General features: G+C 45.2%; 1 protein-coding gene across 1 annotated transcript; it reads left to right on the top strand.

Moving 5' to 3' along the window:
* The first annotated feature begins 11,451 nt into the window (after positions 1–11,451).
* On the top strand, positions 11,452–54,143 carry DNAJB13 (DnaJ heat shock protein family (Hsp40) member B13). Its single transcript, XM_069203828.1, has 8 exons — positions 11,452–11,743; positions 21,387–21,490; positions 25,329–25,490; positions 29,112–29,269; positions 29,888–30,001; positions 46,657–46,770; positions 48,213–48,289; positions 53,775–54,143. Exons 1-8 carry the CDS (start codon positions 11,676–11,678, stop codon positions 53,926–53,928), a joined length of 951 nt encoding a protein of 316 aa, XP_069059929.1. The 5' UTR covers positions 11,452–11,675; the 3' UTR covers positions 53,929–54,143.
* The last annotated feature ends 17,450 nt before the right edge of the window (positions 54,144–71,593 follow it).

Here is a 71,593-nt window from a genome sequence, read left to right as displayed (position 1 = left end):
GGCAGAGGCCCCATGGTCTTCAAAAATTACTTATATTGCCTTATTACGATCTTGCCGGAGGAATTTCCTCCATCACAAATGTGACGGATGTCCCAACTGCCATATTATGATCCCATTATATTTAATGAAGATCGTAACGTGGCGGACGTGGTATCCGTCACATTTGGGATGGAGGAAACCCCTCCGGTAAGGTCATAATAAGGCCCATAGTCTCCAAAGTTATATACTTCCTTTCCCTGTTACAATTACCACAAGATGTGGGATTGATGATTTTCGAAAGACATCAACCCACTTGGAGTTTTGAATTATTGGGCTGGCATACAGTTCGACTGCATTGTCAGACATTTTCATTTGTCATCTGTAGTACTTTTATCTTTTAATAAATAATATATTAATATATTGTGCATTTGCACTGCAACATTTTTCACTTGAGCTCTAGAGTTTTGAATTTCACAGTGTGCAATATGTCTTGAATATGTATAAAATAATCATGTGATCTCAGTGAAAAGGTTGGCACAAATAAATTGGATGATATGGGTGATTTATTTGAACTGTATTTGATATGTGTAAATGTTTAGCGATAGGGGTGCTTTTTCTTATTCCAGTTTATTGGGCCAATTCCTACATTGCTGTATATAGGCCTTACGCCATTTCTGTTTACTGTTTGATGAGAGTGTTGTATACTTGCAAGGGTAACCATTTGGCCACCTACAAGAATTTGGAGCCGCTGGGATCATTGGTTGTTCCTTTATCCACAGTTGATAGACCCTATTTTTAGTGCACGTTGCCTGTTCTCCTAATAACTCACCATCTCTTTCAGCACTTTCCCTCTCCCCTTCTCTATATTATATTGGACAAAATATACGTTTTCCCATTCAGAAAATTGCATTAAGAAACTTCTGGAGAATCCATCACCTTTTACAATAAAAAAAATCCACAGGTGACTCCAAAAAACAAAATGATGGAGACAAACATTTGCAATTAAAGAAGAAACACATTGTATTGAGCTTCAAGGTCAAATTCTAATAGAACATATGATACCAGGAACTACTCCCTTGGATCTTCAGGTGCGAAATGTTCAAATGATATTTACTAAAGATATAATATATAAAAAAAGGATTTTAGCTACATTGACTGGATAGTGCTCTCAATGGAAGCAGCCCAACGTCTATACAGGAAGGAAATGGACAAGATTCTTAAACTAGAAGAAGAAATTAGGAACTGAAAAATCATCACAGAGAGCAAATAATTGTTGTCTAAAATCGAGGAACAAATTGATTAATTTCAGGAATTTACATTCAACCAAAAATGAATTAAATTGGAAAGGGACAACGAGAATTTCAAACTTGAATCTGTTTATCTTTATCTAAGGGAAGATTACTACTCAAGACCAGAGCACTGATCCAGTCAGAGATTCATTACATTTTTGATACTTCCTCTTCTGAATATGACATTGACCAAGCCCCAAAGAGAGTACTTCAAAGGTGATCCTGAATCGGCAGCCCCCACCAAACCTTTTTTTAAGGAGACACCATGGGAGGACAAGAGGAGAACATACATGGGAGATGAGAACATGACAAAGGAAATACAAGAGATGAGAAATCCAGTACTTAACATATCCAACATAACGCCGTTGAATGATCAGATAGCAGAGCTGTCAAAAGGGCTCTCTCTATTGTGCCCTCTGGCAACACATATTTCACCTACATGAGATTGAAGCAATAGAATAGTTTTGCAAAATTCAACTAAGAACATTATTTCAGGATAAAAAATACACCACTAGGCTTGAAGTTAGTTAAATCCGAAAGGAGTTTACTTTTATTCCTCCTGATTCAGCGATTCCCCCAGAAATTATGTTTGAGACAATGGTGCTTTCTGCCGTTAATAAACTTGCAAAACTATCAAGATACTTCAGACCAAACTTGTCACGTCCACTGCAAGTTGCATTAACACAACTTAGAGACAACAGTAACATCATCATTAAACCTGCAGACAGGCGGGGAGCAATAGTGGTGTATGACAAACATAGCAGAAGTTATGCGCCAGGTCTTGGACAGAGAACATTACAGGAAACTTGATAAAGACCGAACTGAAGAACTCAATTGTATAATTACGACGTTGTTAGAACAAGCAATTTGTGAAGGGTGGATTGGCCCCAAGTAATTAGAATCACAGAGGATTCCAGTTTTAGATCTCTTCCCAAGGGTCCATAAGGACCTGCGGAATCCACTTAGAAGGCCATTGATTTCTGCCTGTGACTGTATTAGACCCCTTATCAAATATATTGAATTTTTTCTGAAGCCATTTCCTAAAACTACCAGTTCATTTATTCAGGATACTACAAACTTCATCAATCTGATTGAGCATAGCGATTTTGACATTCAAAATCAGATTCTAGTTACTTTTTTGATGATGTCTCAATTTAGACGAATATTCCACAAGATGGAACACTTGAAACTATCCAAATTTATCTGGATAAAGGGTAGGGATAGACTCCTTACTGTCAGAGAAAGTGATGCCAATAACTACAAAGTTTTGAAGGATGCACTCTTAGATGGATTTGGCTTAACCACTGAACAATACAGGATAAAGTTCAGAGATACCAGAAAAGAGTCCTCTCAAGACTGGACAGATTTTGTAGACTGTTCAGTGAAGGCCTTGGAGGGATGGTTACATGGCAGTAAGGTGACTGACTATGAAATCCTATATAATCTCAGGATAAGCATGGGGACAAAGGTAAAAACAAAGATCCTTCTTCACATCCTAAACACACTCTTCAGGGGGTGGGGACAAATCATCTTCTAACTCTTGTTCACAATTCACACACACTAAAAAGCCTTGGTGCTATGTGTGTAAAAATAAAGGCCAATGCCAGGGGATAAGTCCTGCCCAGGTAAACCCCCTGAGCCTACCACCACTAATACATCAAACTCTAGTGCCCCTAGCAGTAGTGGCAATAGTGGTGAGACTGGTGGCAACAGTCAAAATAAGGTTGTACTTGGGTTCACTTTTGCGTCCATCATAGAAACTGGGGTAGTCAGTCCCAAGACAGTTTCTGCCACACCTGGTGGCATTGGCCTTGCCACACTGGCTGCTTGTCCCCTTACAATGGATAAGTACAGGCAGTCAGTTTCAATAAATGGTGTTGAGGCCCAGGCCTACAGGGACACAGGTGCCAGTATTACTTTGGTGACTGAGAACCTAGTGTCTCCTGCACAACACCTCATTGGACAACAGTACAAGATTATTGATGTCCATAACTCCACTTAGTTCCTCCCCTTAGCTACAGTTCAGTTTAGTTGGGGTGGAGTTACTGGCCCTAAGCAGGTGGTAGTATCACCTAGCTTACCTGTAGACTGTCTCTTAGGTAATGACATAGAGACCTCAGGTTGGGCTGAGGTAGAGTGTAATACCCATACATCCATGCTGGGTATCCCTGAGAAATTGCTTCCTCGCATTTCAGCTGAGATGAAAAAGCAAAGGAGAGAAAAAGGCCTGAAATCTCAGGGTCCTTCTCCAACAACAGGTAAAAAGGGCATCAAAGTATCCCCTACCCACCCTGCCATTAAGGATACCATTCCTGTGGTGGGAGAACCCCCTCCTGGGGTGGAACCTGTACCAAGGGAACCATCAGCTACCGCAGCTGTACTCCCTGAGGTGAAAGTGCCTCTCTGTGAGATAACTAATACTGGTGTGAAAACAAATTGCACCATTTTAGCTAACACGGGGCATCCCTCCAACCCTCCCAGAGAAACTTTAGTGCAGGAGCCCTGCATTGCCTCACAACACTTAGGACAGCAACCCTGCCCTAGTGTGGAGCTCATAGGACAGCAGCCCTGCCCTGCTCCACCTCAAGAGAAACCGCAACCCTGTTCTCTCTTACAGCCATATGGACAACCTTTTTGCCCAGCTATGGCATTATTGAGACAGTATCCCTGTCTGGCATTCTCATCACTTGATATAGGCCCAGTGGATCAATCCCACTGCTCTAAACTAAAACATACTAATAGGAACTCTGAGAATATAACTTCACATTATTGGCGAGCTAAACAACTCCAAACAGGGTGGTTCACATCCCCACAGGGAAGTAACCATACAGTGGATGATAAAGGGTGTAACCAATCTATTACAGAGCTACTCTCCACTTATCACCACTTAGACAATAAAGACTCAACTGGCCAAGGTTCGCCTTATTGTCCTTCGTTTGGTGGGGGTTGTGTAGGAAGGTAGCCTCCTTCTAGCATTATTACCCCCACTTTTGGCCTGTTTGTGAGTATATGTGTGTGTGTTATTACTGTCTCACTGGGGTCCTGCTAGCCAGGAACCCAGTGCTCATAGTGAAAACCCTATTTGTCAGTGTGTTGTATGTGTCTCACTGGGACCCTGCTAGCCAGGACCCCAGTGCTCATAGTTTGTGGCCTGAATGTGTAACGCTGTGTAGTGACTAACTGTGTCACTGAGGCTCTGCTAATCAGAACCTCAGTGCTTATGCTCTCTCTGCCTTTAAAATGGTCACTGTAGGCTAGTGACCACTTTTACCAATTTCAATTGGCACACTGGAACACCCTTATAATTCCCTAGTATATGGTACCTAGGTACCCAGGGTATTGGGGTTCCAGGAGATCCCTATGGGCTGCAGCATTTCTTTTGCCACCCATAGGGAGCTCAGACAAATCTTCACACAGCCAGCCACTGCAGCCTGAGTAAAATAACGCACACGTTATTTCACAGCCATTTTACACTACACTTAAGTAACTTCTAAGTCACCTATATGTCTAGCCTTCACTTAGTGATGGTTAGGTGCAAAGTTACTAAGAGTGAGGGCACCCTTGCACTAGCCAAGGTGCCCCCACATAGTTCAGGGCAATTTCCCCGGACTTTGTGAGTGCGGGGACACATTACACGTGTGCATTACATATAGGTCAATACCTATATGTAGCTTCACAATGGTAACTCCGAATATGGCCATGCAACATGTCTAAGATCATGGCATTGTCCCCCCATGCCAAATCTGGTATTGGGGTGCCAATCGCATGCATCCACTATGGACCCCGGGTACTGCCAAACCAGCTCTCTGGGGTTTTCTCTGCAGCTACCGCTGCTGCCAACCCACAGGCAGGCTTCTGCCCTCCTGAGGTCTGGGCAGCCCAGTACCAGGAAGGCAGAACAAAGAATTTCCTCTGAGAGAGGGTGTTACACCCTCTCCCTTTGGAAATAGGTATTAAGGGCTGGGGAGGAGTAGCCTACCCCAGCCTCTGGAAATGCTTTGAAAGGCACAGATGGTGCCCTCCTTGCATAAGCCAGTCTACACCGGTTCAGGGATCCCCCAGCCCCTGCTCTGGCGCGAAACTGGACAAAGGAAAATGGAGTGACCACTCCCCTGTCCATCACCACCCCGGGTGTGGTGCCCAGAACTCCTCCAGTGTGTCCCAGACCTCTGCCATCTTGAATCCAGAGGTGTGAGGGCACAATGGAGACCTCTGAGTGGCCAGTGCCAGCAGGTGACGTCAGAGACCCGTCTGATAGGTGCTTACCTCTCTAGGTAGCCAATCCTCCTCTGAGGGCTATTTAGGGTCTCTCCTGTGGGCTATTCCTCAGATAACGACCTGCAAGAATTCACCAGAGTTCCTTTGCATCTCCCTCTTTGACTTCTGCCAACGATTGACCGCTGACTGCTCCAGGACACCTGCAAAACTGCAACAAAGTAGCAAGAAGACTACAAACAACATTGTAGCGCCTAATCCTGCCGGCTTTCTCGACTGTTTCCTGGTGGTGCATGCTCTGGGGGCTGTCTGCCTTCACCCTGCATTGGAAGCCAAGAAGAACTCTCCTGTGGGTTGACAGTCTTCCCCCTGCTACTGCAGGCACCAAACTTCTGCTTCACCGGTCCTCTGGGTCGCCTCTCATCCTGACGAGCATGGTCCATGGAACAGAGGAGCTGGATTTAAGTGACCCCGACAGTCCAGTGGTCCTTCTGTCCCAATTTGGCAGAGGTAAGTCCTTACCTCCCCTCGCCAGACAGTAATCCTGTGTACTGCGTGAACTGCAGCTGCTAGGGATTCTGTGCACTTTTGCAAGGATTCCTTCGTGCACAGCACAGCCCAGGTCCCCAGCACTCCTCCTGCATTGCTCAACTCGCTGAGTTGACCTCCGGCTTCATAGGACCCTCCTTTGTAGTGTTGGGACGACCGCTGTGCTCAGTTTTCTTGAACCCGTGTTCAAGTACTTCTGCGGGTGCTGCCTTCTTCTGCGTGGGCTCTCTATTTTGCTGAGCGCCCCCTCTGTCTCCTCCTCCAAGAGGCGACCTCCTGGTCCTTCGTGGGACCGGGCAGCACCCATTTTCTTCAACCGCGACCTTTGCAGCTGGCAAGGCTTGTTTGTGGTCTTTCTGCAAGGAAACAACTCTGCATCCTCCAGCATTCCGTGGGACATCTTCTGTGCAAAGGAGAAGTCCCTGGCACCTTCTGTTGTTGCAGAATCTTCAGCTTCTTCCACCCGGAGGCAGCCATTTTGCACCTTCATCTGGGGTTTAGTGGGCTCCTGCCCCCCCGGACACTTTCGTGACTCTTGGACTTGGTCCCTTTCCTTTACAGGTCCACAGGTCCAGGAATCCGTCTTCAGTGCTTTGCAGTAAGTTGTGGTCTTTGCAGAATCTCCTATCATGACTTTAGTGTGTTTCTGGGGAAGTAGGGTCACTTTACTCCTACTTTTCAGGGTCTTGGGGTGGGGTATCTTGGACACGCTTAGTGTTTTCTGACACTCCCAGCGACCCTCTACACACTACACTAGGCCTGGGGTCCCTTTGTGGTTCGCATTCCACTTTCAGAGTATATAGTTTGTGTTGCCCCTAGGCCTTTTGCATCCAATTGTATTCTACAGTGTTTGCACTACTTTTCTAACTGTTTACGTACCTGATTTTGGTTTGTGTGTATATTTTGTGCATTTTACTTACCTCCTAAGGGAGTATATCCTCTGTGATATTTTTGGCACACCGTCACTGAAATAAAGTACCTTTATTTTTAGTAACTCTTGAGTATTGTGATTCTTATGATATAGTGCTATATGATATAAGTGGTATAGTAGGAGCTTTGCATGTCTCCTAGTTCAACCTAAGCTGCTCTGCTATAGCTACCTCTATCAGCCTAAGCTGCTTGAACACTACTAATCAGGCATAACTGGACCTGGCACAAGGTGTAAGTACCATCAGGTACCCACTATAAGCCAAGCCAGCTTCCAACATTGTACAACTAGCAAAACTAGTTCTGGCATGTAATTACTTTCTATTTAACAGAGAATTTTATTTACAGGTCCAAGAGGCTGTATATGGCAGAATTCATTAAAAAATATGCGTACAACAAAAAACGAATTTAGAGAGAAGATAACAACATGATAGCGATACATAGATGAAATCTTTTGTATCTGGACAGGACAACTAATTGAATTACAAGAATTTACACCGTGGCTCAACATGGGAAAAGCAGACCTTAAATTCAACATGACATATAGCAAGGCCAGGATTGACTTTCTAGATATTTCAGTGGTTCCAGTGGATGGTAAACTTCCTATAACCTTGTTTACTAAATCAACAAATAGGAATAGTTTATTGAGATATGACAGTCATCCACTGAACATGAGCGATAACTTATCATATGGGCAGTTTTTGAGAAATCGTAGAGCACACATCAAGAGCAGTATTTCAAATTTGCAGAACAATTGAAAATAAATAGACTCAGATGGACTATCCAAAAAAATACTTAATATTTTGCTGAAACGGGTAACATTTAGCCGACGAGAGGCACTGTTGGAACATAGACAGAAGAAGGAAACCGACTCACTTGTGTTAACAAATTGTGTCCATCCTCAAACCAGTTCAAGAAAATCATCGAACCAAATTGGCATATTCTTTCAGCCCTGGCAGATCCAATGTCCTCGCCTATGTATAACTTAAACAAAAGAAGGAGCAGTCAAGGCCATGTTGTGAGAGCTTACGCTCCGCCTGAAAATCAGAGGCAAAGAACAATTTGAGACTGGGGACTTGTGGAGTCTCCATCCACTTGATGGTGAAAACTAGTGTAGGAATTGCACTTGTTGCAACCAAACAATAAAAGGAACTACCTTTAAGCATGGAGGTAAATAAACAACACATAAAGTGTTCATGACCTGTAAATCAAAGAATGTGGTATACGGAATAATCTGTCCCTGTAAAAAAAAAAAAAAAAAAAAAAAAAATTATTTAGGGCAGACAAGCCAACATAAATCATGCATCAGCTGAAAAGTCATCATAGGCCCTCTTGTGAAACACTTCTTGGATCATCCAGACCGAGATTTAAAATGGACTGTGATAAAGGGCCCGAGAGGAAGTAATATTGAGAACCAGCTACTTAAAAAAGAAGCTATGATGATATTGACATATAAAATTATTACCGCTGGCCTCATCAAATTGCCTGAGACACGAAGTATATGAACTTTGAATGCCTCCTACATCATTGTCACATCACAATTTCTCCTTTCTTTTTATCATTTCTTTTCCTCTTCTCTTTGTTGCCCCTGGAGAATTTTGGAAAATAGCTCTTGGAGGCAGTTTTAAGGGTCTGTTGCTGACAAAGGAAAAACCAGCAGGTACACCTTTTTCATAAAAACCAATTCCACCGTACTCGCCCTAATATTCATAAGTAGTTTAACCGGCAATGCTTTTTGTTCAAGGCAGTGCTACAGGACCCATGAGGGTTTGTGGTCTCGCAGGCATGGACCTACATGATCTCGGCCTGCTGCAAACTCCAGCAGAGGCAACTAGAGCTTGTGTGCTGTGGTGTCTTCATTGTCTCTGACTTCGCCTGCGGTGGTCCTGGGACTTCAACACTGGGCAGAACCTTTCAGACTCTCAACTTTGGATAGCATTTTTTTATCAAAACTGCTCGTTGGTAAGTTTGCGAGCAAATGCTTGGTTAACATACTTTTGTGAAATTGCCGTGCAATTTAGTTGGTCAAAATTGATTATCTGCTTTGCGTACAGGGACCATACATAGGCCGCATCAATAGGGTTTATTTTCCGAGGTCTGAAAAGTCGGTAAGCACAACCTTCACGTTTGGGCACATGCACTGCATTGCTTGATCACTAACTGCTTTTAATACTTACCTGCTGGTTTCCCCTTTTTCTCTCGTAACAGGTCACCAGCACACTCCTGTACACTGAAGCATTCTTAATGCACACTGCAGCATTCATTTTCTGTTGTCAACAATTTGGTTAAGAAAGATTCTGTATTTAATTATGTGTAGGAGTCCAGGTCCTGAGGACACCCCCTAAACCAGTGGTTTTCAAACGTTTTAATTCCGCACCCCCCTGTGGGGAAAAAAAAATTCATCTAGCCCCCCCTCAGAATTTTCACAGTGATTCCATTATGGTGGCAACGTTTAAATATGTCTAAGCTTATTTAAACATTGCAGTTAAGTTATGTTACCTTTTAAAAAATGCAATAAATTCTTTTTTGCTGAAAACAAAGCACTGCTATCTGCATAATGTTTGTTTTGGCCAGAGTCTGGTGCCCCTCTGGGATCACTTGAGGCCACCTTAGGAGGGTCCACCCCCCAGTTTGAAGACCTCTGTCCTAAATGATAGGGTTGAAACACGTTGACAATTCATTCGACAGGCTGACAGGAGATACAGTACGCACAGAGCCTCCATGGTCTTCAGAAAAGTACAGACGGACTCCAAGATGGTACGCTTCCTGTCGCAATCAGCACAGTTTGTGGGACTGAAGATTTTGAAAGACCGTAACCCACTGGGAGTTTTGAATTAGTGGACTAGTATACAGTTGTGACTGCATTGTCAGCCATTTTCATTTGTCATCTGTAGTTCTTTTGTCTTTTAAGAAATAACATATTGAGAGAGGAAGAGAGAGTGTGTGTGGGGGGGGGGGGGAAGGTGTGTGTATATGTGTGTGTATTTTTCGCCCTCTGCCCAGAGAGAACAGAATTGAACACTGGTTTGCAGAGATGGTGAATAGTGACTCATGTATAGTGCTACAAGGCCCCACCCTGCAAATGGAAGCACTGTCATAAATGCAAGTCATTATTTTAAAATTGTGTTACACAGACTAGACTGTCACCAAATGTGTAGAGATTTAGAATTTATTTTAAAAAAGTGTTTTCCAAATGTATATTTTTTTAGTCAGAAGCAATCAGTGCAAACCTTTACTACGTTCATTAAAAAGACGCACTCCAGAAGTCTTTTCATTACATTATCTAGCAAAAAGAATAAGTGTTTGTCGTTGTGAACATTTCCATGACTCCAAAGACGAGCAGAGACTATTCATGTGTGGCAGCACGGATTGTCATATTTCACAGACAAGCACATCAGCCACCTGTTCATGTTTTGAAATTCTATAAGGGAAAGTAGGTGACTGACCTTCCATTTAGGTGTTAAACAGGAGTTTCAAGGTACTTTTAGAGTTTCGTATTGCTCAAAGGCATGTTTTTCTAATATTTATCTTTTTCGATGCACTTTATTGCTTCATTTTATTCGTGAGAAAGTGTCCCTCTAAGTGTCACACATTTGGTGTTTGAATCATAGCTGCCAAGTTTCCCAGGTCCGTGCATGATATGCTGCTCCTGTCCAGTTTTTTGCCTTGTAATCTGGGACTTGTATTTCTGTTTTATAATGAACTAAACAAACCTACATTTCCTAGAATCCAAAGAAAAAGCTGAATTGAAGCAGCACGCCAGGTATGGACCTAGGAAACTTGGTAGGGCTGTTAAATGTCACTTTTAGGTGCACTGAAAGCATGAAAATATCCAAGCAATCTGAAAACTTGGCAGCAGGTGACTAGGGTTTCCACCTTTCCAAGAGAGGGTTACAGGCCGTTTGTTGTTCCTTCAAGAATCTGCAAAGGCCTTGGTGTGATAGTAAATAGTGCCGTAAACAAAATCGTGTATATTCACTGATTACATGAATTTTCTGGCTTCGTTTACTTTATTAGTCATGGATCATTAAAGCTGGTCGAGAACACATTTAAAGTGCTTTCTATTTACATTTGCTGTTTGAAATTTGTACAAATAAAGGTGAAAAATACCGGTTTTGGTGATTTTGCTTATTTTTGTAACGACCGAGACATAAAAAGACCGGCGCTGCCGGTACAAAACCGGCCAGGTACCAACCCTAAGGGTAACAACAATTTGATTATTTGTATAACAGAATTATTTCATGGCATTCGAGAAAGGTTTAATCGGGGCCTTTGGGGCTCAAACGTCTTGAATCCAGGTGAGGTCTTGAGCGAAATTACCACAGCTCCCAGCATTGCAGGAGATGCTGGTGTCGCTGACGCAGGTATGAACTACAAATCCCGCCAGGCAGCGGGATAATGGCGTCTCCGGTTCACGGATGACACGAACTACACCTCCCAGCGAGCAGCGGGAGAAAGACGTCTCAGCGCAACCGAACGCGAACTACAACTCCCAGAGGGCACAGGGATAACTGCGTCCCTAGCAACGAAAAGTGCAGCCGCAGATGGCCACCGAGGCTGCAGCGAAGTCCTGAGCTCTGCATCCCGCACAGTCCCCCAACTACCCGTCCACCCCTCTGTGCTGCTCACCAGCCGTTCCCCACCCGTTCACCCACCGCGCTACCTCACTGGGCCTTTCACTCACCCCTTCACCTGCTCCCCGCGGCCCAGCTCGCCATGGGCCAGGACTACTACGCCGTCCTGGAAATCCCAAGAAGTGCCACCGACTGCGCGATCAAGAAGGCGTGAGTACCCGCACCGCTTGTCTTGTTTGTTTTATTTCATTTGGGTGTGTGCAGCGCCCCGTAACCAGCACCCAAGTGGCCTACGTTTGGGTGTAGCTCAGTCCAATCTGTATTGGTAGATGTGATACCAAGGTAATACCTGGCTCATTTCAGAGGCCGTGGCGTCGGATCACGAACGAGTTAGGTTCTATATTTGAAGTATGTACCACGTATTTAATGCTCTGGAATTGACTTGTTAGGGCTGATCTCAAATTTAAAATAAATATACAACCATGACATTTACTTCAAGTAAAGGTGCAGCGCAAAAAAGGGAACTAAAATGAGTAACCAACTGCACATATAGCCAGACTATGAGCAAAGGAAATGACATAAAGCGCTGAACAAAGCAGTCAGACTACTGTAAACAAACGCTTCAGCGCCCCACACAGAGTAAATGTTGCAATAGGATACAACAGGTGTGATGTGAGTCCAATCATTATTTAGTGGCGGTTGTGGCTCAAAAGTACAGAGCGGTGAGTCCTCTGTCTCCACTTTAGAACTGTCACCTTCATCCATGTCTGAACTATTTGACCATAAAATACACAGTAACTAAATGATAAATGCAATACAAATGTGTCTGGGATTGTTAGAGTTGGTTGGGTTGTATTGCACCAATTGGACTCACACACTCGAAAGGATAATTGATTCGGTACATAAAGCTCTGACCTGACAACAAGGGGTCTGATTCCCAAAGGTGCTTTCTCCTGTAAATTTAATTTTAGAAGTAATCGCCACGAGTTACTAGTTCAACGTATTTTCAAACGGGGATTTTGCACTCGTAAGCCCGTAGACTTAACTCTATACCACCCTACGATGGTACAATATTGCAAGTCTCACTACAGGGACAGGGGGTTGACCATGCAATCGTGAAGGGGCCCGGAAAAATTCAGAACACCCAAAAACCTAAGACTTTGTGGGTGCTGTTAAGCATTTTGTTTGACCCATTCCCACCCCACAAATTGTCAGAGAGTTTCGCCTGTGAAGGTCAGGAGTAAATTCCTTTCCAGCATGGCAATGGGAAGGCAGCACTCCAAAAGATGACGTGCTTCTCTGGGTAAGATGTTTCTCCATATGGTAAAGAAGGAAAGAAAAGTGTAGTTGCACACTTGACAAGGCTTTTCCTCCATGTGTAGTAGTACTCTACACACAAGTCGCCATGCAAAATAATTTTGCATTGTCGTAATTTGGTACTCAAACATTTTTCCGGGATGCTTTAGGTAGTATTCGTGGATGATAAGGGCAAAGATCACAGCTAAGGGGTGCTCTAAATGGTTTCATTAGAGGAACAGACACCACCTTGTTGTTTTACAATATTGCCTGCAGACTGGATTGAAGGAAGTCTGTTTCTAAAAGTCTAACGAAAGCCTGGGTCTCGCTCCTGCTTAGACACAGTCAGCTTTAACTCATGTAAACTGGGGTAAAATATGAACACTGTCGACTATCCTGGGAATTCAATTACAGCATAAGGCTCTTATGCATTAAAATTGTGTAAATATCACAGGATTCATTTTCAAGGGAGTTGGGTAACATAGCCCCAAGATTCGCACCTCGGAAATCATTCATTTCTGCTTTCCATGGTATCTACTAGGCGTAAGAAGTTGCTTGTTTTTCCTTGTGACCTTCGCAGATTATTATCCAGAACTACAAAAAAATATAAAAAGGTTGCAAAGTACTCCTGAAGTGGAGCTTTGTTGGTACCAGAATGTACCCTGCCTGGTAGTATAGTTTTGCGCCCCTGCCCTGAGTGATGCCAGCTGTAAATTATCTGTTATCCAGACATTTTTACCCCAGCTCGCATGGTAATATAGCATTGGCCTTGTAACCAACAGTAAGATTCATGGCTTGTCTTGGAGGTCTGAAGGCTCAACATGGGACTGCCATCCATGTACTGAGAAGTATACATTAAGATGTGGTGGCAATGTACCGTCTGTCTGCTAGATAATACTAAAAATATCTTTTTTCTGTTCCGGTATGAATGTGGTGCCCACAGGCCCAACTTGAAAAAAAGTGCTGCTTGAATTTAATGCCCAGAACTTGCGCTGGTATTCCCCATATGTTTGCCAGTTATGCTGTCTGTATGGTGAATGGTAGCAGGTCCCCATGGTTATTATGACTGTGTAGTTACAGAGACAAGTGGGATCCGTTTTGGATGCTGCTGGTAAGACAACCAAGTTGGAGGTTTTGGTAGAGCCGCCCAAGACACCAATAGTGTATTGCTCGCATTCCAGAGTAGAAGAGAGTAGCCTCAGATACTGAAGTGTGGGAGGATAGAGCTTCACTTTATAAATGCATCAGTTGCCTTTTTAAATGTTTTACTGTACATTTGGTCATTTTTAAACCATGAGCTTAGGCGTGAAGTTCTCATCTTTGTGGTCGGTGGACCACAGAGAGCTCCTTAGCACAGGTATCAAGGTGTAAGTCAGAGAAGGAAGAGCAGCATCTCTGGTTATCAGTGCATAAGGAAGGACAGTTATTTATACAGTTCAAAGATCCATTTTCTCTTATGCTTGCAAATCTAGGGCACACACTTCCTACATCATGTGTACCTGCCAACACTTCCAGCATCATATATAGAACTATAGATGGGGAACACGAATTACAGAGATGTCTTTCACTGAGGGGTTCTGAGTTACATCAAATAGACAAAAGAAAAGCTCGAGATGTCTATGATGTCACTCAAAATCCCGATGTGAAAAACATCCCAGTAATTCACTTTTTGCCCACCTATAATTTTATGTTATGTATGGCCCCAAAATCATCTGCCCCGCTTTGAACTCTTATGCAGTGACAGAAGATTAATGGAGGAACCATATATACCACGGTCTCTGTTATGTATCCCTGTCCAAAAGGTTAAAAAAGACTTACCCGCCATTCCTGACCAATCCCAGCCACTTTCCCCGCTTCCCTTCCCCCCATCCTGCAACTGTGCTTTCTGCTTTCAGTCAAAGCTGACAAGCATTGCTGTGCTGACAGGCTGTGAAGGTCTGGCAACCTGGCCTGGAAGGTCTTTATGACATCACAACAGTGGGTAACCAGTTATTGTTATCAACTATTATCGTGTCACAACAGTGGGTTATGAGATCCAGAAATCTACATATAGCTGAAACCTAGCTACAAAGCAGCAAGTGCTGTACAGAAAGTGGTAGGTGGATGGGAAAGGGCTCAGGACGACACATTAGGGGAGCGATGCAGCAACATCTTAAGAATTTATGGGACCAAAGCAATATATATTTTGAGGCTCCCTGTTTGAAACAACTTTAAGTTTATTATCCCTTTCCTGCTCACTCAAGACGTCTTGATGCGACACAATACTGAATTATATCTTAACAGAGACGTGCAAAAACAACCGACAACTCAAGCTGCATGCTGCCAGACAAACAGTACCAAAGAAAGCTTGAACAAGCATTGGTATAGGCATTTCTTTTCGTCTTGGGCATTATGTAGGAGTTGCAGCTGCAACCCTTAGCTTGCCTCTTGCGACCACTGGCACTGCTTTAGTGACCCCTGTCCTCAGAGGTAGCAGGATCAGTGCCAAGAAGACAGGCAGCGCACCCTTCATTTTCTGTCCATTTGTTATTACACAAATAGTGAATGATAGTTCATTGTACACTATTAGTGTAATAAAAACGGAGCACCAGGAGCTAGACCGAGATTTTCAGTGACAGGTGTAGTAAGTACATTTTTTTAATAAATGTGCGCGTGCTTGTGTGTGAGAGTGCGTTTTGGTGCAAGTTAGTGCATGTGTTTGTAAGCGTGTCTGTATGTGTGAGTCAGTGACAGATAGTGGGTGAGAGTTAGTGACAGTATTGAGTGATTGAGAATAAGTGAGATCAAGTGTCAGTGAGTCAGAATGATTAACAATCATAGTGAGTGCATGTGAATGAGGAAGTGAGACTGAGTGTGAATGAAGGAGAGGTGGAATGAGTGTGTGTGAAAAATGATGGAGTCAGGGCAAGTGAATATGAGTAAATATGCTTGATCAGAGTTGGAATGAGTGAGAGTGAGTGCAATATACTGAACGAGAATAAATGAGTGGAAGTGAGAATGAACGATGGCATCGAAGAATGAGTGAATGTGAGTGCGAGTGACAATGTGGTGTTATGCTTACTAGTCTGCTATTGGTCCTGGCACACTGAAGGTAGTTCTTGGCTTATTCAGGCGTCCAAGTAAAAATACTACCGCTGGCATACTGTAGGCAATTGTTCGCATGACTAGCCCCTGTGAAAAAATACTGACACTGGGATAGTGTGGGTAATTTTTGCTATACGAAGACAGGCACCCCTGACAAAATGCTTGGCATGGTGCAATGGAGGTGATTTTGACATAATGGGGCACCCATAGCCCATTCTAAAAAGAATGGGCTTTCACAGGCTTGGCACATCTTTAACAGACTTTTGAAAATGAATGAGTGCCCTTTCAGAGCCTACGAGTTCTTAAGCAAATTTACATGAAAATCATGCTTTTTAATGCACTATTTGCCTCCACATTTAAAAACATTTTCTATGTGGGAGTACACCCTGCCCCTCGGAGCCCACCGAGAAGAGGTCTGGCTCACTACAATTTAGGGTGAATATTACATCCCACCACTTTCAAAGATCATGTCAGCACCCTAATATAGGTGATTTCTAAAATAGTCTTATGTCTGTGTTGTGTTTTAATAATCATGCAGTTATTACAGAAATTCAGCCATGTCAATTACTGTGATGTGTGCACAGTTAAGGTCATGTGACAACACTTCCAAGGGACATTCAAGTTCAAAGGTCATATGATATCACTTCCTGTGATGTCATTTGGGTTAAAGGGTGTGAGTTGTCACTTCTACTACCCCTAGCATTTTATGGTTAATCAACGTCCTTGCTTTTTGCGTTTGGATCTATATTTTTATTTACTTGCAACAACAACATTTTATGTGGAATTCGGTTTCTAAGCAGCTTGTTGCTTCCATTGTGGAAACAACATGTAAAGGGTTACTTATTGGATGTTTAGTGGACTAGTATATAATATCACAATAAGACATATGCGCATACCACTTGAAATTGTAGCTTTAGTTGCAGAATATTTGTAATCACAAAAGTGCTCCCCTTCACTACTGGCGTTTTTGCTGCAACAGTAAAAATCAAAGCAGTGCTCTGGGGAATTTCACCATTCCACTGATTAAAATCTAATAACCTACAAGAAAGTTATCTTCCACATCCTTGTCCCTCTTCTCCACTTTATATGTGTGGACGTCTCTGGCTAGACTATTGCCTGTGACCCTGCTAAGTAAGAGAAATAAAGTAGAGCAGGATACAGCAGCTGGGCCGAGGCGTAAAGAGAGCAGTGTAGCGAAAGGAGTAAAGACGAGGGAGAAGGGGCTAGAGGCAGAGATGACGTAGAATGATTTGTGAGGTAGGGAGGGACGTAAAGTAGAAAGCAAAAGGTGAGATAGCCAGAGGATAATTTAAGGAAAGATAGAACAATGAAGGTTTTAGGGATGGGGAGAAGTAAATGAAGAGAAGCAGAGGAGTACATTAATCCAAGGAATACAGTAGGGATATAGGTAATGTAGACAAGGAGGTTGACCTCAGGTCAGACACTGGAGACCAGTGGCCATCTTTGTGCTGCCACTGTAGTGTGGACGCCATGATAGGTGCTGCAGTCCACAAGTGACATTTAACTTACTTAACTTCCAGACCCTGGGTGCACTTTCTACACCGTATGCTAAATACTTACAGGCAATTTAAATGTTCTAATTTAGCCAAGTTTAAAGGGGGCTCGCAAGCACTTGACTCTTGTTTAGCGGGGGAAATTGCACAGAGTGCTAAGGCCAGCATGAAAAGGGTGGAGAAAAAGGGGAAAATCTGGGGGAGAACCATGCAAAAAAGATGTATTTCATACTAAGGTGAATTAGAGAGGTAAAGGCAGTCAGAGGTAGACATAGAGACTTGAAGAAAGCACAGAGATGTAGGGTAGAAGAGGTATGGAAAATAGGTCAGATAAACAGTGGAGGTGGAGAAGAGAGGAAGGTAGGGAGAGGCCTGAGGGTTAGACAGAGGATTGTGTTGTGGAGTGAAAAGAGGAAGTTACGAGATATATGTGAAATAGAGGTAATGTTGATACAGAGCTAGAGAGTTGTGAAAGTAAGAGATGCTGAGTTAGAGATCTAAAAAGAAAGACGCTGAGAGAGAGAACAGAGTTGAAGAGGTGAGTTGAAAAAGAGAGAGAGAGAGAACATATATGATGACGATGATATAGTAAAAGGGACAGAAGTAACCTAACAGGTGTAAGATATTTAGAAAGGTAAAAGGAACAGAGGTAGAATGAAGACATTACGTAGTAAGAGAGAAGAGTGGGGTACAGAGATGTGAGGAAGAGAGAGAATGAGATGGAGAGGTGAGGATTGTAATGGGGTAGATGGAGGGCTGAGAGACAGGTAGGGCCATACGTTAGTACAGTAATGGATAGAGAGCTATGGTAAAGGTAGAGATGAGGTTGTGTGAGAAGTGAAGTACATGGGGAGAAGATACAGGGAGGTTAGATGGAAAAGGAGCAGTGAGGTACAGAGAGAGGGATGAAGTAGAGAGAGATTAGGCAGGGAGCATTGAGAATGACGGATATAGATGTAGGCACAGAGAGAGGGGGCAAGGTCATGAGAGAGGTAAAGAGAGGTGAAGTTGAGTGAGGTATAGTGGGTATATTGAAAGACAGGAAAGGTAAACAAAGGGGACATCAAGGGCTGAGACAAAGAGGATGAAGGTACATGGAGGAAGTAGAGAGAGAAATGGGTTAAGAGGGTTGAGGTAGAAAAGACGAGGAGGAGTAAAGAGGGAGAAATCACACAGAGTTTATTTTTCAATGTAATTGCCACAAGCTGCCTGGGACTGCAAAGGTTAAGGCTGGACAGGAATGAAGTGTTGGAAGTGTCATAGAAGATCAAGGGTGGCCCTTCGTGTGACACTTACGGGCAGCCCGCAGAAAGCACAGCGTCACAGAGATGTGAAGTGCCAGTTGTAGAAGCGTAGACTATGCTTTTGGGTCTTAGCGGCTGCCACTAAAGTGCAGAGTGCCTCTTGTAAAAACATGGTTGCCACTTAACGTTGAGCTGCATGGGCAAAGTCCTGCTTCAGTTATGATGTTGCTGCATGGTGAGCCCTTTGGTTTGCACCATTTGCTGAAGTGCAAGGTGCTGATTGTGCCTCAGAGCGTCAGTTTGCTGAGACCCTCTGGTCACACAGAGTCCCAGAGATACAAAGTGTCAGCTGTAAAAGCGTAGACTGTGGGTCTTACTGGCTGCCACCAGGGGGCACAGGACCACTAAAGTGCTATTTTAAAAAACTTGGCCACTTAAAAGATAATGGCTTTAGTGTATTTTCTACACAATGCTAAACCCCCACAAAATTGAAGCACTATAGGAGGCCAGTGGCTTTTGCCAGAGGAAATGTTCTTTTAAGACTTAGCTTTACCAAAATAATTTTGAGGGATTCATGTAATAAACTCTTAAGATTAACTGAGCACTTTTATAGCAATTGATTTGTGATGTGTATCTAATCCACCTAAGGCGCCAGCTGGCACGTTCTTGGCAGAGCAGATCAATTCCCTTTCAGCAAATAGTTGAGAATCCTTACAATGTTCCCCTGATTCTGTACGTCAATCACAAAAACAAATTATCCCTGGCATTTCTATGAGAGGAATTAATGATAAGGTGGACCCCAGTCTCCAAGCCCCTGAAACAGACCCCCTAAATAAACGCCTTTCAGGTTTGTGTCAAAACATATTCTGCATCTGGTAACTGGGCAACACTCCAGCAAGAACCGAGCTTCCCCATCCTCACATGTTCACCTCTATGTACGTGTAGATATTGATGCTGTGCCACAACTATTACAGAGAACAACTTCAAACACCTTACCTGTTCTATGTCATTTAGGGCCACATGTGCAAAGTTTTTTTTTCACATCGCAGCAGGCCATTTGCGACAAGAAAAAAAGCATTTGGCAATGCACAAGCCCAATTTTGCGATTAGGTAATCTCTTTACCGAATTGCAGAATAGGGTTTGAGAGACGCAATTAGGAAGGGGCGTTCCCTTCCTATTTGCAAGTCGCAGTGCGATTTATGATTGTTTTGTGACCATGAATGCAGTCATAAAACAATTCCAGTTAGCGCCAGTTTCAAATTGGTGCTAACCCATTTGCAAACGGGAAGGGGTCCCCAGTGGACCCCTTCCCCTTTGTGAATGATAGCGAAAATATTTTTTCAGGGCAGGCAGTGGTCCAACGGACCACTTCCTACTCTGAAAAAATGAAAAGAAAACTTTTCATTTTTTGTTTTGAAATGTATCCCGTTTTCTTTTAAGGAAATTGGATGCATTAAAAAAAAAAAAAAAAAAAACACAGCCTTATTTAAAAGCAATCACAGCCATGGTGGTCTGCTGTCCCCAGCAGGCCACCATCCCTGTGAGGGCGGCCATTCCCAATGGGGTCCCAAATTGCGACCTACCTCATGAATGTTTATGAGGTAGGTCACTTGCAACCGAGTTGGGAACCGCAGATAGTATAATTGACACTGTTGTACACCAGGTTTCGCGACTCGCAAAACCTGGTATTTGTACATGTGGCCCTAAGTGACTAGGCCTCCCCACAAAAGTGCTCTCAGTAGCTGCTGACTAGGAGCTTCATAGTAACCACTTAGTGCCTACTAAAAATGAGACAGTATTCACATGACCGAACTTAACTTCTTTCCTATCACCTGCTAATAATCACATCTAATTCCCCCTGATTCACCACAAACAAACTAGTGTCTTCTGGGAACACAAGACTAAACCAACTGACCCAATCCCACTAAATTAACCACTAACCTTGGATTCCTGAGCAGTGTGCTACTCCTCATAAACCGATTTAATGCCCCTTCAGGGTAGTAAGCGCCATAGAAATTAAACGTATGGGCAGAATACAATACAATAACATTGATTCCATCCTTCCCTCTAAACTTCCTAAATTCTAGTGGAGACCATCATGTCTGGTTATCTGATCCTATTCAGACAGTTAGCTCTTTAGAAGATCCTGCTATCTCTTCGTTCTTGCATAGAAGCACATCTTCAAATCAAAACATGATTCTACGAAATTGACAAACTCACCTGGTCTGGGCAGGTCACTGCCACTCGATGAAAGCTGAATATAAACATATAGTTCTCGACTGCACCAGAAAATATCATTGACTAACATTGACTAAGAGGTTAAAATGCCTTCTTTATTCAAATAATAAGGAATGTACCTTAAACCGTTGGGACCTCTGCCTGGAGTGAATGTTGGTAAAAATAGAAACGCAAAAGTGATTAAACAATGTGGGTGTAAATAAGTAAATTGCAATCAATTAAAATTGAAAACGCATGTTTTGTACCAGGAAGTAAAAAAAGCCAGAAGCCTGAAAATGAAACTTATTAAATCATGTTTTTTTTTTATGTATACACGTTTTTAATAACCCGAGATTTAGGGAGGTAGCATCTTTTAAAAGTGGAAACTTTTTAACCTTTTGAGTATAGTTGGAATTGGTGGTCTGTGTCAAAATGCATGTTGTATGTACATAATAAAAACATCTGAACATGTATTTCACAACATTTCCGTCTTGCAGGTATCGTAAGCTCGCCCTGAAGTACCACCCATTCAAGAATAAAGAGCCGGGAGCACCGCAGAGATTTACGCACATTGCGGAAGCCTACGACGTTCTCAGCGATCGTAAGTCAGGCCGCCTGTTGTTTAGGGACTTGTGGTAGTTTGTTCACACTGATGCTAGAGGTGATAGAGGTGTGCTACAGCCTAGGCCAGGAGTACGGTGTACTCCCAGAAAAAGCTCGGTGTCTTGGGCTCACAACACCTCCACTGGTTCCAACTCCTGTCCCACCACTTGTTCACTTAGCACAAGTCGTTGGGGTACTACAAGGCCAGTTGCTTTTTAGTTGCAGACCCCCAAAAGCACGGTTCCTTGCTGCAGGAGGGCCTTATCTGAATGGGCAGTGCAGGCATCCAGGTCCCCACTCTTCCCTCTCTGCTGCATGACATGGCTGATCCCCAGCTTTACACCCTCTTCCCCTGATGCATCCTGGTATGGGTAAAGACTCTCAGCAGTACACGCTAGCAGAGCACTGCGCACACATCCAGTCCAGCGCACCATTGAATGACCTACACAACATCATTCTCCACCCTGACATCACTGACCATCATACAGTAGAACAGCCTGCTATTACCAGTTGTCTTAAGCACACATATTTCTGCTGGTGGTATGCCAGCCCTCCTAAAAGATGCGTATGCAATCGGTACACCCCTCTGGTCTCAAACAACAAACACCAAGAACATTCACCCACAACTCTTTGAAAGTGACTCATTCACCAAAAGATTGGAACATACCCCTTTACAAGACTCATAGCACATGTTCTCCTGCTGCTTAGACCACCACCAGTGATCGCGACCTCTGAACTATTTAGAAAGTCACCCATCGCCTACAGAAAGTGCTGCAAAGCTTTACAAGCGTCAGGCTGCACACTCTATAAACACCAGTAGCATAGCTGCAGGAATAAGCCCTTTGGTGAAGGATGGTGGACCTGTTACTAGTGGTACATCTGATTGTGGGTTCAGAGAACAGCCTGGTAATTGGCTGAATGAAACTAACAAAAAATATCCAATGGAATATTCCTTCTGGTTCTGCGCCTTCCACAGATTATTTACCATATGCACAGTAACAGAATCTGGCTGTGTACATGTGAATATGGGCAGAACTGTAGAAATCAGTGAAATTGTGGGGATTCTGTCCCACTCTGCCCAATGGCAGCAGTACAAAAATAGATTTACTGAGAAGACCGCTTAGTCCTAGCGTGCCTGGACCCGAGCATGCATCTTGACAAAAAACAGTCATTCGGTAAATTAAATACAACTACATGCCACAAACCTTGTGGCAGCCCTTGGATATTCATTGAAGGTCAGTGTGGAACACAAGAAAATAAGCATTGGGTAGTCCAGGTGGAAGCGCCTTCCAACTTCATGGATGTTATATGCCGGGTGACAGCTGAGAGTTTCCCGGGGGTCAAAACTATATCTACTACAACAACTACTACTATTACAAGAACAACTACTACTACTAACACAATAACTACTACAACTCTTCCTCCTACAACAAATGCAACTACTATTACAACGACTACTACTACAACTACTACTACCACTAAAACTACTATTACAAGAACTACTACAATAACTACTACAACTCCTCCTAAATAAACTACTACAATTACTACTGTTACAACTACTACTAAAACCACCACTACTTCAACTACTATCACAACTACTACTAATAATTCAACTACTATCACTACTACTACAATAGCTCTTACTACTACTATAGGTACTACAACTACTAGATGCATCTACTACAACTACTATAATGCAGGCCTCTAGTTTGCCGCATCCGCCTGCTCCGTTAGCCTTTAACAAGTGGTCAAGCCCTGGGGCACTTAATATTTTCTCCAGCAGGGGAGTGTTGTATGCAGTGACAGAGTAAGACACCCCCCCCCCCACTACCAAGATGGTACATTCTCACCCCTTGCCCCCCCACTCCCGATTCTCTCCCCCCTCCCCTCCCTTCTGGTCTTGCTTATAAATTTAAGGTGCAGGTTTGAGAGGGAGCAAGGAGATTGACAAACAATAATGGAAGATATCTACTTGAGGGGAATATTGAAATTGAGTAATCTTCATCTACTGTTTATGTTTCTTGTTCACCAACATCCTTTACATGGAATGTTTGTACATACAGTCATTATTACTCAATCAAAATTAGTACACATTTAATCAGCCTCACAAGCATCAACATTAATTTGACTTTGCCAGGATTTAAACCCATGGCTTGTAGATCACAGACATATTACCGCAGGGAAGGTGTAACTGAATGCTTAAAGCTGTGATTTATGAAACTTTCTGACTCCCTGGCACAAGAAGCATTAGCATTGTTATCACCTGCACAATGGGTCCTTTCTGCTTCAGGATCTTGAACTGGCAAATACCGCTTCCTGATTTATCACAGACCCAGTGAGGAATTGTGCCTATGCCTGCGGTTCTCTTGTCTACCTTCTGTTTGGAGACCGCAGTGCTCAGAAATTGTGGAGTCAAGGAGTGGCCAGCAGGGTACTGTGAGTAGCTGATCAATGCTCATGGTGTTCCTGCTCAAGGTCTTTTACTATCTTGGTGTGAGGAGTAATGGACCTAGGCAAACCTTTGCTGATTCTGGGGAAGAGTATTGCCTGGGGACCTGGTCATAAACTACTCTAAATATTGCTAGATTACTTGATTGTGGGGACTTCTGTCCTCTTATACTGTTAAACTGGTTTGTGGGGTTCCACCCTTAATGATTTAATCTCCCATTTCTGGGGACCACAGTGTTACCAACATTGTTCTGATGCTGGCGTACTCCAAGTTTGACCCTTCTGTGAAAACCTGAATTCTTGCTTCACTAGCTAGTGTTCCACCCACCCCGTTTACTCTGAAGATTTCTAGGCTTTAAATGAGAAGCTCACTAGACAAATGAAAAGCCACGAAAAATGATGCCATGTGAAGCTGTCTGAGACCACTAGTTGTAGTATGCTCCCAGCAGCTTTGGTGATTTCAGTCTTGGTTTTTTCCCACTCCCGACATAGGACCTAAAGTCGGAGTTGACTTGGGCCAATAATATTTTAGGGATTGTAGCATTGCAAGAATATAACTGAACTTAAGGGCAACTGTCATTTAGATCATTAGTACCGTCCACCAAAGGGAGAAATCAAGATGTGACCATCAACTGGAGCAGATTTTCCTCCATTGTTTTTTCCAAGTGTTTGAGCGGCATTGGCATTTATCACATGTTGAAACCTTGAATGCTAACCTTGGTGGTAGATTGTGTCACGGACAATGCCTCCCACCTACTCCAGTTGATTCTATATCCATAAAACGTGGAAAAAGCATGGATGAGTGATATCACCTTAGGTATTGAGAAGCCAGAATTGGATGCTGTAAGTATCATCAGCATATAAAAATGCTTTAAGGTGATCCATCTGCTTGTCTATGCCATGAATAGCTGCTGGCTAACGGAACACCGCCCTCAGCGGAAGAGAGAGCCAGAAGAAGCAGCAGAGGGGACAGTGGGCATCCTTGACAAGCACTCAGTTTGATCTTAAATAGAACCATCTCAGTACTTTCCATGAAACATACAACGTACAAATTCTTCAAGGTGTGTGTTTCATGGATTGCATCCATGGGTCATACTTATCGGGTTTATCCCTGCTGCACGATTTACCCTGAATATAAGATGTAAACAAGAAGAATGTGTACTTTAGATTCAGATAGGGTGTGCGGGTTACAATACTTGCTGGCTTTAGAAAGAGTATCTGATGCCACTTCCTAGATAAAAAATATAACTTCAGTAAATTGATAGAAGCTTTACACCACTCAGCATGTAGGCACAGTGTGAATACCATGAAGATGTATAATCCATGTTATTACTAGCAATCTAAAATCAGAGAAGATGTTTCATCCCAGGTTCTTTTTTCCACAGCCAGAAAAAAGGCAACTTATGATAAATTTGGAGAGGAAGGCCTCAAGGGAGGAATACCCCCTGAATTTGGTGGCGATGGTGCCTGGGTTTCTGGATACGTGTTTCATGGAAATGCAGACAAAACCTTCCAGGAGTTCTTTGGAGGAGATAATCCATTTGCTGGTAAGAAGTAGCAGTGTGTTACTTGAGTAGTATAGTATCTTCTACTTTTCTTTTGTGTTGGGAAACATGAAACCTTTCAACTCGATTTATCGAGCGACCTAGAGGTAAAAAGTGTATTTTGTTGTTGATTATTTTTTGACCAATCAATAACATTTATTCTTCAAATCAATCTGATATAATTCTATACCCTCCGGTGTATATACAGGATTGTTAGACATCAGTTCAAGGGGGCACAAGGTAAGACATTGTAGGTAAGATATTGGATCTGTGCCCACTCTGGAGCTTGTTGGCTACCAAGAGGTCTCACAAAACCACCTTCCTTGATTCCAGTCATTATTCCCTCCTTGGCAATGCTTCCTAGCTATGCTACATCTCTTTATTCTGCCTGATACACATATGAGAAGAAACTTGAAGTGCATGACACATGGATCTGCATCTCACATACCCATGTATGAACACAGGCATACACACATGTGTTTGCGAACACACACAATGTTTCACATCTGCACTCAATACTCTACATTATGCAATTCCCATGTAATATAAATACCTACCTACTCTGATGAAAGCAATGACCTATACCCATTTGTCATTCCCCATGTTCCTGCCTTTCCTTAATACGTGGTCTGGACATTGTCCCCTTCCACCCACAGGAACCATAAAGAGAGCAAAACCTACAAAGTTTACCGGGGAGGGTATGTGTTCCCAAGTGTGACTGTCCTAGTGGGAGGATGGTGAGTCTGTAGTGCTGTTTCTACTCCCAGCCAGTATTGAGTTCATGTTTGATTGTACAGTTTACCCTGGGGAAACATCCTTATTGATTCCACTTATTTTTCCCAGCTAATGTAACTGTGCAATTAAATGTTAAAGTGTATCATAATTGGCAATATGTGGATTACTCCTGGTTGACATTAAACAGATCACCGCCAGGTTGCCGCCTGAATTACGGGTTTTGAAATGCGCAACGGGTGCTCTCGCACCCAAGGCACCACAACAAGTGCATGGGCAGTGCAGGGGCCCCCATTGGGCCCCAACGCCCTCTTTCTGACAACCTTTGCATGGCAGTGAGACCGCCATGCAAAGCCTGGCGGAAAGGAAACTCATAATCCCCAGGGCAGTGCTGCAAGCAGCCTGGCAGATTGCGGCTGCCGAAACCGCCAGACTGTCAACAGGCGGCATTCGGGCGATGCTGGCGGTCGGACCGTGGCCATGTGCCACAGTCATAATAGGGCAGTCAGACCGCCCTACCTGCGGCAGTCCGACTGCCTTCGTGAGTGTGGCGGTCTTGAGACCGCCACACTCGTAATGAGGGCCTGAGTGTCCAACTTACGACTACCTTTGTTATCAGCACACCCCCTCCTCTTGATTTTCAAGAATCTTTTTATTAAAAAGGAACAAACCATACAGAGAAACATGACCCAACACAAAAGGGTCACATAGCTGCAACACCAGTACCATGCAAAAAAGCCACGTTCCTCTGAAAAAACCTCAAATCTCATAATAAAGATGTACACATTTGACTGTCCATCCGATGTTAGTATGGGACAGGTCCTTTATTTACAATGTTTGTAATAGCTGAAACCCATAGAATACCATCTTTGATCTCCTTCAGCAATTGGGGAGGCACCTTCAGACAGCAAAAGAGATCATCGGAGGTGTCGCAGCTGCCCGATATGGCTTTACTTCCAGATTAACGATCAGCCAAGAAGTCACAGATATCAGCGACCCCTCCATAGCCTGTTGGCGTTGGCTATCCCTCTACACTGTTTCCCTTAAGAGGTGTAATGGAGAACTGTGATGCCCATGTCCAGTGACGAGAGGTGAGGGGGTTAGCCACTATACACACGTATGCTGGTACAGAAAAAGTGGCTACTGAGCCCATGGCTCATGTTGACCTGAAGCAAGAGCGCCAAGCAAGTGATGTTTGTATCCTGCATGGTGATGGACCTCAATGTCTGACACATCCCTAGGTAAACCTAACAAAAAGTGAATTTTTTTGTCCTTCATTCCTGTGAGTTATTAAAGGACTGTGGTGGTCCAGACAGAATTTCCCACTTCTCCAAACTGGACTTCCTGCTTCACAATAACCCTGCCAGCTGAAGGAGTGGGTGTCATGACCTTGTATGAGTGATTTCAGAGGTTCACCAAATACCTATGAATAACATGCGATGTTAAGGGAGAGCAGAACCAAACATAATGAAATTACAAACAAATAAATAGCAGCTAAGGCACTTAGAAATGACCACACACACTGTTGTCAATAACAGTCCAAACCTCTCAGTATTTTATTACAGGTGCACAAGTTAAAAAAGGATCAACCACCACAATCCCTTATTGAAGGATGACCAAAGGTTGTCTCCCAACTACACATTTAACAATATAACTGCATTTATTGGTTACTCACATTGAAATGTTGGTAATTCCTACAGGAAAACCCCAGGCTATGTTTTAAAATCCATGCATTCTAATTGTAGATAAAACAGAATATACGACGGTCCGATGTTAGTATGGGACATGTCCTTTATATATAATGTTTGTAATAAAACTTGCTTGTATGCTGAACAATCATCATTTTCCATAGCAAATGCATTTCATTTGATTAGAACTTCTTTAGGGCTTTTACGTGTCATGTTCTCACTCTCTCTCTGTCCATATTTATGTGAGTGATCTGGTTTACAGTGTTCACTGTGTGTACATAATGGTCATTGATTAACCATTCAATAACCTCTTAGGTCTGAAGTCCCTAGCGAAGGAAAATGCAAAATAACTAATGACCTTGGAATTTGGAATAACATGCAGGGTTGTCCCTGTTCCAAGGTGCTCCAGCTGGAATTTCATATTGTCTTATGGCAAAATTCTCTGCCAGGGTTCACCTGCTCCCAATCTGGAATACCTAATCGTAGGCAAACTCCAGTTTGCACCCAAAATGGGACAAGTTGGAATGGAGGCCATCATGTTTGTTACAGTGCTTTAGAACCTTTGCGTGCATTTCAAGAATACTGCTGTATATATCTCATTTATTGGCTCCATGCAAATCAGAGCAGCTAGCGCGTGCACGGTTCAGTCCTATTGGTCTATTACATGGAGGAGAATATGGGAAAATGAGATGTTGTGGTTCAGGTAACTTATATAATGTTGAGCAAGTCCTTACGGCTGACAGAAGTGTTGATGGAGGACAGTGAGACAGATGATAGTGGGCAGGGGAAGTGGTATAGAGGAACTAGTGAGTGATCAACGAAAGAACGCTGAATGGTTCACACTAGGGCCAAATTTCCATTTGAGAGACAAATGAATAAATAGCTGTTTCGGTACAAAAGCATGACCATGTTCTTGACAGCATAATCCCTTATGTCTTCCCTAAGGATGTGATCATAGCATGTGCAGAAGAATATTTCACTTAAATGGAGAGCTTGAAATCACTCGGGCTCTTGGGAACCATTCTAGCCCTTAGGGAGCCTTTCAGCGAGTTACAAAACTGCACATTTCTACCTTATCTGTCTGGTGATTGACTGGCTTTTGCAAAGAAGGTGGGAAATGCTGAAGCCTTTTAGAAGTATTTTAACTGTTCTTATACTTTCAATGAAAGTGTTAAAACGATTCTAAATCTTTTTAATTCTTAAGATTTTTACAATCACGATGGCTCTGAAGTCAACATGGGATTTGGCGGTCTCAGAGGCAGAGGATTGAAGAAGCAAGACCCACCTATTGAGCGGGACCTCTATCTATCCTTGGAAGACTTGTTCTATGGTTGCACAAAAAAGATTAAAATCTCTCGCAGGGTAAGGAGGCCTATATGGTTGGTAAGATAGCGCAACACCTGCGCAGTGGGACACAGGACACTGATTCAAATCCAGGAACTTGTGAATCATTCTCCTGAATTGGAGGAAATGCACACCTTGAGTACCAGCGAGTTGAAAGATAAGAATGCCTTTTATACACAACCCTCTGAAACTTTAACACTGCACTATATAAACTGCAATTTATCATTATGATAACCTTATAAATGTTCTAAGTAAATTTAATAATAAGGTAATGGAGGGTTAAGATAGGCCTAATTGGTATGAAACATACCATGGACTTCAGTAGTCCAGCTACTTGTTTCCCAGAGTTTTAATGGGACTGTGCATCACAGAACAAGTATAGTTTGGGTGTACATGATGAGAGAGCATGCATGTCCTACTTCCATAGCTCAAGTGTCAAGGAGATGTCTACCCAATAATAAAAACACAGTTTCTACTTGTGATTATGGCAGCAAATTTGGACTGACTCGCCAGAAGTGTTGTCTTCTCTAAATCAATAGATGTATATTGGAAACCTGTAAAACATTGTCATTGGTAACAAAAATTAAAGAATGTGGATGATATCAGCAAGGTGTAACAGATGTGCTCAAATTTCAGGTGATGAACGAAGACAGACACACTTCTGGCATCAGAGACAAAATCTTATCCATCGATGTTCACCCTGGTTGGAAGCAAGGAACCAGAATTACTTTCCCAAAAGAAGGGGACCAGGTAAAGTCTTGTGAGGCCAGGAAAGGTGTGGCTGCTTTCTTGCTACTTTTTGCACAGATCCGCAACTTGAAATAATACTGAGAAATGATAAGCGGTGCAATTAACAGCGCACATCACAGATCTTTACGTCGCATTTCAGTGCACCAGTTTTAGTACTTTAATTGGTGATTTCTAAAATGGTTTTAGTAAGAGATAAGTTTGCAAGAAAGCAACTTGGGCTTTCACAAGTAGGTAATGATAGCCCTTTATAAGATCATGCCATCACGTGCGCAGTGCTTGTTGCTTATTTCTTTTTTTTTTAATTCAAAGTTTTTTTAATTGACATTTTTAAGCAGGTAAAAATAAGAGAATCCACAACCTTGATGTGCCATTACATAGATATCAGTAGATTGACATTACTTCTTCACGGAGAGAAAAGTGTAAAAGGGCAAATCTAGGGAGGATTTTTAGCCCTAGTATTAGTGTAAGGAGTAGTTTTTGATTCACGGTAAAGGTTTTGATTAGGTTTAGGGTTAATCTAGCTCACTGGTCTTCAAACCATTTAATGCCACACCCACCCAGTGAGAACAAAAAAACATTGGGGCCTCCCATAAATATTTTTTTTTCACAGTTATTCTATAAAATTCGCAATGTTTAAATATTTCTAAACATATTTAAAAATTGCAATTAAGTTCTGTTATCCCTTTTAAAGATGCAATCAAACACTTGATTGCCAAACCTCCTAATCTCGTCAACCAGGCCTTACTAAAGTGTAAACGTATCCGCAGAGTGATTCGTTATCAGAAATGGGAGGGAGGAGGTTTGAGGGATGTTTGAAGTCTCATCCCCTTTGACACCTACTCCCAGCCAGGGTATGAATGGCAAAATGGCCCATTACAGAGTGGCTAACTGCAGCTCATTTGTTAATCCGCACGAGTTAGGTATGCCCTGTGGAGAATGTAACACTTAATCAATTTGAATAAGACATTCCTCGAAACTTTGAGTATATGGTCAAGAATGGTCTCCCAGTCCTTGACTTCTAAGGGAGTCCCAATTCTTCTTCCCAACCTCCTCGTAGCATCTCTAGGGGTAGGAGCATGTCTACCTGTAGTGCTCGATACAGTCAGGACACCGCTTTAAATGTCCCTGATGAAAGCATAAGGTAGCAGCAGCTCCTATGTGCCTTTGGTTCAGATGTGCCTGTCTTCCAGTGTTTACGGAACGCCGTAATCATCCCTCTATGGAGAAGAAAATAACCCTACAGGAGGTCAAATTCTTGTCTAAAGTCCTCGAATTGGAGCAGATCTCCCGTCCAGAATAAATCTCCCACTATGGTCACCCCTGCTTCTCTCCATATCTCTAGACCTCCCCAGTCCTCACTGTGTGGCAACCTCGCCAACATCGTCATATGGGGGTTCATGGGAGTATGCACCAGCATTTGTACATTACACTGTTGGGTGTCCCGTCTGCAGCAAAACTGCAGTTAGGTCACGCAGCTCGGGTATAAAGGGCTCCATGGGGCCGTTCAGGGCTTTCCTGCCTGCTAGGCATTGTGTAAACTATTGAAGCTGCGCCGCTTATTAATATGATTCAAAGTCTCAGACTGTGAGTCCCCCCTCTTCCATTGACCGCTGCACTGTTGCTAGCGCTACGTATTTACGGCCCAAGCCCCATAGAAAAGCGACTACCATGGAATCTAGTTCGCGGAACAATGAACAGGGACCCAAATCAGGAGTGTCCCGAAAAAATATAGCAATCTTGGGAGGGATATCATCTTCAGGAGAGCTATTCGCTCAGTCACCAATAAGGGTAGCATTCTCCAGAAGTCAGTGGTCGTTCATAGGGATCTAATGATGAGCCCCACATTCCCCTCGAAGAAGTCAGCAGTGTTGTGGAAAAACCTCAGTCCTAGGTAAGATAGGCACTGAGGTTCCCATTGGAGCAGCTCCATGCCCTTTGGCTGGATCTGCTGTCTCTCAGTTGGGAACAACCTTGCTTTTCGCCAGTTAACTTTAAGCCCTGAAATGCATCCAACATGCTCTAGCTCCCACCAGGTCCTCCCCCAGACTTCTAAGAAAGATCGAGAGGTCTTCAGCATAGAGTGCTATTTGGTGGTGGTGCGCTCCTTTCTGGATGCCCCTACATTGGGCTCCAGTCCTGGTTACAATGGCCACGGGCTCCATGACCAGGGCAAAGAGTAGGGGAGAGAGGAGCAACCCTGTCTCATCTCTTGCTCCACTCCAAAGATGTTGGATATGAACCAAGCTGTTCTGACTCCAGCTGTGGGGTTTTTTGTACAGCAGTCTCGTCCAGGCTAAAAATCTGCCAACTAGGTGCATGCGTGCCATCACACTGTAGAGCAAGTCCCATTCTAGCTTTCTCAATTACGACCGCACATATAGCTGCCTCCCAACAGTCGTACTTGTCCGCCTCTAAGATAGTCAGCAGTTGCCTAATTTTTGGGCTGTAATCTGGCTCGGGATAAAACTTGCCTGTTCATGGTGTATGAGCTTGGTCTTATGTGATAGGAGCTGTGAAGCTAATATCCTACTAAGAATCTTATGGTCAATGTTCAGCATCAACAGGGGGCCAGTAATCTATACAGTCATAGGCAGGTTGTCCTGGTTTTAAAAAGGGTATTACTATCGCCTCTCATGTGTATCCCAAGTCTCTGGCCAAGCCATAAAGGTCGACAACTTTGGGGCCCATTTCTCCCTAAATGTGGCATAAAACTCACTGGGAGCCCATCCGTTCCTGGGGTTTTACCTCAAGCCATACCCTTGATCGCTGCTCTTATTCCCTGGATCATGATGGCCCCTGCCAACTCATCAGCCTCTTCCTCTATGAGGCGAGGAAGTGGAATTGAAGCCAGATACTCACAGACCTCCAGTTCATCATGGGATGTGGTACTTTTATGGAGCTCCCAGTAATTTGTCAGGAATTGGCTATTAATACCAGTCTGAGTGTACACTCTATTCCCATTTGTAGTCTCCACCTCCGTTATACCAGAGCCTCTTCTATTGGGATTGGCCAACCACGCCAGTAGGGATCCTGCACAATCTAATTTGGCGAGGGCCCTCCATGTTTTTTGTGTAGTCAAAACATCATACCTGTTCCAGCTGGACCGCCACTGCTTCCTTAGCATCTAATAGGGTCTGCTGTAGGTCCTGTCGCCCTGGACGCTGTTGTTCTACCTCCCGCAGTCTCTACTCGGCCGTCTTAACATCTTTCAACAAATTTTGCCTGACCCCCATCGACTCTGCAATGCACTGTCCCCAGATTACTGTCTTAAAAGCGTCTCACTCTATCTGGGGGAGGATGAGGTGGCAGTATTGTCAGCTAAGTATTGGGTTATCTTATCTCGAGTCGTCTATCTATACATTTGATCCTCTAGTGACTCAGGCTTCAGCCTCCAAGTGGGGATGTTAGATTTAGGTCACCCCAAATTTAAATGTAGCAGGACAGGGTAATAGTCTGATACGGTCCTAGTCAGGCGTACTCTGTTCAGTATACTCTCCTGTGAACTTCGGGATAGCAAAGAAACGTGTCAAGGCGTATATGCAGGTCGTGGTGGCTTGAAAAGAAGGAATAATCTTGGGCCTGCAAGTGTATCTCTCATCAGGTATCTAGTAGCCCCCATATGGCCTGCCGTTCTACAAAAGTGCGGGCTGTTCTATGCACTGGGGAATCCCTCAGGGGAGGGCAGGATCTATCTAACTGCCACGCAATTGAAGTTGCCCCCCAGGACTGTCTGATGGATCAGTTAGGGGTCTAGCAGTCTTGACAGCCCCATCAGGAACCCCCCCTTGTTGACATTAGAGGCATAGATATTGATGAAGACTACGTCACTGCCATCTAGACGGCCTGTCGCCACTATTTATCTGCCTTCCAAATCTATCAGTTCACCTGTATGTTGAAAGGGGACCCCTGCTCGAATCCAAATCAGCATCCATTGGGCATATACACCAAAAAAGTTGTGTAGAATGCCTGCCCTCTCCATCTACATTGCAAAGCCTTACTCTAGCTGTGAAGTGTGTCTCTTGCAGGAAAGCTGTGTGTATCCCCCTCTTGTTCAATTAAGAAAATACTTTATTAGGCTTTCACATTGTGTGCTTTTCTCGACTATTCCAGGCGAGAAACTTAAATGTAATTTGATCAGCCACTGGTACATGTTTATGAGCATCTTCCATTGTGCTCCACTCCCCGTATTCTAACAAGTCAGCATAGTGCTGCGGGCAGCCAGGCCTTGTCTTGTAGAATTTTCAGCGGTGACTCATGGAATCCCCTGTACCCAGCAGGTAAGAAAAAACACCACTCCTCCACCCCATGACAAGCAGGTTGCTACCCCCCCCCCATTCAAACTTGTATTTTAACCATCTAGTGATTGTGACAGTACTCACAGACTATTCTGGTAAGAGAGGTGCGTTTGAGGTTAGGCGCCACCCACAGGTCCACCCACCCAGTGTCTGGTGGTTATCATATTGTCTCAGGGAGTGGAAATAAACATTCCCTCTATAATTAAACTTCTCTTCCAGGGGATCCTCATCAATAGTCATAAACATTGAATATTCCCGCCCTTGTACGGGGACCCCGGAGCATATATATATAAAATACATACATATTATCATGTGTAAAACAGCAATGCAGGCTATAATCATAAATAGGCTAAAATGCTTTATTTCTATGCAAGTTTTTTTTTCTTTTTTTTTTTTTTTTTTCATATTATAAAATCACAATAGATCATAAATATCTACCTAAGCCCCAAAAACTGGACTTAGGGAAGTAAACAGCAGTAAATAGCAGAGAAAAATAGAAAAAACCACATTGAAAAACAATGAAGCATTCTTAGCCAATAGGCTGCATGCAGGTTAACACAGGAGAACCATAAAAACTTTGGCACCGTGCCTTTAAGACCCTGAGCACCTCCAGTATCCCACCATGCCTCAGGGGTGAAGGGAAGGTGACAGTTGGTTCACAGTTAGGTCAGTTCTTTTTTCCGGCTTCTTCTGAGAGGATCCTGGAGCATTGAGCTCTCAGTTTTTCTGAGTTTTTCTTCAGAAAAATCCCTAAAAATAGTGTTTTTCCTGTTTACTCGACAGATAACATCTTTTGTCTGAGTTTGGAAGTCTTTTCTGACAGAAAATGCCATCTCTTTTTGTAAAATGTCCTTCTTGTGGGAAGAAGAAAGCCCAGTCAGACCCACACTCTCTGTGTATTGTCTGCCTGCCACAGAGTCACTGTCCTGACACCTGCAAGTATTGTAAGAAGATGTCAAGGAGGACTCTCAAAGACAGAGAGAAAATCAGGCTGCATGGGCTTCAGGAGAGGAAAAAGTCAACATCCTCTTCACTTCCCAGGCCTCCAACAGAAGGAATGGCCAGATCGACGTCGACAGGTAGGCTTGTGCCTGTTTGTTCTCCATCGACGTCATCGTTGCCACCGTCTCACCGGCATAGATCGCCGTCGACGGTGACCAGACCGACGTCGAGGGACAAAGCGTCGAAGCATGGACAGCACAGGGGTACATCTCCGTCGACGGCCGGCCGCCGTTCGGCATCGAGCCATCTCCGGCGCTCCCGTTCGCCGTCGAGAACATCTCGCCCCTTGGCGTCGAAGGACAAGACGTCAAAATCACCACGACGGCATGAACATCCGCCGTCGACCACTCGCCACTCAACGTCGAGACACACGACGGCGAGTAGGTCCAGATCCCGCGATCGACGCTCGGCGTCGAGACATTCAACGTCAAGGCTTTCGACATCAAGACCTTCGACGTCGAGAACAGCCCAGCCATCGCACCTTTCGACGTCGAGGATGCAATCGACGTCGACACAACCTTCAGCTGTGTCACAGGCAGTAGAGCCAGCGGATAAAGCTCCCTCACCGGTGGTCTCTATACGGAGTGCATCATCCCATTCCAGAGCGGGCTCATCGGGGCATGTTTCTCCCATCACCCTATCACCTAGATGGTTAGAGAGCCTGAATAGACCGGCAGCATCCCCGGATTCCCAATACTCTAGGATGTATTCTCCTACTGCCTCATTACCTAGAACGCCATCGCCTACAGCTAGAGCAGGACGGGCTTGTTCTGCTCCTCGTCAGCCGACCACAAGACCTGCACACTCTGCTACAGCTTCTCGTAGCAGATCTCGTTCCCGAAGGAGAACCAGGTCGCGAACACCACACAGAAGATCACCCTCTTGGTCTTCTTCAGGATCGTCTGTTGGGCGCTACTCCCCCACACTGACAGATTCTCCACCTGCTAGGATCTCACCGGTGGATGATATCACCACTTTTAATGAGGTTCTTTTAAGGGGAGCGCAGAAACTAAATATTGAGGTACCGGAGCCGGCCACCTCATCCTCAGTTATCTTTGAGACTCTACAACACAGATCAGTCTCGAGAAAACTGCTGCCACTAGTACCGGGTTTGCTGCAACATACTATGGACACCTTTCTGACTCCAGCCACTCTCAAGTCTGCCCCGGCTAGGATTCAAAAGAAGTACAAAGCTCCGGAGCAAGATCCTTTATTCCTGCGGAAGGATCCGCCACCGGACTCTGTTATCTTAGCCGCAGCCAGAAAAACACACTCTGTGGCATCATCTTCCACAGTCCCCCCGGATAAGGAGAGCAGACACCTAGACTCCCTGGGGAGAAAGATGTGCGGTACGGCGGCATCTGCTATGAAGGTCTCCAGCGCCTCAGCACTTCTGGGCAGATATGACCGCTCTCTGTGGGACTCACTCCACAGATTTACAGAGAAGTTGCCCAGGGAAGATAGACAGGACTTCCAGGAAATCTTGCAGGAAGGGGGCCTAGTATCTAACCAGGTCATCAGCGCGGCGGCGGACGGGGCGGATTTGGCTGCGCATGGGTATGCGCACGGAATCTGCGCTAGGAGGTCTTCCTGGCTACGGCTCACTGGTCTGAAACAGGAAGCGCAACAACGTATTTTAAACCTCCCATTCAGCGGGAATTCGTTGTTCGGTACCCACGCGGATGAAGAGATGACCCGAATGAAAACAGAGGTGGACACTATGAGGGCAGTGGGCCTGGAACGTAAGAAAGACTTCAGGCGGAGGTACAGGCCGTACGACAGACGCCCATTCCAGCAGAGGGTTCAAACCCCTCACTGGTCTCAGAGGCCACAGCAACGACAGGGACGTCCCCTGTTTCAGGCGCGTAGACCCACAAGAGACCGAGGGGCAAGTAGACCTCAACAGTCTACAGCAAATACACCAACAAAGCAATGAAGCATCGCTTCCCTCAGCACTGTGCACCACTCCGGTGGGGGGAAGTATTACGCATCATCTTCACGAGTGGCACTCCATCACAAAAGACAAATGGGTGCTCAATATTGTCAAACATGGCTATTCTCTCCTTTTCAAAAAACCTCCTCCACACTTGCCACCAGCAAGATGTTTTCCTTCTCATCTCAGCCTGCTACGCAAGGAAGTTCTTGCACTCCTACAAAAGAAAGCTGTAGAAAAGGTTCCACCGGCACAAAGAGGAAAAGGGGTGTACTCCCGTTACTTTCTGGTGGCGAAAAAGGGTCAACAGGGCATCTTCAGGCCAATTCTGGACTTACGGCTCCTGAACAAGTACATAAGAAAACAGAAGTTCAGGATGCTAGCCCTTCACCAGATTGTTCCGCAACTGCATCAGGGAGACTGGATGTGCTCCATCGACCTACAGGATGCATATTTTCACATCCCAATAGCATCCAAACATCGGAAATTCTTACGTTTCCAAATAGCGTCACAGCACTACCAATTCAGAGTCCTACCATTCGGCCTGAAGTCTGCACCCCGAGTCTTTTCAAAATGTGTAGCAGTGGTAGCGGCACATCTTCGAAGACAAAAAATATTCGTCTACCCCTACCTGGACGACTGGTTATTGAAGGCTTCCTCTCCGGATCAGGCGAGAAAACATCGAGACATTGTACTAAGAACTTTCGAGTCTCTAGGTCTTCAAATCAACCACAACAAGTCAACCTTGATTCCAACACAAAACCTCCACTACCTGGGAGCTATACTAAACACAGAGCTCCAAAGAGTGTATCCTTCGGAGGAACGACTTTTATCGATCCACAGGAAGTGTCAACAACTATTAAAAGCCGATGCACCTACTGCTCGTCAGGTGACATCGCTTCTGGGCTCCATGGCTTCATGCATCTTCATTGTCCCGAACGCCAGGCTACACATGAGGCCCCTTCAGGAGGCATTAGAGAACAACTGGAGCCAAAAGACTGGTCGCTGGGAGGACAGAGTACGACTACCAGCAGCGGCTTTTCAATCACTACAATGGTGGATGCACAGACTTCACCTGTCGATAGGTTCTCCGTTTCACCAGACAATTCCAGCCGACACTCTGGTAACGGATGCGTCTCTTCAGGGTTGGGGTGCTCATCTGGGTTCCTTCCAAGCTCAGGGTCTGTGGTCCGACAAGGAAAAGAACTATCACATAAATCTACTGGAGGTCAGAGCGGTCCATCTGGCTCTCAAATCTTTCTCTCCATTGGTTCAGGGGAAATCTCTCCTAATTCAGACGGACAATACAACCACAATGTATTATCTGAACAAACAGGGGGGAACAAGATCACTACCTCTATCTCGAGAGTCCCAAACGATATGGCATTGGCTCCTGGCCAGGGGAATGTCTATCACAGCGGTACACCTGCCAGGTCAGCAAAACGTAGAGGCAGATTTCCTGAGCAGACATCTAGAAGACGCGCACGACTGGGTCCTACACGACGAAGTCATCGAGGACATCTTCGGTCAATGGGGTCGACCCCAGTTGGATCTCTTTGCAGACGAAGTAAACAAGAAATGCCCAGACTTCGCATCCAGGTTCTGCCGTCCGGGATCTCAAGGGAATGCCCTGTTGATCAACTGGTCAGGGATATTTCTCTACGCCTTTCCACCGATTCCCCTCATACCGGCAGTAATCAACAAACTTTACAACTCCAGAACCAGAATGATTCTGATAGCGCCACATTGGCCCCGCCAATTCTGGTACACGGATCTACTCAACTTATCGGAAAAACCTCACAGGAGGTTGCCGTGCAGACCGGATCTTCTGAGCAGAATGGAAGGCAGAATCCTACATCCCAACCTTCCCTCTCTGAGCTTGACAGCATGGCTCCTGAATTCCTGCAGTATGGGCACCTAGGGCTCTCACAGGAGTGCATGAACATCTTGAAAGAGTCAAAACGACCTTCCACGCGGCGTTCTTACGCTTTTAAGTGGAAGAGATTTTACATCTGGTGCTCTCAACAAGGTATAAATCCCATACGAGCTCAGGAGGATGTCATACTGTCCTATTTGCTTCATCTGGCGAAGTCTGGTCTGCAGGTATCATCTATTAAGGTACATTTGTCTGCAATTACAGCTTATCGTAAGTCGCCTTCTCAGGAATCCTTCTTTACGATACCTGTAGTCAAGGATTTCTTAGAAGGCTTGAAAAAGGTTTTTCCTCCCATTCGGAGACCTTCTCCTCCATGGGAACTGAATGTAGTCCTGTCAAAACTTATGGGCCCTCCCTTTGAACCTATCCACAAGGCCTCTTTACAGCACCTTACGTGGAAGACGGCTTTTTTGGTGGCCATTACTTCAGCGAGGAGGGTCAGCGAAATTCAGGCTCTGTCTTGCAGAGAACCGTACACGGTTTTTCACGATAATAGAGTGGTTCTGCGAACTCACCCATCTTTCCTTCCGAAGGTGGTGTCAGAATTCCATATCAATCAGACTATATCTTTACCGACTTTCTTTCCCAATCCGGAGACTCCGGCTGAGAAAGCATTGCATTCTTTAGACTTGAAAAGAGTGCTGAAATTCTATTTGGACAAAACAAAACCGATTAGACATTCTAACCATTTGTTTCAGAATTATGGTCATTTAAGAACAGGAGAGGCAGCGTCTAAACGAACGATATCAAGATGGATTGTGTCTTGTATTGTTAACACTTACCAGCTGACTAATAAACAATTACTGGCTAGGCCAAAAGCGCATTCCACAAGGGGAAAAGCGGCTACTGCTGACCTCCTTAACAATGTACCAATTTCCGAGATTTGTAAGGCTGCTACATGGAAGTCTGTGCATACCTTTACTAAGCATTACTGTTTAGACTCGGATGCAAGAGCGGATGCCCAGGTGGGGCAGGCCTCTCTTAGAAATCTATTTGCATGAATATGTATTCTTTCCTGCACTTCTTTCAGACAGTCCGCAGAGTTTAGGGATGGGCTTGCTAATCTATTCAATGTTTATGACTATTGATGAGGATCCCCTGGAAGAGAAGGATAAGTTACTTACCTGTAAATCCTAGTTCTCTTCCAGGGGTATCCTCATCAAAGTCATAAACAACCCACCCTCCTCCCCGGACTCAAGTCTCCTAAAAGTGCAGGACAGATTATCTTTCTGATCAGTTACACAGATTGTCACCGTAAAAAAGTACTGACCTAACTGTGAACCAACTGTCACCTTCCCTTCACCCCTGAGGCATGGTGGGATACTGGAGGTGCTCAGGGTCTTAAAGGCACGGTGCCAAAGTTTTTATGGTTCTCCTGTGTTAACCTGCATGCAGCCTATTGGCTAAGAATGCTTCATTGTTTTTCAATGTGGTTTTTTCTATTTTTCTCTGCTATTTACTGCTGTTTACTTCCCTAAGTCCAGTTTTTGGGGCTTAGGTAGATATTTATGATCTATTGTGATTTTATAATATGAAAAAAAAAAAAAAAAAAAAAAAAAAAAAAAAACTTGCATAGAAATAAAGCATTTTAGCCTATTTATGATTATAGCCTGCATTGCTGTTTTACACATGATAATATGTATGTATTTTATATATATATGCTCCGGGGTCCCCGTAAAAGGGCGGGAATATTCAATGTTTATGACTTTGATGAGGATACCCCTGGAAGAGAACTAGGATTTACAGGTAAGTAACTTATCCAACTTGTTCATGTGGGCCCCTATCACCAGTTCTACATTGTGAGTATTACCAGTTATTTCATATTATCTCATCAGCTGTGCCGGTTGCCACTTGAGGGAGTTCCAGGGCTGAGTCACTGGACATGCTGGATTCATGGTCAGTGTCTGTCGATCGTGTGCTTCCTTTTTCGATCGATGGAGGGGGTCTTGCCACCCTTCCATTCAGCGATGTCACTGTCTCTAGCGCTGTCTGACACTCCTTCTGGACTTCAGCCTCCCTGGGGGCGTTTGGCTGTCGGGGCCTTCGCCTGTGTTTGGAGCGAGCCCTGCAAGGACATTCCCTTTAATGGCTCCTGGCTGGGCCCTGGTGGTGAATGCTGGTTGATCCAGTGCCAGACCTCCTGTGGGGACTGAAAGAACAGTGTACCACCCGGTGGGGCTATTCGCAAGCAAGCTGGGAAGAGCATGGAGTATGGAATTTCAATCTGTCTCAATTTTCTCTTAGCCTCTGAAAAAAACGGGAAAGTTTTTGCTGTATCTCCTTGGAAAAATCTGGAAAAGTATGCACAGTGCTGTTTTCTACAGTGAGTCCTCCTTTGAGTTGAGCTTGTTTCAGGATGTGGTCGCGATCTCTATAATATAGTAACTGAGCTACTACCAGGCATAGCAGTGCAACCCCCCCCCCCCCCCCCCCCCCCCCAGGTACCCTGAGCGCACGCTCCAGAGCAAAAAATGTTGAAAGGCCCTCTCGGAGCTAGTCTTATAAGAAAGCCAGTATTTCAGTTCCATCCAGTTTCTCAGGGAGCCCCACCAACTGGATATTGTTGCACTGGGATCTGTTTTCAGCATCCTCTGCCCTTGATTCTAATGTGCAAAGTTTAGTTTCCATGGTGACAAGGCGTTCTCTCACATTCAACAAACATGGATTTATCTTGGCTAGGTCCCTCTCCGATGTTGTGACCCGTTCTGCCAACAGACGATGGTCACCCCTTAGAAGCCCCAGGTCTGCCCCCAGTGTATCTATTTTGGTCTCTAATACTTCTCTGGATGTGGTGATCGCCTGGAAAATGTCATGAATTGTAGGGTCTTCAGCACGTCTCGCCCTCAAGTCCAAATTAAACCCTGCCTGAGGTTCATTCTCAGCAGTACCGGGCAATGGGCCTCCCAGTTCAGGATCCTTCTTGTGAGTGGATTTCTCCATGGACACAGTGGGAGCAATGTAGCCTAGTTCAGCAGGCAATGTGTAGGTGGCAAAGGGGGTATGCGGAGTAGGTCGAAGCCCTCACCCCGTCACCATGCATCCCGTCAGTGCGTCTTCCACAGTTTGTGCCCCAGCAAGTGCCTGCTCGGTTTCTTCTATAGTACAATGCGTCAAGTGGCTGGGAATGTTTCAGTGGAGCACTGTGGGGGTGGGGGAGAAGGGAGGGAGGGAGCCCTCAGTTAAGAGCTACACCAGTTTCCTAAAAAATGTCCAGGGTAGGCCAGCACAGGGGAGACTGGCCAAGGGTGCTGTGTCACAGGGCTGTCCACCACGTTCCACTGTATAGTCCGGGTAATTGTCTGTGTATGAGCCAGGCCTTAGGCTGTTACTGGTAGTTCGGCTGAGTGATTAGTGGGACCTCCCTGGTCTCTTGGCATATTTGCTAGGTTTCAGAGCTCCTCAATCTGTTGTGCAACTCCTTTAATGGCTCACTGTATAATATGAGCAGGTCCCCCCTCTTTTGCAGTTCTTAGTTGCAACATTCACCCGCAGTGATGGTCCCTGTTAGATCGTCTGTGGGCCCGCAGCGCAGCTCTCGTGTCTTCCTGCAGCTCAGCGCCTCCCTGGTCATCCTCTCTAGGGCAGGTCTCTGAGCCTCCTGCTTCGTGGGCGGCTTCCACAATTACTGCTGCACTGCGCTGTCCACCAGCAGGGTAGTCAGCATAGGGCCAGTCAGGGCGGTGTGTCCTCCGAGGGAGTGAGGTGGCAGAGGGGGCCAACGCACAACTTGCCACGACCTCCGCTCCACGAGGCTGCCGACGGTGAGACTGAACAGCAGAGTAGCAGGCCATCTGGCGGGGCCACCTTTCCCAACTCGCAGCCCCACTAGTGCAGTTCTCCTTGTGAGCTCCCGCTTTATTCAAGTATTGCTGCTTTTAGCAGGGGGTTCCCGCCTGGGGCGATCACTCGTCCGGGCCTCAAAAGGAGCTGATCCTACTCCTTCAGGCGGTTCGCAGGCACCATCTTGGGTTCGCCGCCAAAGCCCTCTGTCGCTCCGGTCTCTATGAGCAGTTTTACAGCTAGCCAGGAGAGTCGTGGACTCTCCCCACACAGTTTCAGGTCCTCCGGTTGAGCTTGGGACTCAGGATGGCACTAGATGGGGAGATCCCATCAGGAGCACCGATCCTTGCCTCCTACACCATTGATGCCTAGCCACGCCCCCTCTTAGTATTTAATTTATTCTCAGTAGTCTTATTGTCAGTAGAGGTATTTTTGAAGTAGTGGTAACTTGATATAGTTTTATACTATGTAGTGACATAATACAATGAAACAGGATCTTACAACACATTACACTACATGGACAATAATGGTAAAAATGGCAGTGGGTTAAATTGGAAAATGCACCTATCCCCTATTTTAAATATTCAAAAATAAAGGAAATACTAAGCATATTGGATACTGAGATGTGTGCACTCATCACGGCACCTACTGCCAAGGTGCTATCCCAAAAGGGAACCATAGATCATAGACATTTTGGTGGTGCACCACTTTTTTATATATATATATATATATATATATATATATATATCTCAAATAAAGTCTAGTTACTCAATGTCGTCACATTATTGTCTTCACTCTATTCTGTTTTTCTTGTGAGCAATTAAAGAAACATCAGCCAACGTGTTTCGTCCTCAACACAGGACTTCTTCAGGGCTTATTTTGTTTCCTTAGTTCATGTCAATTCACACCATGTTTATTCAGCTCGCCCAAGTATGCATCATGTTACTTGCAAAGGGCATACTCCCTTATCATGTTTTGAGTACTGCACCTCTCAAAGACACAGTAGTAGCCACTTCCAACACGAACGGTTCGTGTAAAAGTGGTGCACCGCCAAAATGTCTATGAACATTACACTACATGGTTGTCATATCATAGACACAAATGTTACATTACAACTGCAGGAGTTTGGATCAGTAAAGGATAAATGAAAATGAAGATAAGAGGTGGAACAAAAAACTTGTTCAGTAAGGTTCATTCTTATTGAGGAATTAAGAGGAGTAATTATTACTGATCAATCTTGTCACACAGACACATCCTGGTGGTAGATAGCCAGGTTGGCGTGAAAGGGTCCAGACCATTCTAAGACCAGGACTAAAATAGCTAATATGGAGAGTTGGCAGGGACAAGGTAATTCTGGAGGAAGAGTTGTAGCATATAGCTTGGAAGAGAAGGACTGAATGGCAGTGACGACCCAAGGACTGACGAGGAACTGGTTAGTTCTGAGGGCTGGATTGGACTGGGATCTCAAGAGTGGACATGAACTGGGTAATGTATGCAGTGGCAAGCCTACCGAGAAGAAACATTCACAAGCAATGAAATGTTTAACAGCATTAACAGTATGAAAGAACAAAACAGAACATTGATTGACACAGAATAACTATCTTCACTGATAGTTTGTGTGCTCCTCAGAAAATACAGAACTGGGTTCTGGGATAGTCAGGAAAGGATTCAAGAAACACAACAGGGACAGAACAAGGATAAAGATACAGAATAGGGTGTATGCAGGACTGGATTCCAAGAAACAGGGAACAAACTGAGCAAAGTAAAAGAAAACAGAAAGAGTAAACCAAGTTTAACTAAGTGGAAAAGCATGAGTCTAGGGTGACCACCTTACAGCAAGTCATCAGAGGAGCATAACCATTACATCAGGGGTTTAAGCCCTTGCTAATCAGCTCTGGGTAGGATAAAGGAAAAGCCAGGAGGTTACCTAAGATGAGGGGGTTTTACAAGAGGGTTTGAAAACGAAGGGTTGAGCCAAGTCACTACAGTTGCAGGTAGTAAAGAATTGAATGAAAATGTGGCATAAAATTGAAGGCAGAAAAGATCCAATGCAAAGGAGGCAGAGGAGTTGGAGCGGGGGAGGACAGATCAGTAAAATGTAAATCCTAACCTGAAAAGAGAGCTAGAGAGAGTCAGATGGTGGGCACCAGAAGGGACATAAAAAGAAGGTCAGGAGCAGCTGGTTGGTGATGGAAGGAGAAGATGGAATAAGGCATGGAATAAGGCAAAGCAGCAGGGTAGAAGATAAGTTATGCAGTGCTCAAAGAAGGCAGAGAACGACCTCAAAATGGTGGGATTCAAGAATAGGGGCACAATTAGAGTGTCCATGCGGAGAACGTTGGAAGTTGAAGCCATTAGGAAGCAGTAACAGGCACGAGGTAGGGAGTATTGCATTCAGGCCATCTCCGGGTCACTGCAAATGTAGGTGAGGGACCTCATGGCCATAAGTAACAAGGGATAAGAAATGTGTGTAGAAGATGTTTGATACCTTTCTACCTCTTCCCAGGGATGTCCTCATGGTAGTTCTCATTGCAAATGCACCTGATACTTGTCATACTTGTCTTCACATTGCTCACTTTGCTTTGTTGAAGAATGTGGTCAATCCACAGTGAATCAATGCCGCGCTTTATAACTCATCATTCAATATAGTTTGCGACCCAGCCATTGCAAAGTTCATGAATGTTTTTACTGGAAATCTGAATTCTTTGTTTAATGTGATTGCTCCTTTTCTTCATCTCCTAAAACTTATGTTTTGTGATAATAATTCAAAACAATGTTAAAACATGTAAACTGTTTCCCAGATACTCTGTAACCCTTGTAGTAATATGTTGTTTTAATTGAATTGATGAAACTGCAGCTTTCTCTTTTTGACTCTCTGTGCAGAATTTAAGGATTGGTGGTTGGACTGTCCAGCTAGCTGTATGTAGGAGGAACATCCAACAAATGTAAACTTTTCCACCACAGAACCAGCTTTTATTCCCCCACTGTTGTGTCTGCCAGCATGGCGGAAACCTCCTTGGAGTAATGGGAAAGGGAACTCTGACAGCAGTTCCATCATGCCTTTGTGTCATGGTGGAATTGTCCTCCACAAATGTGGGTATTGGAAAAGTACCCCCAAAGTGTGAGAATGTTTCCAGAATCTCTAATTGTAGTGACCTTGATGTGCTATCACATTTGTTTTCACAGTACATCAGGGACCCCATGTGTGTCTTGATGTATGACCATTTTGAGTTTCATTGCATTTTGCAGGGAGGTGGTATCAGTAAAAAAAAGTGGAGGACTGACATTTCCAAAATGTAGTGACCATTCCGTCACCATTTTTGGTAGTCACGACTGCCAGTTTCATCAGAAATTTTGTCATCCTCAAAATAAGGCGATACAGGTAGAGATGACCAGACAAAATATCTGCCTTTTTTGGCAGTCAGGTCATTACTCTCCACCTCCCAATTAGGTCCTTGGCAATAGAGTTGAGTAGAATTTCCTGCAAGGGGGAAATAGTGGGACGTCAGCCCAGATGTTAAGGTCCACACTTTCCTCTTTTGAAAAGCATGCTGGGTAGGGCAGGATCTGGCATAGAGTTTAGCCAAAATCTAAACAACAAGCATTGAAAGGTTTTATGGTGAAATGTTACACAGACATGGCTACATTAGCAATAGAACTTTGAGTAGAACCTTCCTTCAGAGAGGACTTTCATTGTCTTCATATCCAGGGGCCAAACATTATCCCTGCAGACATCATCTTCATTGTCAAAGAGAAGCCACATCCAAGGTTCACACGACACGGAAACGACCTGGTGTACACAGCCTGTATTCCCTTGGGAAAGGTAGGAACCGACATTATTTCACTACAGTTTGGCGGTGCTTTTGATGGTGATCCTCGATGAAACAATCAATTAGCAAGGCACCCTGTTTTCTGGTGCAAGTGATCGCCTGCTCTTAAGTCTGATCCCCTTTCATTTTTTGTTTTGTATAACCAAGTTTTATTATTTGTTGTTGAAAATAGTGTACACAGCAAGTTCCAACATTGTTAGCATTAAATCTACAGATCAGTTTCACATTACATTCCATGTTCACTTGCATTAACAGCAGCATTGCATTAATACACCATGATAGTTACACCTTTGACCCCATATTCTATCATGCTTCTGCGGGCAACCTCGGGCGGCAGATCCCCTCTCATTTATGTAGGATCCCATTAACTTTCTTAGATGTGCACATTCCTTTGGCTTACACGAGGAGATTCTTTTTGTCTGATCTCATTATATGTAACCCCCCCCCCCCCCATCCACTTTGTTTTCTTCAGTTGTGTAAATTGTGACGATATTTTGCTTGTGCAAGTTTACTCATGTCGGTATGGGTGGAAGCGGGCTAATGTCGAGGAATTTTCCAAAATGTACAATGAGCTTGGCAATCGTTAGTTTCTCCAAGTCCGAGGCACACACTGATGAAATGGGAAGAACTCATTAGTGTCACAGATATTTAATTAACGTTAATTTAATCGGAATCCATTTCTAATTGGCATAGGTGTAAGAATAAAACACCTCAACTAGATTTATGTGTCCTTCTCCCTTCATTGGGGGAAATTTCTTGTTGCTGATTCAACAAATAAAAAAACCTGAAACTGACAACTCTAATTTCTCCACTGTAACGTATTACTTTACCTATAAAATTATAGATGGGTAACAGTGAATTAAAGGGTTGTTTTTCCCCTAGATGTTCTGAGTGACATCAAATAGATATCGAAAGATAACGATAACGAGAGTGAAGTTGAAGTTGCCTGAGATGTCACTCAGAACCCCGAGGTTATGGCCTCCAGAAGGATTTGCCCCTGCTTTCAACTGGTGCAGGGCAGAGGGGTGATGGGGGAGCCTTGCATAACATGACCTCCCGTCCATGACCCAGACGTGTAAGCAAAATACCTTAATGGCAATCCTTAACCAGCCCCCACCACTTTCCCTGTTTTTCTTCCCCCTTTTGCAGGTGTGCTTTCTGCTGTCAGTCAAAGCCCTGTCCGAATGGCCTGACCTAGTAACTTTAACAAGCTTTGATAAACAGTAGATGCTTCCAAGGGAAGCCATGTACAACAATAGCTTTTTAATGTTGCTGATGTTTTAAATCATTTGTGAATGGCGCAGCGCAACCCAAAAAAAACTGCCAATCCAGTACATGAATACATCTTAGGGTAGATCAGTGTTGATGATGTTCCTAGCTTAAGGGGGTTTAACTCAGACTTGGATTTAACAACCTGCTGCATTTTTTATTGCAGGCTTTAATAGGCTGTACTGTGGATATTGAAACTCTGGATGAACGGCTACTCAATATTCCCATCAATGACATTGTTCAGTAAGTAGAAATTATTAAGTCGCACAAAACCAAGTGAACTTGTACACACCCTTCACTCTATAAACTGCTCTATGCAAACATCAGAAAGAAGTGATTTATACATTAAATGTATGAGGTGCTATGTTTAGTAGTGCATGTCAGGGCCCAAAATACTGGAAAAGTCAGGACTCTCAGGCAGTCCATGTGGTATGCGACCAATGCCACCCCACTCAAGAGTTTGTACTAGAGAAGGCAGCTTGGGAACATTGCCAGTTTGTATGCACAGTTCTCTTTTTGCTTATGTATGCCAATGAGCCATTTGTGCTTCTCTCTCATTAGGCCAAAGTTGCCCTTCTTTGTACTCTCCAGTTAGGTAGAGTTGTGTGTTGGGAAAGGGCTGTGTTGATGACGGCCGCCTCAGGCAGAGGGTGTGAGCCCTGTCAAGCGCTAGGCTCTACTTCCAGTGCCGTCTTATGTAGCACTCCTTTGGATCCAGAGGCCCCTTTACCTCATAAATTCCAGGGTACTGTAGGTTCTACTAGAAAGGTTCATAGGATGTAAATCACATTGGTTCACTAGACAGGATCTCACACTGTCTTTCCACCTATCAAGCCAATCTTTGTCAGGTGAGCTTGAAGCAGCGCTGCCCGAAGTGCTTGATCAGATACCTGTAAGCACAGCCTCAATCACAAGAGACTCTTCTGGGTTCAAGTATCAGGTCCTCACTCCCTTTGAAGGACACATGCAGTGTGGACAATGTAGGATACTCCGTTTCATCTCAACATCATAGAGATTAATATAATGTTGTAGCTCCGGTGCGTGTTGTCCTCACTGCATCTTGTACTAAACTGAGTAGAAAGGCACCTTCTCAGATGGTCTATGCCTGATGTTCACAAACCTAAGGGCTAAGCCTAAGGTAGAACTCCACTTTTCTCAACATCCAGCTAAGAGTGTCAAGAAGGCGGATGCGTTCTTTTCGAGCTTGTCGCACTGTGGCCTTCCTGAATAGGAGGTGAATATGCAAATAACAGACTGGATCTTCAGCACATGGGGGACTTAAAAAGGTGAACTCTACCTTGTGGACACAACTCCAAGACACATCATACTGATTATATGTCTTGGATGCAAAGCGGTCTGAGATTTGAAGGAGATACCACCCATCCTATATATTATTATTACTATGAAAGATGAGAGATGGACTATCTATACATTAAAATAATAACATCTCAGGGTCCTCTTCCCAAAAGGAAATTTACACGTGTGGATTTACAATGACTACATTTGTTTTTACACTTTTCAGAAACTTTACTACTTGTAGCTACTCACCATTTGAGTAAAGTTACTCCAAAATGTAGACGTATGTCTCCAACCCCTGAAACTAAGGACGTGAAACAAGGGGGTGCATGCTAGTAGTAACTTTGCTCATGCAAAGTTACTAAAAGTATCTTTCGCACATAGACGGAGATCTCCGCCACTGTGATGAGGATCTCCATAGGATAAAGTATATAGAGATTTTTTTCAACTTTACGAAATAGTAAAAATATTTCTATGTTGCATATCAATATACATAATTTTCCTATATTTATTTTAAGCATAGGACAAAATAAAAAATGCTGCAGCATTAGTAACTTAGGGCCAGATGTAGGAAGCCGTTTGCATGGTGCAAACTGCGAAAATTGCAGTTTGCGCCATGCAAACAGCCTTATGCGATGCTCATTCACAATTTGCGAGTCGGTACCGACTCGCAAATTGTGAATGCGACTCGCAAATAGGAAGGGGTGTTCCCTTCCTATTTGCGACTCGCATCGCAATGCAGAATTGCTTTGTGACCGCGAATGCGGTCGCAAAGCAATTTGCAGTTACCACCAGTGTCACACTGGTGGTAACTCATTCGCAAAAGGGAAGGGGTCCCCATGGGACCCCTTCCCATTTGTGAATGTTGCACAAAAGGTTTTTTCAGAGCAGGCAGTGGTCCAATGGACCACTGCCTATTCTGAAAAAAAGGAACCAAATGGTTTCGTTATATTTTTTATTTTCCAACTCGTTTTCCTTTAAGGAAAACGGGCTGCAAGATAAAAAAAAAACTGCTTTATTTAAAAAGCAGTCACAGACATGGAGGTCTACTGACTTCAGCAGGCCACCATCCCTGTGAGTGCAGGGACTCGCTATGGGGTCGCAAAATGCGACCCACCTCATTAATATTTATGAGGTGGGTCTTTGCGACCCCATAGCGAGTCGCAGACGGTGTCTGAGACACCGTTCTGCATCCGATATTGCGACTCGGAAATTGCAAGTCGCACCGACTCGCAATTTCCGAGTCGCAATATCGGAAATTCGTACATCTGGCCCTTAATTTCCAATTAAATATTTAATAAATGTAAATATATTAAATCAAATTAAAATACTTTTTACATTTTTTATTTAAAAATCCTATATAATGTAAATTATGAATATATATTCGTATTAAAAGTCGGACAAGTTGTGAATAGAATTGAGATTAATTTATTCAATAAAAAATAAAGATACATTTATTTTTAATTTAAAAAGGATTACAATAATTATATAATAGGGACAATGTGTGTGGGTGAAACAGACATCTCTCGCTCTTACTTATTGTGTGTAAGTGACTTTGCAAATACTGCACAGCATAGATAGATCATGGAAGTAAACATAAGACATTACTTAGCGATATAAATTAGTAAGGCAGAGGTATCTCAACTAAACATTTTAAAAAGACATAAGACTCGAGAGAATAAAGAAGTACATGACTATTAAAGCATAAGAAAGACCTATTAGTCTGTGAAGAAAGTCTTAAACATAAACCTTTAGGTATTTACTCCATATTTTAATAAAAGCTGGTTTGTCAGCTGGAAACTATAGGTTGCCTTCTTAAGGGACCCCTGTGGGGTCTAGTTGTTCAAGCAGCCCTCTGTTTTCAGTTTGAGGTTATTTTTTCAGTTATTTAACACAATGTGTTTAAAAGTAACAGAGCCTTTTTAAAGCCATAGAGATCTTTCCATAGAGAATAAATCGTGTAGCTTTAACAACTCCATTGTTAGCGGTGCAGACCACTGCCTACTTCTATACCATATATGGGGGTTCACGCATAATGTTTCGGGTGAGAAAACTCAAACTCTGAATCACACAAAATATCCTAGATGAAGGCACCTGATCTTCAGAATGTGGCATAACATAAATCCAAAGGTGGATTGGGTTCTGGTGAAATAGTGACTGTTGTCATGAGCTTTACAGTCGACTCAAAGAGAGGCGACCTGTCAAAAAGAAGTCCTCATTGAAAAACACTGAGCTTGGCAGTTCCAGTGCTTGAGTTCAGTGACGCTGCCCAATTAAGAAAGTCTTCTGTCCTTCAGAGTGACTTCGTTCTGATGAGCTTCATGGCTATGATCAACTTTCCTACTTAGTTGAATATTGACCAGCAAGGCTAAAAGGGTTTTTTTTTCCCCCAAGAAGAGTCAGGTTGGCTTTCAGAGAGGGTTGAACAGGGTGAAGCTCAAAACTTGTTCTTATTACCTCCACTGCGGTGATGGTCGTTGCTTTCTCCGACTTGGAGAAGTGGTCTCTATGCTCCTGAGGCAAAGTGCAGGTCCTCTTGGGTTTGGTGGTGCATTTGCCAGTGCTGGAAATCCTGTAAGGTGTGGTTTTGCTGTTGCTTGTTTCTTGATTCGCATTGCTGCCTTGCCTCCTTTTCCGCTGTAGGACTGCCAGGTCCAAATAGTTTTTCTTTTTTTATACACCAATGTGTTTCCTTTCTGTTTAGAGGAATGTTTAATCATAAATGTATGTTCTGTAGGGACCATTTGGGGCACATCATGAGGCTGCTGTTTCAATAATTCATGTTCTGCTGTCATTTTCATTTGTGATTTATACCATTAAAGATGTAAATTATAAAAAACATTTAAGCTCCACGTTCGCACGCATATATCCCTAGACCTGGCACCACAAATCCATGGTAATACACGCACTTTGGGAGAAAATGACTCATGCAGGCCTCACTTAATGATTCACCTACAATAATAGTTACCTGGGCTGCCCATCCCATTTCTATTTGTTTTATAAAAATCCAGCTCAGAATCCTACTTTTCCCAGAAGCAAATAAAAGTGCCAACAAATAGGAGTTGTTTCGGCTGACCAGCATTAGTGAACAGACTGTGATGCTTCTTCAGAATAAATTCTATCTCTTCAATCATTACTTTAATGGCACAACCATCTCTGCCATTCATAGTGTGGAAATCTCTGATACTTTTAAGTGTCTTGATTTTTTTAACTTTTTTGGAATATGCTTACAAAATGCTTACAAGTACAAGCTGTTTTACTCTTGTGGTCAGAATCGCTTTCTCCTCTCCATTCAGAATTCTGAGCAGGGATCAGCTCTAATGTGGATGCACAACATGATTCATTCTGATAAAAAGGTGTTCTGTTGAATGGGTTTGAAGTTCATGAGATGGAAACAGCCAGTGCCAGCATAGTTTGGAATGTAGAGGCTCTTGAATGTGTCACTCCTTTCTACATTCTGAGCAAAAAAACAATCTTAACCATGCTCTTATAACACCACGCACTCATCCCATGCTGCTAAACACCACGCACTCATCCCATGCTCCTAAACACCACGCACTCATCCCATGCTCCTAAACACCACGCACTCATCCCATGCTCCTAAACACCACGCACTCATCCCATGCTCCTAAACACCACGCACTCATCCCATGCTCCTAAACACCACGCACTCATCCCATGCTCCTAAAGACCACGCACTCATCCCATGCTCTTAAACACTACGCACTCATCCCATGCCCCTAAACACCACGCACTCATCCCGTGCCCCTAAACACCACGCACTCATCCCGTGCTCCTAAACACCACGCACTCATCCCGTGCTCCTAAACACCACGCACTCATCCCATGCTCCTAAACACCACGCACTCATCCCATGCTCCTAAACACCACGCACTCATCCCATGCTCCTAAACACCACGCACTCATCCCATGTTCCTAAAGACCACGCACTCATCCCATGCTCTTAAACACTACGCACTCATCCCATGCTCCTAAACACCACCCACTCATCCCATGCTCCTAAAGACCACGCACTCATCCCATGCTCTTAAACACTACGCACTCATCCCATGCTCCTAAACACCACGCACTCATCCCATGCTCTTAAACACCACGCACTCATCCCATGCTCCTAAAGACAGAGTTCTGCAACCCCATGTCTGTAAATACTACACACTCCAACATCATACTTACAACACCACTCTCTCCAACAGGACACTGTCCAGCATTGTTATCTACCATACGTATCACCACATCCTAAAACACCAGACTCTCCAGCATCATAGTCTAGAACTGCCGCACGCTATAATGCCGCGACCTGTAACCGCAGACACTGGCCATCGTACTCTAGAACACCGCCCTCTCCAACACCATTTGTTTCAGGAAGGGGAAGCATTTCCTTGAATTGTAATGTGTGTTGTTATCCTTTCAGCCCCACATACAGCAAGGTGGTGCCAGGGGAAGGCATGCCTCTTTCCAAGGACCCCAACCAGAGGGGGAACCTCATCATCAAGTTTGACATTCAGTTCCCTGAGAAGCTGACCCCAGAGAAGAAGCAGCTGATACAACATGCCCTCCTGATGTGAGGGCAGCTACATGCAGGACATGGGTGATCCTCATTACAATACAAAAATCCTCTGGACTGTAGAGTTGCAGCTGTCATGTCACATGAATTGATACTGTTGATATTGTGATTAAATTTTACTTTGAAACAGAATTTTATATTTATACATTGTAAATGGTAGAAGACATATTTGACTAAGAGGGTCCACATACAATAAAAGGCCTATCTCTTCATCAATTCATTGTTTGTATTTTGCATCACCTCAAAATAAGAATTCTTGTCTCTAATATAATAACTGACATATACAGAGAGAAACATAATGTGTATTTCTTTTTGTATGGTTATTCCTGCACTCTTACTCCAGGTAATGTAGTAGGTTTGGGAGCAAGCAACCACTGGGAAAACTACTATATGGATTTCTGCAGTCAGCTAAAATCTATTCTTTTTTTTAGGACTTATGGATCTTTTCTATACTCTTGTTCATTGCTTGGGTGCATCTGTAGCACTTTATAAGTAATGTGGGATTGAGTTGAAGTCTGTTGGGGATTGGCTTAAATTAGATTGGATGCAATTAGACATTATTGGATGGGATGACCCGTTCAGTTTCGACAAAAGCTTCTAACAACTGGCTATGACAAAGCACTATAGCCCTCATTACGAGTCTGGCAGTCCTCAGACCGCCAGAATCGCAGTGGCAGTCTTACTGCTGCCGGGCCGGTGGTAAAGACTGCCATATTACGACTTTGGCGGTGTGGCTGAAGCCAAACCACCAAAAACCCGCTGGTACCGCCAGGGGTGTCAGACAGCCGGGCAGGAGGTGAGCACCTCTGGCCTGGCGGTAGCTGCAATACTGCCATCGGTATTATGACTTGGCAGACTGCCAGCATTTTTGTGGCGTTCACACCGCTACGAAAATGCTAGCGGTCATGCATCTCCATTCCTATTGTCGGCAGATACACCCCCACACGACCACACACCTAGATTCATGCACCCCCACTCACCCACGCATTCGCTTACATATACCCACTCACACCCAAACATGCACTTAGATATGCCCATTTACTCGCGCACACACACACTCAGACATACACTCACACGCACATAGACACACAACACCCCCCCCTAGGCATACATGCACACACACACACACACCCCCCCCACCCTCATTATTCATACAAACATGCAGACACCACTAACATTCACACAACCCCCCCACCCTCCCATCCCCCCTCCTTTCGGATGATCAACTTACCTGCTTCGGCGAGGTGACCGTATGGGAGGGGACTGGCAGCGCACCGCCGTGCAGGAAACCGCCACACCGTATTAAGGATAGTAATATGGCGGGCAGAGTCCTGTTGGCGTGGCGGTGCCGGCGGTGGAAACCGCCTCTATTACAGCGTCAGCCAGGCTGACGGTGTCGGATTTCCACACAAAATTGGTCAGAAACTGTCATGATGTCATAATATGGCAGTGTTTTGGCGCCTGCGGCGGTCTTCCGAAAAGACCACCAAAGTCGTAATCAGCACCTATGTCACTGTATTTCACACAGGAAACATAAAATCCCCACATGAATCAGTAGTAATAAGGTGATGTTTTGCCTAGTGAATGAAATGATTGTATGTCAGTGTGTCCGATGCCTGTTAAATTGTGGTGCTTGATAATGTGGCTCTACCTGCAGGAGTCAAGGAATCAACTTATGAGCAACATAGTTCATGGCCTCCAAAGACCAATCTCACATTGCCCTTTCTCTTAGAAAAGGATGAGTAGATCTCCCATCACATGATCTTCCTTGACATTACAGTCACTGCCTATTTGGTGGATGTAAAAATATATTTTCAAAGAGTATTTTCATTCTGGAAAATGATCTTGTCTAGAAAACATGATTAAAGGAGGCTATATTTAGAATCCTATTAGAATCACCTATTTGGAGTATATTACGTTTTGCTTAACTCAGTCTCCCGATCCCTGCCACCTCAATCTGATTGATAGTTCTACCTGCAGATTCCTCCTTATATCTTGAATCCACTCCAGGTGCCAGACTAGATCTAGAAATTATGAAATTGCTCTCTGGTGCCAGAAGGTGGCCAAGTGGCTCCCACTCAGCTGCTGCCTCCTCAGATATGATGTCATAGAGCCATAAATGACACCGCGCAGTGCTCTGACATCAGCTGATTTTTATTCTGTGCCCTTCAACATTGATCCAGATTTCTCTGCACTGTAGCTTTATTCAAAAATTGTTGTTAAGTGCATTTCGGGAATATGCCACCTCTGACAGGCGCAGGTTTCCAACGGGCCCTCCCTGGCTCAACCGGAGGCCTATTTTGGATTCCCGGGGCCTACGCTTTTAGGGCGTTGAATCTGTAATGAGATATTACTTTCTGGGCTGCCATGTTTGCTATATGAATGCCAGTGTATGGTCCCTCAAGTTTTATGGCACATTGTTTCACCATTCCAACAGTTCTTTCCTTAATTTGTCTAGTTGTGTGTTCCTCACTATGAAACTACTGTGTCCTCTAGAGGGAAATTCCAGTCCATTTGAGTAAGTGGTCAAAACTGCTGACTTCAGAGAACGTGATCAGACAGGATGCTACTTCTGACGTTTTCTTGGTTCCCCCGAAGAACAGGGTTTCACGTTCCCGTCTGGGTCTTCATAACCTGAAGTCTGTTCTTCAAGATGTGTTCATGACATGGTCCTCTGCGTAGGCTTCTATTCAGGGACTTGAAGACAGTATTGTATCACTCGCCCCGAAGAGAGTGGTTACAATATACTGGTCCTCTAGTGAACCTGGTGATTCTGTGCAATGGGGGGCTTGGCTACATTCCGTATTAACTTTCAGGTGGGCAGTTCGCCTCATCTTTGATACCTTCTGTCTGCACTATGGCCATATTGGTGGTTGCAACACATCTTTATTGCCAGGTATGTGTTTTCCAGACCTTGTGGTCTGGCAACTAGGACTGGTTCACTCCAGCAGGCATCAAATCTTCTACAGGTATCTATTGTGCTGCTGGATCTTGATTTTCAGAAGCTACATGAGTCTGCAATACTTTGTCTTCTTCCAGGTAGCTTTAGGCACGACCTCTCCATGACTCTCCTTCTGCACAGAGTTTATGCTCTTTGTATTTGTAAGCCATAGTGAAAGCATTGGTCTCCAGATTTCGATGGCTGGGTGTCTTACTACCATTTGTACCAATGGCTCACCACCATGGCCTTCTTTGGCTTCACATTGCTGGTGGCTGCGAGTGGCATCTTCACCTGAAGATCAGTTTCATTGTTGTCCTGCAGAGCATCTATTCGATGGAGCTTTATCTTTTGCAAAAAAAAGTCTTTACTGCATCCTTCTGTTGCCCCTGCGGGGTCTACAGAGAACACATTTGTACTGTGATGGGACTGACAACTTATTCTCATGATTTTTGGGGTTTCATCGGGGTTGGTGGATGCAGACCTGCTGTGCCCGCTCTGTGTCCCCAGTTTATATTTTACCCATTAGATCCTGCCCAGTGAGCGCCACCCAGGGTTCCTCAGCCAGTTTACTGACTCATTAACTCTTCTTGTGCCTGCTGGTCCATCCTACATATTTTGGATCCGGTTCATTGCTTCTGACCTGCATGTTTTGTCTGGAGCTGCTTTGACTTATCTTCGAATCCTGAGTACTGTTGGTGTATAGTACTCTGCTCTTGTGCTTCCAGGCAAGACCGTTTGGCAGCAACATCCCATCTGGCTGCAAGTTCCTAAGCCATCATTTGTTGCTAAGAGCGTGGCCGGAAAGAACTGAAAAGAAACCCTTAAAGAAGTAATGATCTCTTCAATTAAAGGGGTCCGTCCTGCCAAACCCCTGGCAGAACTGTTCGCCTTAGGATATTTGCAAATGGGTGCCGACCGTCCTCATTTATGATAGAAGAGTCAAGATATTTATTCTCAGGGAACATACTTTTTCTGTCTCATAAACATGAGGAAGTTAGAAAGTTACATTCTGAAATGGATTGAACTGGAGAAGGGCAAGGGGCTTTCCAAAGTCCACCTTAAGGCGTGTGAGAGGTTTGTCCCACCAGCACATTCATACACCCAGTGCCTGCTTTCTACCAGCAAAGGTGAAAGCAGACTCCCAGGAGCAGAGCAAGGCAACACCCATCAGCAACGTCGAGACAATGGTGCAGTCACTGCCTCCAACACCCAGTACCTGGAGGAAGTACATCTCATCATCTTCTGGCGTGGCGGATCAGGTCAAGACGGATGAATGGTGGATCTTGTACAGACAGATTACAAACTCAGATTTTGAACTTGCCCATGTGGCCTTCTACCCAGGGCATGATCCTTTCTTCCTGGACCAGATGGTGCACGAAGTAAATACTCTGTTTGGGAACAGGGTAGCCAGGAGAATATAGTGCTGATATTTTTTGGTCCTAGGCATATAGGCTCAAATGAAATCACAAGACTAAACAAATCAAAGGAGAACATTTCAGGATGCCTACTCTCCCCCAAGTAACAGCAATGTAGTTGGGTGTTCATCCATAATCCGATCGCTAAGAGCCAGAGGAAGTTCCTGTGGTTCTAGACCAACAACCAGCACAGATGGCAGGACTTCATTCTGACCTGGGATTTGCCGAGTTGTAAAGACAAGACCCTGTTCGATAAGCTGGAATATGTACTGTGTAAGGCGAATAACTACAAAGGCTTCCGGGACTACATCAGCAGTCTGTGGATGGGTAAGACCCCTTTACCCAAGCATCAAACATTCTGATGGTAGTGCAGCACAGCACAGGGAGGCGCATAGGTTAATATGGGTGCATCATTTTAACGCTTGCTCTGAGCAGGTGTTAAAAATGACGGAAAAAAATGGGGCAGTGAAATGTTGTAAATTTCACTGCGCCATTTTTTCGGGCGTCCCTGTGGGGGGAATGCCCCCCCCCTTGCCTACATTATGCCTGACGCAGGTATAATGTGGCACAATGCATGCATTGCGCCACTTTGTAAATATGGTGCAGGGAAATTGACTCCTTAACGCCACATTAACAGTAAAAAAATTATGCAAAAAGCTTGTAAATATGCCCCATAGTCTTTCATGACCTCCATCCTCCCGACCCCAACTTCTCCATAAGAGATCTCTCCATACCCTTGATGTGAAGAGAACCCAAAGGTACTACACTGATCAGACGACATACACACACACGAGTCAAAACAGTTGTTGGTGGCTCTACAATAGTACGTTGGATTGACACTGTGATGCTTTAGAAAGGGGCCTACTTCTGTTCTAATTAGAAATACACCAAATGAACTGTAAACACCCCTACATAGCATAACTCAACCAAATGCGACTCAAAAACTGATGTTTTGATGTGTCAGGCCTCTGCTCAAATTGTTTGCGTGACGTTTACCCGTCTTCTCACTATTCGTCTAGTGTACTTTCCTCTGGCACTGAAGAACCAGCATGCTGTCTTATTCGTAGGTTTATTCAAATGAAAGATCATCTAATGATGGTAAAGCAAAGGTGGTGTGTTATACTAGTTCACCGGCAGCTTTCTTCTTCGATTCATAAACAATCCCATCTTCATGTTCACTGGGGTGTATAGCAGGAAATTGAGGTTCAGCTCATTCAGATTTTTGTGTCAAACTGAACTGCATAGTTGACACTTCTGAGCATTCGGGGACAGTGGAGCTCCTGGATCCCCTGAAGGAGCAGTGACAAAACTAACACAAGAAGGTGATGCTCACAAGACCAATTCTCTGTCCTTCCCGTTCAAAGGGGATTCTGGTTTTTCCAGTTGCACTTAGTTTATTTTGCAAAATGGACTATAAATCTATTCGATAATAGTGCAGGAACTGTTGCCTACCTCTGTTAGGTTCCTTTCAGAACTTAAACTTTTACCTATGGGAATGTGTTCTGCGTTCCAACTCTAGGCAGAAATATTCTTGTAGGAAAGTCACTCTTTTTGGCATGGTTACCCCCACTTTTTGCCTGTTTATCAGTATGTTTAGACTGCCTTCACCAGGATCCCCATAACCAAGGCCCCTGTGAGGATGCTCTCTCCTCCAAAATTGGTTGCCTTGGTACCCTTTTCACCCCACAATTAGCATACTGGTGTACCCCTACGTGGGTACCCAGGGCATTGGTACACCAGGGGTCCCTTGTGGGCTGCAGCATGTATAAACCGCCCATGCAAACTATGTCTGCAGGCCTGCCATTGCAGCCTGTGTGAAAAGGTGCATGTACCCTTTCACTGTGGGTCACTGCACCAGGTCACTGTACGTCACCCCTATGGTAGGCTCTCCAAGCCCAGAGTGCAGGGTCCTGAGTGTGTGAGGGCACCCCTGCATGAGCAGAGGTGCCCCTACAAACTCCAGGTCCAATGCACTGGACTTTGTAAGTACAGGGAAGCCATTTTACCTGTGTACTGGCCACTGGCCTGTGGTCCAGCTACATAATGGTAACTCCAACCCTAGGCATGTTTGGTATCAAACATGTCGGAATCATACCCAAATACTAATGCCAGTATTGGTGGCATGATTCCATGCACTCTGGGGGGCTCCTTAAAGGACCCTTTCAGGGTTTGCGAGCAACCCGCACTGCTGCAGCCCCTCAGGCAGGTTTCTGCCCTCTGCTGCTTGAGCAGCTCAGGCAGGGGAATCAGAACAAAGGATTTCCTGTGGGAGAGGGAGGCAACACCGTCTCCCTTGGAAATAGGTGTTACAAGTCTGGGAAGAGGGGTAGCCTCCCCAGGCCACTGGTTTGCTTTGAAGGGCACATTTTATTACCTCCTGGAATAAACCAGTTTGCACCAGTCCAGGGACCCCCTGGGTGAAACTGGACAAAGAAAAGGGGAAAGACCACTCCCCTGTCCATCAACACCTCAGGGGTGGTGCCCAGAGCGCCTCCAGGTGGCCACTAGATTCTGCCATCTTGAAAACAGGATTGCAGACGCCCCGGGGAGCATCTGAGTGGCCAGGTCAGGCAGGTGACATCAGTGACCCCATCTGATAGGTGGTCACCATGGAAAGTGACCAAGCCCCCTGTTAGAGCTATTTAGGGACTTCGGTGCGGGTGGGTGCCAGATTTGGCTTGCAAGATTCCACCAAGACTCCTCTTCATTGACCTCTTCTGCTCCTGGCCACCGAAACTGCAACTGGACACTTCAGGAACCAACAAGACAGCAACTCCCAAGATGACCTCGCCTTGCAACATTGTTCCCGGCTCCTTCCAGTAACTGCAACTTCTGATGGATACAACTACCTGTGGATTCCTCACCTATTGAATACTCCCATTGCGCCAGCTTTCGACGGAAATCTTCTTCCTAGCTTCTGCACGTCGACGAGGACGTCATAATTGCCCACGTGACGCCGTCTGACGTCATTCAGGCAATAAGAGGTCCTCGCCGACGTGCCGACGTCAGTTCCCTTTTTTCCGTGCCATTCGAAACGGTTATCTTCGAGGGAGCTACTTTTGCTGTTCGACAGTTACATTGTGTTTTTGGCTATTTTTACTTTGAGACATTACAATGTCGCAAAGAAAGTCAGGATTCAAGCCCTGCCGAGAGTGTGGAGGCAAAATAACGGTAACAGACCCACATTCTGACTGTTTGTGGTGTCTGAGTTCCGACCACGATGTTGACAAGTGCGATTCTTGTCAACATATGAATCGGAAGGCCCTGAAAGAACGTGAGGCCAAACTTTTTCTTGCAAAATCAAAGAAGAAGGAGAAAAGACGTCACCGAAAGTCGTCGTCACCGAAGTCACATCGGCGTCATCGGGACTCCCGGCGCCGTCGAGAATCTCGGCGCCGGTTAAGCAGGGAGAGGTCTCGATCAAGGTCACCATCGACTCGACGTCGGAAGACTTGGGAAGTTAGTCCCATTGTCTCTCCCCAGCCGACGATGCCGTTACCTTCTCCGGCTTCACTGACTTCGCCCATGTCATCGGTTAATCCTCCATCAGTGTTCGAGGTTCCACAGCCTCAGGTGTTTTCTCCGTCTATGCAGACGTCGAGAACGGCGTCAATGTCGCCTTCGAACCAGGCACCTCAGTACCCGGCTTTCCCGGCCCCTGGAGCTTATAGTACCGCATTCTTGAATGCGATGTTCTCCATCTTCCAACAGATGGCTCCAGGTGGTGGACTGGCTGGTCCTTCAGGCCCTTTGGCCTTCAACATGGGTGCTCCGGCTCCTCTTCGACCGGCACCCTTTATGCCCTTTCTTCCCCTGGGAAATGTGGGCTCGGCGCCGGTATCTGCTCCGGTGGCTTCGGCTCCTGTGGCTTCGGCGTCTCAGCCAGCGACGCCGACTAGACCTCCTCCGACTCCAGAACAGTCTTCGCTCCGTCATGCTCCACGTTCGGTGCCGAAGAAAACCATGGCATTGTTAGACCTGGCGTCTGACGGATCCGAGGATCGGCGTCAAGCTTCGACGTCTGCTGATGCCATGTCGACGCCGAGGATAGAGGAGAGACTGCATTCGAGGAGGCTTGCTCTTCGCCTCCTTGAAGAACAGGAATACCGGAGACAAGCATTGGATGAAGGGGAAATTGAGGACGCTTGTGAGGGTCTCCATGGCTTGGACACTGCTAGTGGCCTGGACACCTCCCCTGATTGGGACTTGTCATCACCTGGGGAGTACACAGAGGAGGCAGCCTCTTTTCATTCAGTCATTAGAAAGGCGGCTGACTTTCTGGACCTCCCTTTGCCAGTGACTGAAGCCAAGCCTAACATCTTGACGGAAGTGTTGCATCCTGCCTCTACATCTGCAGAGCCACTTTTGCCTTTCAATGAGGCTCTACTGGACCCTATTATGGAAGTCTGGAAGAAGCTGGTGTCTTTTTCAGCCGTGAATAGATCTGTGGCTAGGAGGTATCGGGTTGCACCGGCTGATCCAGGCTTTCTTTCCAGGCATCCAACACCTGAAAGCCTGGTGGTTCAGGCTTCGTGCTCAGCTCGATCTGCTCCTGGGTCCTTTCCAGCTGTGCCCTCGGATAGAGACTCTAAAAAGATGGACATGTCATTGAAGAAGATTTTCTCGTCATGTAGCATGGCTTTGAAGTCCACCAACGCTACATCCATCTTAGGGAGATACATTTACGCCCTGATGGACGAGATTAAATCGACGCACACAGAGGTTCCTCAGGAATTATTGGGCCTGGTCTCTGATGCTCAGGCAGCAGCAACCCAGGTTATTCAATCTGGGTTGGATACATCTGACTCGGTTGCTAGAGCAATGGGCACTGCTGTGGCTACGAGGAGGCAGGCCTGGCTTCGTAGCTCTGGTTTTTCCTCTGATGTGCAATCGACCCTCTTGGACCTTCCGTTTGATGGTGACAAGCTTTTCGGCGCCAAGGCGGATTCGGCCTTAGAAAGGTTCAAGGAGAGTAGGGCCACTGCCAAGTCGTTGGGCTTGCAAGCCACTTCTTCGGCTTCCTCCAGATTTTTTAGGAGGTTTTGAGGATTTGGTCGTGCTTCCTCCTCCTCCTTTCGAGGAAAATTCCAGCAACCCACCTCTGCTCTCTCCTATAGATCTTCCAGAGGGAGGGGTAGGGTCCGTACCAGGGGAGCCACTCAGCAGCACTCTGCCTCTTCCTTATCCTCTGGAGGGGTGCAGCATGGGAAGCAGCCTTAGGCTTCCGCCAATTCCTTCTCACTCCACTCCTGTAGGGGGGAGGTAACTGAATTTTCGCCACAAGTGGGAGGTCATAACATCAGACTCCTGGGTTACCAGCATTGTGAGAAAAGGCTATACCCTACCCTTTCGGGAGTTTCTGCCACCCCATCCCACCCCGTCCTTCCTATTGTTCAAAAGAACACCTCCTGTTGCTAGAACAGGAGGTTCAAGTCCTCCTTTCAAAGGGCGCGGTGGAGTTGGTTCCAGAGCAGGAAAGGGGTCAGGGTTGTTACTCGAGATACTTCCTGATTCCCAAGAAGGATGGTCGGTTGAGGCCAATCCTTGACCTGAGGATCTTGAATTGGTTTCTCAAACAGGAAAAGTTCAAGATGCTGACCCTAGCTCAGGTGCTTTTGGCGCTGAACAATGGAGATTGGATGGTGTCTGTCGACTTGCAGGATGCTTACTTTCATATCCCGATACTCAAGTCGCACAGGAAGTATCTCCGGTTTGTGGTGGGGTCGCAGCACTATCAGTTTGCGGTCCTCCTGTTTGGTCTTACTTCAGCACCTCGAGTCTTCACGAAGGTGATGTCGGTGGTTGCAGCGGAGCTCAGAAGGAAGGGGATAGCAGTATTTCCTCATCTGGACGACTGGTTGATCAAAGCCAAGTCTCCGGAGCTCGTGTTGCATCACCTTCAGTCGACTACTCAGTTGTTGTTCGACCTGGGTTTTTCGGTGAACGTGCCCAAATCACACCTAGAGCCCTCTCAGCGCCTCCTGTTCATAGGGGCAGTACTGGATACAACATTGAATCGAGCCTTTCCTCCGCCTCAGCGGATTCAGGACATTCAGGCGTTGGTTCCAGTGTTTCGAAGTGGAGCGGTTATTCCGGTCCTCAAGGTCCTACGCCTGCTCGGCCTGTTTGCTTCTTGCATACTGTGGGTCACTCACGCTCGCTGGCACATGAGAGCTCTTCAGTGGTGCCTCCGAAGGCAGTGGTCTCAACACAAAGGAGATCTCCAAGGTTCGGTGAGAATCTCCAGAGATGCTGCCACGGATTTGAAATGGTGGATTGCAGACGGCAATCTTACCCGAGGAAGGCCGTTCTCGCAAGCTCCGCCTGTGGCCACGGTAATAACAGATGCTTCCACTCTAGGGTGGGGAGCTCATCTGGGGGACCTGGAGATCAAGGGTCTTTGGACTCCAGTAGAACAGATGTTTCATATAAATCTGTTGGAGTTGTGGGCTGTATGGCTGGCTCTCAAGGCCTTTCTCCCATCCCTTCGCGGTCAGTCGGTTCAGGTCCTGACGGACAACACTACCGCGATGTAGTATATAAACAAACAGGGAGGAGTAGGGTCGTACCTTCTCTGCAGAGAAGCTCTACGGCTATGGTCCTGGGCAAAGGACCATCAGATTTGCTTGGTAGCAAATCATCTGGCCGGAGTCTTGAACGTACGTGCGGACAGTATCAGTCGCCATTTCTCGGCCGAGCACGAGTGGCGTCTCCATCCGGATCAGGTCCGTCTAATCTTCCAGATGTGGGGGTTTCCTCAGATAGATCTGTTTGCCACTCGCGAGAACTCGCACTGCCCGTTATTCTGCAGCTTCCAGTATCCGGGACAAGGAGCATTGGGGGACGCGTTTCAGATGACCTGGTGCGACCAGTTGCTTTACGCGTTTCCCCCCATACCCTTGATTCCTCGAGTTTTGAGGAAAATACGCCAAGACCGGGCCCAAGTCATCTTAATAGCTCCGGATTGGCCAAGGAGGGTATGGTACACAGACCTTCTCCAACTCTCACTGTGCCATACGCTCCGTCTCCCTCTCAGGGCAGACCTCCTCTCGAAGTCGCAGGGGCAGGTTTTACACCCCCACCTCCAGACCCTGCACCTTCATGCCTGGAGATTGAACGGGGCAACCTGAGTTCCTTTTCTCTCCCGCCTGATGTACTGGATGTTATCTTATTGGCCAGGCGACACTCCACTAAATCTATCTACGCTAATAGGTGGGCTAAAATTGTGATTTGGTTTGGAGAGAGGCAAATTGATCCCTTACGTGCTCACTTACCAGATATCTTGTCTTTTGCATTGTCTCTGGCACAGAGGGGTTGTGCAGTGGCTACGGTTAAGGGATATTTATCTGCCCTGTCAGCCTTTCTATGTCTTCCGGACCAGCCTTTTCTATTCAAATCCCCTATAGTACTTAGATTTTTAAAAGGTCTTATAAACAAATTTCCTCCCACTCCTTTCATTATGCCTCAGTGGGATTTAAATCTGGTTCTGACTTTTCTTATGGGTTCCCCGTTTGAGCCTATGCATTCTTGCCCCTTAAGGTTATTGGTCCTAAAGACGGTTTTCCTGGTTGCAATTACCTCCGCAAGGACAGTGAGTGAGCTGCAGGCTCTATCTGTAAAACCCCCTTAAACATCTTTTTATGGGGATAAGGTGGTGTTGAGGACCAAGGCTGCTTTCCTACCGAAAGGTTGTTTCACCCTTTCATATGGCCCAAACGATTACTCTTTCCACGTTTTATCCTCCGCCTCATCCTTCAAAAGAAGAAGAGAGACTACACCGCTTAGACCCGAGGAGAGCGCTAAGCTTTTTTGTGGACAGAACGAAGGATTTCAGGCTGGAGGATCAGCTCTTTATCGGGTGCGTGGGAAAGAGGAGACGAAAGGCAGTCCACAAGAGAACACTCTCCAGGTGGGTCATTCTTTGCATTAAAATGTGTTACTCTTTAGCAAAGAAGGAACCCCCTGATGGTATAAGAGCTCATTCCACCAGAGCTAAGTTGGCCTCTTCGGCCTTGGCTAGGGGTGTTCCTGTGGTCGACATCTGCAAGGCCGCAACTTGGTCATCCCTCCACACTTTTGCGAAGCATTACTGCTTGGACTCTGAGGTTAGGAGGGATGGCCATTTTGCACGGTCAGTGCTGCAGGATTTCTTGGTTTGACCATTCAGGCACCCACCACCGAGGGCGGTGCTGCTGTGGGACTCTATTTAATAGGTGAGGAATCCACAGGTAGTTGTATCCATCAGAAGAACGAGTTACTTACTTTCGGCAACAACTTTTCTGGTGAATACATTAGCTACCTGTGGATTCCTCACGGTCCCTCCCGCCTCCCCGTTGCCTGTCTGGTCTAACCAAGCAGTTCTTGAGTGTGCTCCTCTTGGTTTTGAGGACTTGTACATATTCTGTATATATATATTCATATGTATATATATTATTGTTCGTATATTTATTTACTTGTTGTTTTAAAAAAAAAAAAGAAGAAGAATTAAGTTCTTAGAATGATGTATTAATTTGGAATTTCATTAAATATTGCTATTTGTTCATTTATCTCAATGGCCTATTATTCTCAGGCACGTAAAAAATGTTGGTACTGACGTCAGCGAGGACCTCTTATTGCCTGAACGACTTCAGACGGCGTCGCGTGGGCAATTATGACGTCCTCGTCGACGTGCAGAAGCTAGGAAGAAGATTTCCGTCGAAAGCAGGCGCAATGGGAGTATTCAATAGGTGAGGAATCCACAGGTAGCTAATGTATCCACCAGAAAAGTCTTTACCGAAGGTAAGTAACTCGTTCATTTCATCAGCTGTGCGTCCTCTGAGGTCGGCAAGACTTCAGCTGCACCAAGAAGGAATCTTCCTTGGAGTGAAGGAGTCCCTCGCCTGCATCTGCAGGCACCAAACGCAACAAGGTATGGGTGCATGGATCTGCTCTCCTCTGGAAATGCGTGGCTCCTGCAACACAGGTAGTGGTCCCCTTGGTCCTTTCTGTCCTCTGTCCATTTTGAGAGACAGTGAGCCCTTGCCTTTCCTTGCAGGACAGTACCACTGTACACCGCGACTCTTGCATCCACTAAGGCTTGTTGATTTCTGCTCCAAAGGATATTTAGGTTTCAAGTCGCCCGGCCTCCAGCACTTCATTCTTTCAATCACAGTCTCTCCTCCGCTGCTCAATCGACGTAGGACTCCTCTCCAGATGTGCTGATTGGGCCTCACTGCAACTTAGTGTGCTGGCTGCCAGTGGGTTGCCTGTGGGGGCTGCGACTGCTTTTGCTGACTCTCCCGACTGCTGAGGGTCAGCCCAGACTCCCCTCCAAGGATCGAATCCCCTCAACCTTGCTGGTCCTCTTCAGTCCTGCAACTCTTTTTTTTGCTCCAACTTGCAGTTGCCAAGGCTCGTTGGTCATCCTCCTGACCACAGACAGACTGCGACCCGGCAACCGACGTGGGACATCATCTGCATAACTCCAAGGACTTCTCTGCAGCTCCTGGACTCCACAGATGACCTTCATCTGCCCTCATCAACCTGGATCTTCATCTACAGAAGGGTGGGTAGTGGCTCCTGCCTCGTCTGGACACTTCATCGTGGACTGGACTCTGTCCCCTTCTTTTGCAGGCCCTCTTCTTCCAGAATCCACCCTTGGGTTCCTCTGGTCTGTTCCTGTTCCCGCAAAGTTCCTTTTCTAAGTCCTCTTGTTAGTCCTTGGGAACGCTAGGTACTTACCTCTGCTCTCCTGGTCACTGGGGGTCACTTAGGTACTCACCTCTTTGGGTCCAGAGTTCTTCCAGCTCCCCTCTAACTACTCCATATCCTTGAATGGAGGGCTTCACTTCACATTCCACTATTTTAGTATATGGTTTGTCTCTCCCCTAGGACCCATATATGTATACATGGAAAATGTCACTTACCTAGTGTACATCTGTTGGACCTGGCCCTTTCACAGGGTCATTCTCCAGACTTTTTGCCTTTTGCCTCCTTATTTGTCTGACCTTTGTTGGCTGACGTTATGACTCTGAGCACTTTTTCACTGCTAACCAGTGCTAAAGTGCATGTGCTCTCCCTTGTAAAATTGGTATGATTGGCTTATACCTAATTGGCATATTTAATTTACCTATAAGTCCCTTATAAAGTGGTATTCCTATACCCAGGGCCTGTAAATTAAATGCTACTAGTGGGCCTGCAGCACTGCTTGCGCCACCCACTGAAGTAGCCTTTCAAACCTACCTCAGACTTGGTAGCGCAGGGCCTGTGTGCGCAGTTTTCTGCCACAGGGACCTGGCATCTAAATTTACTTGCCAGGCCCAGAACTCCCTTTTTACTACAAGTAGGTCACCCCTAAGGTACGCCCTAGCTAGCCCTATATGCAGGGTGCCATGTATGTAGAAGGCAGGACATGTGCCAGGTTGCGTGGCCTGTCCTGGCAGTGACAAACAGCCTAACTTGGTGTCTCACTGCTGTGAGTGCTGCCTTCTCATAGGATTGTATTAGAAATGCCCTGCCTTATGTGTAAAGGGTATTCTCTGATTTATGAGGGGTAACGTAGGCATGTTTGGTATGGTTGTAATAGTGATAAGAAATGCTGCTTACTGGTGTAGGTGTATTTTTTATTACAATTACAGAAATGCCACTTCTAGAAAGTGCACATTTCTCTGTGCTTATGACTGGTGTTTTTGCAGCATGAGTCCAATCCACGTCTGGGCAGACTGACAGTTGGGGCTTTGTGCATACTTTTCAGACAGCCTGTACACAGGGAGGGTGGAGGCGTCACAGAGGTGCATATTGTATGGTCTGCCTGGGCTGCTTGGGCTGCCTGGGCTGAGAGAAGGGGAGAGGCGGGGCACACCTGCATTTGTAAAGGCTGTGCCCTGGCCTCACACAATAGGGTCGTTTACCCCCCACTGATGTTTGGAGCCTTTGCTGGAGGGGAGAAGGGGCACTCCCAGAACCAGTTGTAACTGGTTGGAACCCCCTCTCCTCCTTATTGTAAGAGAGACTGAAAACTTAGTATAAGTACAGGGGAATTTTCCCCACAATTGAGACATTCTTGGAACTGGACAGAAGGCTGTTGAGAGGACTCACCAGGGACCGCCATGGACTGCTGCTGATGTGCTGACCTGTCACCCACAGGAGGACCTGCCACTGCTTGCATCCACTTTGTGCTGGCCTGTTGCTGGGCCCCCCTGCCATGTGCTCTACTTTGTGTCTCCCAGTGACTTGGTGCTGTGGCCCCTGCACACCTCTGCCCTTAACTCCTTCACGAGGAGTGCTGCTGGCATAAGGAAAGCGCCTAGAAGAGTCCTTCTTGGAGCCCCCCTTTGCGCCTCCTGCGCACCGTTGCCAGGGGAAAAAAACAATCACCGCCGCAGCCTGGGATCCATGTGGTGCCCCTCGCGCTCTGTGAAGCGCTTCCTGTACTGCCCTGATCGGGAGGAAGCCAGGAGAGCGGCTCGCGCAAGGGGCCGGGTGCGGCCGCCCTCCAGAGCAGGAGGAAACCCTCATCGGAGGCCCCTGCTCTAACGTATCTTCACTCTGACAGTCGCCCCAAGGACGCGGCCGGCTGTCTACCCGATGCAGGGCATGGGGAGCAGAAAGGGAGTTCCTTTCCCCTCCCCCCCGGCCACTGCCTTAGGGGTACGATCGCCCCATAACTTACTTGCCATTGTTTGGTGCCCCCCCTCTTTAGTGGTAGGGCCAGTGGACGCCTGGTGGGTGGGGGGAGGGGGCAGAGATCACAGGCCCTAGGAGGGGCCCTTTAGGAAATCAGAGAGGGTGCCGACCGCCCCTCTCCCCTAGGAGCCATGTGTGTCGTGGTATGCTCCAGGGTTTTTCCTAAGGGGATATACATATATATATCATGTCTTGCTATATGTTACAAGTTCCTTTATGGGCATGTAGGAGATATTTAAGGCAAGTACACATATTTCTTTATTGTAATTCCTGACTACTGTTTAGGTTGCTGAATCCCGAGTACTTACGTGTTCCATTGTGACAACTAGTTATTCTTGCAGAGTATTAGTAATTTGTGTAACATTCTGACAACTGCTAAGGTAGCAGGGTATTACTGAAGTCTAATGTTTGGTCTAATTATGTTTTGTGCAATACAGTTTATTTTAACATAGCTCATTGTTGTGTTTACTTTGTGGTGTATATCTTGCGTCACATGTGTGGTGTGTTGTGCAAACGCTTTACACATTGCCTTCGGGTTAGGCCTGACTGCTCATGCCAAGCTACCAAGGGGGTGAGCAGGGGTTATCTTGGGCGTGTAACTCCCTTACACTGACTAGAGTGGTTGGGTTCTGCCAGGCTTAGGTGCATACCCTAGCCAACCAGACACCCCATTTCTAACATCTGTTCATGGCATGCAGTGCTGCAGATTCATATGCTGTGCATAGTCCACCATCTAGTGTTGGGCTTGGAGTGTTACAAGTTGTTTTTCTTTGAAGAAGTCTTTTTTTTTTTTTTTTGTCACGGATCGAGTGACTCCTCCTCTCGGTGATAGTGCACATGGGCATTGACTCCTTTGTTATATTGTTTTCCCGCAGAAGGGTGAAGTAAGGAGTGAAAGATTGTGTATGTGCAACTATAGATATATAAGAAGTAAATAATATGTCCATGGAAATATATATACACACATGTACAAATGAGGACTACAGGCTCCCTGGGGAGTAGGGAAGGCACGTGTGAATCTGCAGCACTACATGCCACAAACAGATGTACACCACGTAAGCAACATTTTCCATTCAATGGCATGTGTATCTGCAGATACACATGCTGTGCGTAGACTAAAAAGCAGTTCTCCTCCCAAATAAGCGGTGGTTAGCCTGTAGGAGTTGAAGTGGTTTGAAGTAGAGTTTTTAGCACTGCTTGTCCAACATTGGCTTGTTGTCTAGACAAGACATCCACTCAGTAATGCTTTGTAAATGTAGGTGGTGTGGACCATGTGGCAGCTTTGCATATATCTGCCATTGGTATATTTCCTAAGAATGCCATGGAGGCACCCTTTTTTCTAGTGGAATGTGCTTTTGGAGTTATTAATAGTTGCCTTTTTGCTTTAAGGTAGCATGTTTGAATACATCTCACGATCCATCTAACTAATCCTTGTTTTGAAATGGGATTACCTTGATGAGGTTGTTGGAAAGCAACAAAAAGCTGTTTAGTTTTCCTAAAGTTTTTTGCTTTGTTTTTATAAGACATTAGAGCTGTTTTAAGATAAACAGTGTGTACAGCTCTTTCAGCAGTAGAGTCAGGCTGTGGCAAGAAGACTGGCAATTCCACTGACTGATTAATGTGAATAGGTGAAACCACTTTAGGCA

Source organism: Pleurodeles waltl, chromosome 8 (genome assembly GCF_031143425.1).
Source record: "Pleurodeles waltl isolate 20211129_DDA chromosome 8, aPleWal1.hap1.20221129, whole genome shotgun sequence".
In the NCBI taxonomy this organism is placed as follows: Eukaryota; Metazoa; Chordata; class Amphibia; order Caudata; family Salamandridae; genus Pleurodeles; species Pleurodeles waltl.
This window is presented reverse-complemented; position numbering and strand designations above follow the sequence as displayed.

Bases quoted from the DNA above. Each gene is read 5' to 3' on its own strand.
- DNAJB13 (XM_069203828.1), top strand. From the start codon at position 11,676: ATGGGCCAGGACTACTACGCCGTCCTGGAAATCCCAAGAAGTGCCACC. The intron at 29,270-29,887 runs GTAAGGAGGCCT...CTCAAATTTCAG, and splicing joins AGATTAAAATCTCTCGCAGG to GTGATGAACGAAGACAGACA. The intron at 46,771-48,212 runs GTAGGAACCGAC...TTTTTATTGCAG, and splicing joins CCTGTATTCCCTTGGGAAAG to GCTTTAATAGGCTGTACTGT.